At 36.1% G+C, this 72,089-nt stretch overlaps 2 protein-coding genes and 1 long non-coding RNA gene across 3 annotated transcripts; 1 reads left to right on the top strand and 2 right to left on the bottom strand.

Moving 5' to 3' along the window:
• Positions 1 to 47,566: 47,566 nt before the first annotated feature.
• LOC108252678 (nucleolin-like) lies at positions 47,567 to 50,937 on the bottom strand. The gene is made up of 6 exons (XM_026825317.1): positions 50,923 to 50,937; positions 50,747 to 50,870; positions 50,069 to 50,247; positions 49,337 to 49,363; positions 48,910 to 49,056; positions 47,567 to 48,135 (listed from the first exon to the last, which is right to left on the bottom strand). Exons 1-6 carry the CDS (start codon positions 50,935 to 50,937, stop codon positions 47,989 to 47,991), a joined length of 639 nt encoding a protein of 212 aa, XP_026681118.1. The 3' UTR covers positions 47,567 to 47,988.
• A 150-nt stretch (positions 50,938 to 51,087) lies between these two features.
• LOC103511591 lies at positions 51,088 to 52,703 on the bottom strand. The gene is made up of 2 exons (XR_541479.2): positions 52,611 to 52,703; positions 51,088 to 51,226 (listed from the first exon to the last, which is right to left on the bottom strand). It is a non-coding gene; the product is annotated as an uncharacterized LOC103511591 (long non-coding RNA).
• A 677-nt stretch (positions 52,704 to 53,380) lies between these two features.
• On the top strand, positions 53,381 to 64,980 carry LOC113468423 (p21-activated protein kinase-interacting protein 1-like). Its single transcript, XM_026825315.1, has 6 exons — positions 53,381 to 53,446; positions 53,611 to 53,771; positions 54,128 to 54,290; positions 54,664 to 54,798; positions 55,272 to 55,392; positions 64,779 to 64,980. The coding sequence occupies exons 2-6, from the start codon at positions 53,679 to 53,681 to the stop codon at positions 64,978 to 64,980; spliced, it is 714 nt and encodes a 237-aa protein (XP_026681116.1). The 5' UTR covers positions 53,381 to 53,446; positions 53,611 to 53,678.
• The last annotated feature ends 7,109 nt before the right edge of the window (positions 64,981 to 72,089 follow it).

The raw sequence follows: 72,089 nt of genomic DNA, 5'->3' as shown, positions 1-72,089 counted from the left end.
CAGAGATGTACACAGTCAGATTGATATAGGAAGATACCTCTATCAAAATCTATCTCATTTTGTCATACACAAATCTATTTTGCACCATTCAGTAGACTAGCAAATTGAAAAGCTAACGTAATGTATCCTACATATTGATATCCCCCTCCTCAGCATTCTCGTTTATATCGCTGAAAAGAAAAACCGCATTGAGAAATCTTTTTAATTTTCCCAAAATCATTCCCCATCGCGATGTGGGAGAGATGATCGGGCTGATGGGATTGAGAAAAATAGATTCCCAAAATGTCCATTAGAGAAAATTGTTTTAGAAATGACTGCACTGGTCCACGGTATAATGATGCACCATGCAGCATGGACTTTCGAGTTGAGGTTAACTACGTGTGGATGGGCCGCTGATGGGTAGAAAGTTTTTAGATGAGTTTTTAGAAATTCGCCAGTTTCTATTCAATAATATTTTGAATGTATTAATGAACCCTCTGATAACATTCGGGGGCGGCTGTAGAACTTGATGTACGCGTGTTTTCCTTTTGGCGGTGATTGGGATTGTTTGAGTTTACCATTTTTTGCTGAATATTTTTTTTGTGACCCAGCGTTACCTGACGGTTTTTAGCCCGTCCTTCCTTTATTATTACAATAGTAATAAAAAGGTATAAGGGACGGGCTATTGTATTCGCTTCGGTGTCATCTGTCTGTCTGTCACTCTGTCTGTCCCCATAGGACTTATCCAAACCTGGTCGACCTATATATCAAATTAAAGGTCTTTTTACCAGGAACACGAAAATGGTGGTGTATTTTGAAAACACTCAATCTGGTTCAAAATTCGACATACTGTCTCTAGAACTTCCTGGACTATAGCACGAATTTCTCGTTGAAAAAGCACCAGTCAACTCATCCAGAATCCTTGTCTTATAAAAAAAAATTTCATAAAAAAAAAGGTCGCACCAGCTAAGATCGGTTGTGGAGGGAGGAAAATCAAAATGGGTGCGAAACTTCCTCTGAGCATTAATCAAAAATTCACTACTTTTAAGAAATGCCACAACAGTAAGTTCATTTCAACAAGCTACGATAAGTTATAACGAAGTTATGGGCAAATCAAAATCGTCCCTTTCCCAGGTTTTACGGGGCCGGCGTTTTTAGTCAGCTTTTTGCAGTCATACCTAATTTGGTAATCTGAATTGTTCAAGAATATTCTTTCAAACAATAAACAATTTGGTATCTAACTTTACAAGAAGGAATGATTTCAGTTGCAACCGTAAAAGAGGTCAAATTTTTGAGACAATACCCATGTCACCTAAAAGCTGAGGTTTAGTTTTAGACTAAAGAATGAATTTTCATTTGATGTTTGACTGGTATACCCTGTATAATTTGAAACAATTACTCCTCATTTAAATATTCACGTACCTACCTATATTTCTTAACCCCTTCTTTATTTTTATTCTCTTTTGTTTTAATTAGACACCTTTAATGCAGATCTTGTTTTCCCATTTGATAACTCATTTTGGAAACACTGTCCCAAGTAGGCTTATCTTTCATAAGACATAGGTACCTACCTACATCTAGGTGTGTAAGATTACTTTTCCGAGGTCAAATAGAGCCTCTTAGAATGTATATTTCGCGGTGCCTTTGCTTGACATTGGTAATTTAGGTGAGTCAGGTAGGTACTTAGCCATTTTTGAGGCAGAATATTAATTTTGGTATGATGGAGTGAGCACAGTGCTTCAGATCTTGAGAACAGATGTTCTGGACCTTTGATTTTGAAAAACAAAACATTTCAACCATTGTCCCTCTGATTTTCAAATTTTAAACAAGTTTTTGTTTTAAATGCCATGAAAATCATACTGGCTATTCTTTCCGGAATTCTTTTGTCCAGAATTTTACCCATGTCCCTCGTTATCTGAATCTAGCGGTCCAGGAAATCTCAGTTCTTTATACACCGTGTTTTAAATCACTCCACTCCTCACCAGAAGTGTCTTGTCTGTTTGTTTTATAAATTAGTAATCATTTTTTGAAACAATTCGTGCAATTTTCACTGGTCATTCAAGGACCAATTCGCCAATCTCTTACAGGTATTTGCTAAATTTCCTCGTAAAAGAAGTGTCTTGTCTGTTTGTTTTATAAATTAGTAATCATTTTTTGAAACAATTCGTGCAATTTTCACTGGTCATTCAAGGACCAATTGGCCAATCTCTTACAGGTATTTGCAAAATTTCCTCGTAAGCTCTTGCTCTAATCTACAACGCTAATCAAGCAGATTACGTAGGTCTTTATAGTTTTAGTGCCAAAAAATAATGTTTGAACCAAGCAAAGGATCTGACCAGTTTAACCAAATCAGTAACCCCTCGATTAGTCGCGTTCAACGAAAAAAATGGCCTTTTTAATAATGGGCGGAGAATACCTAACGAAAAAAATGGGTTATTTATTTTTTGTCCAGGAAGAGGAAAAAATCTACCTATATTTGCTTTTTGGTACCCACCAGGTATTACGTTAGGTTCCTCTTCATACCCAAATCAGTTCTCTTGCCTTATTTATTCTGAAAACTGTCTGCATTTCCTTATGCACATTGGTCAAATATCCTGGTCAAAGCTCTGATCATCTCAAAGAAAATAACTATAATTGCCTTTAAAGCCATCTCTTTCCCCCCAATAGATGACTTTTATCTCAAAATAAGTTTGTCCAGTGCAGAAGATTTTAGCTTTGCCTCTCGACGACGCTCTAGCGGCCTCTCGACGACGCTCTTGTTTTGTCAACCAATTTTCATTACCAACTAAGTAACAGAGGTTTATAGGCAATCCTTACATAGCATGTGGTCAATATTAAAATATGTCCTGTATGAAATATTCTAGGACCAAGGGATTGATCGGAATATTCAATTTCTAAAACTGTTATGACAATAGGGTTTTTTCTATAAATCTCGCTTTTTTCCATACGGCCAGCGGAACACATGAGCTCAACTTTTTTATTATTATTATTTTTTTAAAGCGCTTTTTTTCGCCGTAATTGTTTTTCCCCAATATTATTTTCCGTGAAATTTATAGCTTTCAATTTTTTTGCAGAAAAAGTTGGTGATAAATTAACTTTTTTTAGTGAACATTTCGGATATTAAAAGCTCCGTGCAGACAACTTTTGGAGGTATGTTCGGAACAGTGATAAGTGTCCTATTTTTTGTGCTCCAAATTCAAACCACACATCTAAATAAATACATTACTTTCACAAAAAATGTCAAAGAGATTATTTGAACAAGTAGAAGAGACAAGAAAAATGAACGTAACTAAAGGCGAATAAATAATTAGGCCAAATAATGAGCGAAATGAGAGATGATGGGGTTAAAATTTAAAAACTAAATTATTCTAAACTTCATTACATTTTTTTCGTGCTATCAATAAGAAGAAATTCTTGAGGGAAAAAAAGAGGAGAAAAAACTTAATTGAATCAATTAAAAAATATAATAAAAAATAAATAAATATTATGCTTTTTTTTTAAAAAAATATAATAATAAAGAAAAGAAATATTGGCATCAGGAAATATCGTAATGGGTAAACAAAGAGCGGAGGGAGGCATTCTCAATAATATGCGGCTGGTGTTATTGGCGTACATAATTTACATTTTCAATCACGACTTAAGAAGAAAGTTATAGATAGAAGATAACTCTGAAAGTTCTTGTGCCCATGAAAGTCCAGATATTCTAAGTGCAGGTACACATATAATTTGATTCCAGTCAACTTCGGATCGATTTCGTCTCTTAGTCTGAGATTGTGTCCTTCATATTGAGATCAACTTATGTAAATATGACAGGTTTCCAGACTATGATGGTAAAGTCCAGAAGATTTAATTTCTAGATGGCAAACTGTAACAAATAAATCAGCTGATATTAATTAGTATCCATCAGTTAATTAACCATGGGGGAAAAAAGGGGTAAAATGGCATCATAAGAAACTGCACTTCTCTGATAAAAAAGAAGATTAAAAGAAGTAAAACCTGCGCCGCATTTCAGAAATAAACCAATTTATACCAATGCACTTTTTCTGTCTTTTTTTCTGGGGTAAAAAAAAAATGGAAAATGAAAAAAAAGAGGAAATTGGTGTGGGAAATACAGGGAGAGAAGGAGGAGGAGGGAGGTAAGGAAATTAGATATCAAGAAGGAAAAAAAGGGAACAAAAAAATTCTGGAAACCAGTTCAGTCCTCGTGAAACATTTTTTTTTCTTTCCAGTTTGGTTAACTTTATTATAATATTTCCTTGAGAGAGATAGGAGAGTAATATTTTTAGTGGATGTGCTCGCCTCCACCTCCACTTTCGCCTCCACCCTCACTTTTGCCTCCACCTCCATTTTCGCCCCCCCCTGTCCATTTTCACCTCAACCTCCACTTTCATGTCCACCTCCACTTTTGCCTCCTCCTACTTTTTCACCTCCACCTCCACTTTCATCTCCACTTTCACCTCCACCTCCATTTTCTTCTCTACTTTCACTTCCACCTCCACTTTCGCCTCCACCTCCATTTTCATTCCGATTGTTAAATTACACCGAAAACCGCCAAAAAGCGGTAAAATGCCGCCAAGCGTTGCATCGGTCTTAACCAAAAGTTTCGTGTCGCATTCTCACATTTGAAAGATACATACCAAATTTCAAGTCTCTAGCTCTTCGTTCTCGAGATATTTTGTTTAGAGACAGACAGACACACACACGGACCAATGGCTGAAACTTTGGATTTAGGCTCTAGGAACCTCAAAACGTGTTTTAGCATTAAAAACTGACCATCGAAATTTTGACCCGATTACATCACTTTCTTTCCTATAGGATTTCAAGGAAAACCCTACGCCCTACTAATTCCTTCTGCCATATTTGATTTGGTTAAATCGACAACATTGGCTGTAACCATTGTGGAATCGATGATCGAGAGCATCACTTATTTTGTAAGGCAAACAGATGGTGGACCTTGGGCCTACCTCTACTGCTTTTCTTCTACATAAATAATGAAGACTGATAACGCTTTATCTCTCATCAGTAAAGCTTTTAATTTTAAAAGAATGAAAGAAAATCCAACATTTCCATTAGAATAATAATAATAATGACGGAAAAAATGTATTTTTTGTATATAAAAAAACAACACTTAATAGCACTTAAAATATACTTTAAAAGTTCTTAAGTTTCATAGGAGAGAAAAAAGTGGAAAAAGGCATTATTTTTAAATAAATTTGACCCCTTTTTATTTTAAAAAAAAAAACTGAGGGAAAAAACTGCTGAACCTTCAGACATTTTTGCCATTATTTATTTTTTTAAGGAGATAAGACTTGAGATTATTTTGACAATGATGATTTTTTTTTTCTTTCTTGAAACTGAAAGTTTCCTTACATTCTTCTGGAAAAATATAGAGCTAATAAAAAGTTTGAACTGAAATAGGTATGTAAGTGTAATACCTTGGTACCAGAATATTTACCATTGTACCTTACTTGCCTACCTTTATACCAAATCCAAGAAATAATTAGACTTCTATCCATAAAATCCAGAGATTTGGGCGGGCACAGTAATATTTGACAGTACCACGTAGGCACGTATGTAGTTATGATTAAATTACACATTTCTTTACACGCAAATAATGTATGTTGCGAAACTTGGTAATTATATTGCACTAGGTATCTTACACTTTCACAAATAAATGGGCAAAAGGAATAATGACATAATTTTGCAGAAGAGTTAACTTGATTATTTGGTAGGCACTCGGGAATTCAGCAATCAACGACCAACACTGTTTTTGCTGTTTATCAACTGATTATCTTAGAAACGAATTCAAAAATAATCCAGATTTATTTCGTGTTTTTATTTTATTTTAAGGTTTAGTGAACATGGAATTGGAAACTACACTTGAACTGTAAAACAGAAACTCAGGATAGATTCATTGAAATCCTTCCTTCATTTCGAAATCAGGAAAACTGACACTCCTCCACAGTTTCTACTCTTTGGTTCTGAATGTTTTTTTTTTTTTTCACATTTTCTCACACAAAATAATGAGCTCTGATCTTGAAATTTGTCGCGACGACCTATGAACTCAAAGCGAGAAAGTTTTAGATAACACTTCAGTCGTTAATTTAAGACCGGTTTTAGCGTCATCTATGTTAAGCTACGCCGAGCAAGGCCAATAAATGGATGGGTGACTTAAAGTTAATTGAGTAATTGTGGGATTTTTTTTTCACATTTTCTCACACAATTGAGCTCTGATCTTGAAATTTGTCGCGACGACCTATGAACTCAAAGCGAGAAAGTTTTAGATAACACTTCAGTCGATCATTTAAGATCGGTTTTAGCGTCATCTATGTTAAGCAAGGGCAATAAATGGATGGGTGACTTGAACATTATATGGGGAATAAAGGGAGAACGGGCTCTAGTCTTGATTTTAAATTATTACATAAAAGTAAAATCAAATCAAGAATAATAATAAACTGAATATTAAATAAAATAGGTAGGTACATAAATATTGATTTTCCTTAACCATGATCGAAAAATTCCCGGAGGGACGGGCCCCGCTTGTTTATCTCCCCAATACGACCTTCCTAACCTCTGACCCTGATACAAATCAGTTCAGATCTCAGTAAAAAAGCAAATATTGTTACAATATTATGTAAAGAAGATTAACTAGGTACATATAGTATACATAGCTAGTTACTTCCGGGTTGTTCACAACCAGATTTTGAGCACGTTGGATCATTTTGAAAAATGTCGGTGAGAAATGTTCCCCCTAGTCCATGTAGATTTTCCGCTTTAGGTTTTGATGCACTCTCAATTAAGTGGTTAAATATCTACGGTATTTATTCCATGAACCGTTCATTAGTGTGGCTGGGGGACTTTAAACAGGGAGGATACCAGTCTGAAATTGCTAAAGAAATTGCAAAGATTGAGATCGAAGGGCATCCACTCGCAAAATTTTTGCTTCAAAGTTCAAAGGCCTCTCGACTTCTAGTCTCCTACAGTCCTACTCAGCTCAAGGCTGTTCTTATCTTTGGATCATTTTGAAAAATGTCGGTGAGAAATGTTCCCCCTAGTCCATGTAGATTTTCCGCTTTAGGTTTTGATGCACTCTCAATTAAGTAGTTAAATATCTACGGTGTTTATTCCATGAACCATTCATTAGTGTGGCTGGGGGACTTTAAACAGGGAGGATACCAGTCTGAAATTGCTAAAGAAATAGCAAAGATTGAGATCGAAGAGCATCCACTCGCAAAATTTTTGCTTCAAAGTACAAGGGCTCTCGACTTCTAGTCTCCTACAGTCCTTCTCAGCTCAAGGCTGTTCTTACTAAGCAAACTTGAGACAGGCTTTTCCTCCTCTCTTCTGAAAAAAGAAACGCCCTCAGCCTTTGTAAGGACTCTTTGGGGCTTTGGTTACCTTATAGGTTGAAAAAAAAAAGTGATAATGAAAACCTTTTCCTCTCTTCCCCCCGTGGTTCTCTTGGATTTTTTTCTTCATATTTCATTATCTTTTTCTTCGCCACTTTAAAAGTCAGCCATAATAAGTTGAAAAGAAAACGGAGAAAGCTTGCACCTTGTTCTAAATGGGAAATAGAACAACTTTAATAATAATAATAATATGTTATTTACTTTGAAAAGAAAGAAAAAATTGTGCAGCACATGTGACGGTCTGGTCAAACCGTCTAGACTCTAGAGTACCTTTATAGGTCATTCATAATCTGAACTCTTTTCTCTTTATTTACTTCCTTCTTCCTCGCAAGGCTGTTGTTGTTGTTGTTGTAGCGGCTATCGCCATTCGGCGAAACAATAAAGAAAAGATGTCTTTTTGTAGGTATCTGCTATACACCGGGGTGATGGTCTCTAGCTCTAGCCATGTTAAATTGGCTGGCTCGTCCTGAACCGCAGTCTACCATCGTGAGGACTTGTATTACAAGTCAGCCATAATAAGTTGAAAAGAAAACGGAGAAAGCTTGCACCTTGTTCTAAATGGGAAATAGAACAACTTTAATAATAATTATTATTTACTTTGAAAAGAAAGAAAAAATTGTGCAGCACATGTGACGGTCTGGTCAAACCGTCTAGACTAGTCTAGAGTACCTTTATAGGTCATTCATAATCTGAACTCTTTTCTCTTTATTTACTTCCTTCTTCCTCGCAAGGCTGGTCATGCTAAGAAGGCAGCGAACGCGGGTTTGATTTCCGCCCAGGGCGTATTTTATCTTCAACAGATAAGGCTCGTTTTCGAGACTCATCCTTTCTTCTCCCTTCGCTTTCGGCTTATTTTACAGTTCCCTCTATCAAAGTTCTTTAAAAAGTGTCATATTCGTGTTCAAGATGATTCAATTCACTTTTTACCGTCTATACAGTCTGCCTGGTTAGGGTTAGCTGTTCTCCTCCCTGTTTATAGTCCCAGAGCCAGACGCTAGTCTTCTCTCTGTTTAACGTCCCCTAGCCAGACAGGCTGGTCATGCTAAATTACATATTATTAAAGGTAGCAAAGGTAATAGGTAGCGAGCGCGGGTTTGATTTCCTCCCAGGGCGGATTTTATGTTCAACAGATAAGGCTCGTTTTCGAGCCTCATCCTTTCTTCTCCCTTCGCTTTCGGCTTATTTTACAGTTCCCTCTATCAAAGTTCTTTAAAAAGTGTCATATTCGTGTTCAAGATGTTTCAATTCACTTTTTACCGTCTATACAGTCTGTGGTATCACTTTTTTTCTACAGAGGAAAACTCACAACACAGAACTGATATAATAAATTGCGAAGTTTTTTTTTACAATATAATTTATTATAATGAACTTTTTACTTTCTATTTTTATATTGCTTTTTTTTATTTTTTTAGTTCCCCTTATTTCTATTCGTTTTATGCTAGCTTTTTTCCTTACGAGTTTTTGTCGTATTAAAAAGGTACCAAATGAATGCTAAGTTTGATGTAAATGTAATTTTTATGGTGTCCACAAGGTGATTTCCTTCAACAAAAGTTTGTTTCAAAATGTACCATTTTGATATCATGATGACCCTACCAACCCAATGAAGAGTATAAGTTATTTCTTTTACATCTATTGTACCATTTTGAACCTATTATTCTGTTCGACAGCAAAAATCATTATTACTGTTTAACTGCCAGAAAGACTTGGTAGTCCTCTTACTCTCACAGGCTTTGTTTTTCATCCATGTTTCCAAAAACATGCCTACATTGACCATCTGTAGAAGGCACTTTGTAAAACATATCGTGGAAAAGTTCTTATTTCTGTTGTGTGTTGTGCTGTCCCTATGCCGTGCATGTTTATCCACAATTTTTTCTCGTTTTCATATTTTTTATGGTAGAGAGGAAAAAAAGCTACAAAGTTTATTTTATTGTATTACATTTTATTATACTTGGTTATTTTTTGTAGACCTTTCACTTGTTTTACGGCAATAAATTTCCCAAAAAAGAAGAGAGGAAAAAAAAAAGCAAAAACAAACCACAAAGTGAAAAAAAAAAAAAAAAATCTGAACTTTTGTGCTTTTTATACCGTTTTCAAGAATCCTCACTTCTTTGGACATTTTTTTTTTCTTATTAAATTAAATACTACCTAACAACCTAGTGGTGTGGGTAAAAACTACTTTTATTTACAATCTTCTGGGTAAAGTGGGCTACCTCTACTTTGGTATTTCTTATGACATATCTACATAATGCATTCAACGTATAGGTAGGTCGGTAAATAAGGTGTACATTTTATTATACTTGGTTATTTTTTGTAGACCTTTCACTTGTTTTACGGCAATAAATTTCCCAAAAAAGAAGAGAGGAAAAAAAAGCAAAAACAAACCACAAAGTGAAAAAAGAAATCTGAACTTTTGTGCTTTTTATACCGTTTTCAAGAATCCTCACTTCTTTAGACAATTTTTTTTCTTATTAAATTAAATACTACCTAACAACCTAGTGGTGTGGGTAAAAACTACTTAACAATCTTCTGGGTAAAGTGGGCTACCTCTACTTTGGTATTTCTTATGACATATCTACATAATGCATTCATAGGTAGGTCGGTAAATAAGGTAGTTTTTATACTACTTATTGTCCTCATTAATATTTTCACTAAAACCCAAAACACAATACAAAGGCAAACAAAACACCTAGCGCGTGTTACATGGGCGCCCCAAGATTTACATACTTACTTGGGTAAAAAAAGACATTCATGCTTTTCAAAGTGAGCGAATTAAAAAGACATGGGTGCTCAAAAAAGGTAAAAAAGAAGGGGGTTGCTTTTTTATTTGAAATTAATTTTGAATATTTTCACTAAAACCCAAAACACAATACAAAGGCAAACAAAACACCTAGCGCGTGTTACATGGGCGCCCCAAGATTTACATACTTGGGTAAAAAAAGACATTCATGCTTTTCAAAGTGAGCGAATTAAAAAGACATGGGTGCTCAAAAAAGGTAAAAAAGAAAGGGGTTGCTTTTTTTTATTTGAAATTAATTTTATTTATAAAAATTTTTTTTTTTTTTTTTTTTTTTTTTTTTTTTAATACAGTGACTTCTTGCTGACTATACATCTTTTACATCTAGTTTGTAGACATATTTCAGCTAATCGGTGAATTTTGTCTGATCAAAACTCTCATATTTGGACAAATATCAGAACTCGTCTTCTGCCTACGACTCGATGAGACATTTGACCCAAACCATTTTGTCATCAACAATACCCACTTAATTTTCAGTGAACACTCAATTGACATTTTTAATGCCAGATTGGAATTAAGTGTGACAATATCACTGCAGAACTGTCACACAAAGGAGAAAAGGTAAGCCTACCCCAGAAAGGGTTTTACTTCCTTTATCCCACCACATTTCCTTTACCCACTTGGGAAGCTCAAATTGGCCCATTCAGACTTTTCACTTCATTCATACCTCACTTTCTATTTTTAATTACAAAACAAACAGCACCATTTTCCAGCGAAGGGAAAAAATCCTCCATTTTCGAAATGGCCACAAAAGATAAAGGAAATAAAAAACGAGATATCAAATCCATCTGTCGGGGGTGATGGGCTATCGGCTGCCATGGGAGAGGGGAGGAAAAAATAATTAAATTCGTTAAGGAAAGCTATTTTTTCCTCAGGAGGCGTCTTCAGTCCTCTCAAAAATGTACGAAATATTGTGTCCTTTTTATCGAGACGAAACGAGGAGAAAAGTTCATTTGTCTCGAGAAGTTATGAATATACGATAACACAGGATATGTGTAAACGGCCAACAACACAACTTGCCCCCTCCCTCTTCTTCTTGTGTTGTACACGATACTTGAAAGCTATACCTTTTTCACATCCACTAACCATAATAATTCCCTACTCCTCCCCTCCCCTCTCCCTCTTTTCCTAGTCTTGTAGATACTAGAAAGTGTGTACTTTTAGCACATCCACTAAAAATATTACTCTCCTATCTCTCTCAAGGAAATATTATAATAAAGTTAACCAAACTGGAAAGAAAAAAAAATGTTTCACGAGGACTGAACTGGTTTCCAGAATTTTTTTGTTCCCTTTTTTTCCTTCTTGATATCTAATTTCCTTACCTCCCTCCTCCTCCTTCTCTCCCTGTATTTCCCACACCAATTTCCTCTTTTTTTTCATTTTCCATTTTTTTTTTACCCCAGAAAAAAAGACAGAAAAAGTGCATTGGTATAAATTGGTTTATTTCTGAAATGCGGCGCAGGTTTTACTTCTTTTAATCTTCTTTTTTATCAGAGAAGTGCAGTTTCTTATGATGCCATTTTACCCCTTTTTTCCCCCATGGTTAATTTTGGGCGGGCACAGTAATATTTGACAGTACCACGTAGGCACGTATGTAGTTATGATTAAATTACACATTTCTTTACACGCAAATAATGTATGTTGCGAAACTTGGTAATTATATTGCACTAGGTATCTTACACTTTCACAAATAAATGGGCAAAAGGAATAATGACATAATTTTGCAGAAGAGTTAACTTGATTATTTGGTAGGCACTCGGGAATTCAGCAATCAACGACCAACACTGTTTTTGCTGTTTATCAACTGATTATCTTAGAAACGAATTCAAAAATAATCCAGATTTATTTCGTGTTTTTATTTTATTTTAAGGTTTAGTGAACATGGAATTGGAAACTACACTTGAACTGTAAAACAGAAACTCAGGATAGATTCATTGAAATCAACGACCAACACTGTTTTTGCTGTTTATCAACTGATTATCTTAGAAACGAATTCAAAAATAATCCAGATTTATTTCGTGTTTTTTATTTTATTTTAAGGTTTAATGAACATGGAATTGGAAACTACACTTGAACTGTAAAACAGAAACTCAGGATAGATTCATTGGAATCCTTCCTTCATTTCGAAATCAGGAAAACTGACACTCCTCCACAGTTTCTACTCTTTGGTTCTGAATGGGTGAGCACCGGTGTTCAATTTACTTGAAAATTGGAACCAATCAGAAAAGGTCTGGTGATTTTTTCCGTGCTGAACTTACCAGTGGCATCACGGGTAATTGTATGTTAACTGTGATGTGGAGCAATTATCTGTAGCAGGTCGAACAATAGTACATGCTAGAATCTAGAATACAGACAGGCTCATGTTTAGAAAAAATCCAGGTCGAGTTTTTTCCAGTTATTCGAGAGCTTTCCAAGAAAACACGTTGGGACGTTTTGTTTGATCCTACGGCCTACTAAGATGAAATGGTAAAAAGATGCCAAACTCCGAATTGCTTATCCCTAAAGGGAATAACAAAGTCCGGACTATAGAAACCATTGCCTATAGAACAGGAACATTGTGTGATGTGGAGCAATTATCTGTAGCAGGTCGAACAATAGTACATGCTAGAATCTAGAATACAGACAGGCTCATGTTTAGAAAAAATCTAGGTCGAGTTTTTTCCAGTTATTCGATAGCTTTCCAAGAAAACACGTTGGGACGTTTTGTTTGATCCTACGGCCTACTGAGATAAAATGGTAAAAAGATGCCAAACACCGAATTGCTTATCCCTAAAGGGAATAACAAAGTCCGGACTATAGAAACCATTACCTGTAGAACAGGAACATTGCTACCGAAAGTGTAATAATGTAATGTGTATTGCTTATCGAAGTAGATACCTATTAGATAACTTCTACCATTTCACGTGGAATATAATACCATGATTTCGTTAGCCATGCAAAATCATATAAGACATCAAAAGTAATGAGGAAATTCGAGGAGTATTTAATACGATGAAAGTATAGAAGACGCGTCATTTAGGTAAATACCTGGTGTAGTTAATGATGATAAATAAAGCACTCAAAGAGTCATGCAGCCATGATTTAGCCGCAATTTTATGACCCTAATATTGCTTTAATTAAAATAAAGAATCTTGTAATTCTTGCCTGACCTTGTGACCCTTCCCCTCTTGTCAGAATGATGACCTTGTTCCGATATTATGGATGCAACATGTAACTGAACATGAACATGCTTGCGGTACTGCATCTTTCTTTTTGATTGCCAAATTATGTGTTTTAGACACTTCTTCAGTATTCAAATGGGTTTCTTCTACATTGTAGTTATTTCTTCAACATCTTTTTGTTGATAATGATGACGACCTGTGATGAATTGTGGGAGATCTGAACTTGCGAAACGTGGGCAATCCTATGAAATCCTCGAATGGTGCATTCTGGAAACATAGTAAGATTACATATTAACTTCTACATTGTAGTTATTTCTTCAACATCTTTTTGTTGATAATGATGACGACCTGTGATGAATTGTGGGAGATCTGAACTTGCGAAAAGTGGGCAATCCTATGAAATCCTCGAATGGTGCATTCTGGAAACATAGTAAGATTACATATTATATTCCATTCCAATGTCACTTTTATTGGTGACAAACTCCATGTGCTTTGGTAAATGCAACTCTTGAAAAACCATTCTGCTCCGGACTGCAGAATACCAATTTATCACCAAAATACTGGCCTTTGAACAATCAAGAACCATGTGTGTCCAAAATGACGCAATCTTCCTGAGACGTTAGGGAAGCATATTTAAGGAAATTTCCTTACCATGAACGCAAACACGGAAGAGGTGGATAATATTTGACAGTAGTACGAGATGTATTTGTTTTGTTTCGACTCCCACGATCTTCCACTCCTCTGAAAGACGTCTTCTTTCTTTTCAACTTTGAGACCCTGACTTTAAAATGTGTGTTTTCTGATATCAAAAAATGTGAAATGTGCATCATATTATTAAAATCTTGGTGGGCACTCCACATGAAGGTATACACATACATATACTTAGCAACTCCGAGTTTTTAGTGGTGAAACACTCGTGACACAATGTCTAAATATTTATTATTAAGAATACCTTCAAATACATTTTAATGCTCTACGAATCCCAAGCCTGACGACTACTAACCTGACTTATCAAGAAGGCTAACCGTCTTGGGGCTTAGCCCTCACCATATTTGGCTTGAACCAAGAGTCATCGCTTTTGGACCAAGATGCCTCAGAGAGGGAGCCAAAGATCCTCCTCTTATTTCAACTCTGTACATTCACTACTAACCTGACTTATCAAGAAGGCTAACCGTCTTGGGGCTTAGCCCTCACCATATTTGGCTTGAACCAAGAGTCATCGCTTTTGGGCCAAGATGCCTCAGAGAGGGAGCCAAAGATTCTCCTCTTATTTCAACTCTGTACATTTCATCTGATTAGTCCCTGAACTGGACCCTAGAGTGCGATTTGGTGACGCGTGTAAGCGTGTTTACAAGGACCGTTATCCTCTTGACAGCAGGAAGTTGAATTCAGATAGGGAGGGGCCTCCTAATTGTTTGAGATTCACGACACCTAGGTACCTACCTACAATCCCAGGAACTTTCATGTTACCAAATAGACAGGCACGAAACCAACGAGGTGATATTTCACGTCAGGATCTATTTTGTGAGTAGCAATGTTCCTGTTCTATAGGCAATGGTTTCTATAGTCCGGACTTTGTTATTCCCTTTAGGGATAAGCAATTCGGAGTTTGGCATCTTTTTACCATTTCATCTTAGTAGGCCGTAGGATCAAACAAAACGTCCCAACGTGTTTTCTTGGAAAGCTCTCGAATAACTGGAAAAAACTCGACCTGGATTTTTTCTAAACATGAGCCTGTCTGTATTCTAGATTCTAGCATGTACTATTGTTCGACCTGCTACAGATAATTGCTCCACATCACAGTTAACATACAATTACCCGTGATGCCACTGGTAAGTTCAGCACGGAAAAAATCACCAGACCTTTTCTGATTGGTTCCAATTTTCAAGTAAATTGAACACCGGTGCTCACCCATTCAGAACCAAAGAGTAGAAACTGTGGAGGAGTGTCAGTTTTCCTGATTTCGAAATGAAGGAAGGATTTCAATGAATCTATCCTGAGTTTCTGTTTTACAGTTCAAGTGTAGTTTCCAATTCCATGTTCACTAAACCTTAAAATAAAATAAAAACACGAAATAAATCTGGATTATTTTTGAATTCGTTTCTAAGATAATCAGTTGATAAACAGCAAAAACAGTGTTGGTCGTTGATTGCTGAATTCCCGAGTGCCTACCAAATAATCAAGTTAACTCTTCTGCAAAATTATGTCATTATTCCTTTTGCCCATTTATTTGTGAAAGTGTAAGATACCTAGTGCAATATAATTACCAAGTTTCGCAACATACATTATTTGCGTGTAAAGAAATGTGTAATTTAATCATAACTACATACGTGCCTACGTGGTACTGTCAAATATTACTGTGCCCGCCCAAATCTCTGGATTTTATGGATAGAAGTCTAATTATTTCTTGGATTTGGTATAAAGGTAGGCAAGTAAGGTACAATGGTAAATATTCTGGTACCAAGGTATTACACTTACATACCTATTTCAGTTCAAACTTTTTATTAACTCTATATTTTTTCCAGAAGAATGTAAGGAAACTTTCAGTTTCAAGAAAGAAAAAAAAATCATCATTGTCAAAATAATCTCAAGTCTTATCTCCTTAAAAAAATAAATAATGGCAAAAATGTCTGAAGGTTCAGCAGTTTTTTCCCTCAGTTTTTTTTTTTAAAATAAAAAGGGGTCAAATTTATTTAAAAATAATGCCTTTTTCCACTTTTTTCTCTCCTATGAAACTTAAGAACTTTCAAAGTATATTTTAAGTGCTATTAAGTGTTGTTTTTTTATATACAAAAAATACATTTTTTCCGTCATTATTATTATTATTCTAATGGAAATGTTGGATTTTCTTTCATTCTTTTAAAATTAAAAGCTTTACTGATGAGAGATAAAGCGTTATCAGTCTTCGTTATTTATGTAGAAGAAAAGCAGTAGGTAGGCCCAAGGTTGTGTCCACCATCTGTTTGCCTTACAAAATAAGTGATGCTCTCGATCATCAGAAAACAAATTCGGCCGTCATTTGACTGTCAGTAGTATCTGACACACCATCTTTTTTAGGCCGGCACACTAGCTTCTCATTACAACTTAGAACTTTAAGGACGTCTTGATTCGTCCTCAAAGACTACTCATGAAAGGGATCACAGTCTGAGTTCAAATTTCTTTTGGGTGACAAATTTCAAACCCAAAATTTCACACCTTAATACCAATGACTTCGGATAAAAAACGGGGAAGAGAACAGGGAAGAAAATAAATCGGAGAAGACATTGACAATGAGGAGGTGGGACAGAGAGGTGGATGGAAAGAAAGGTATCAGAACAACAAGGGAAAACGCAGTCAGGGGAGAAAAATCATAATTACTCTCCTTAAAAACGAAAAGACAGTTGAAAAAAAAAACCTTTTGGTATCAATTAAAAAATTGAGAAAAAAGAGTTGAGGGAGGGAGGGAAGAGGGTTCAGTCCCCCCTTTCCATTCACAAGTGTATTTTTTTCTCCTCTATCAATTTATTGAGAGCAAATAGCTGGGGGCTAAAAAAAAAAAAAAAAAAAAAAGGAAAAAGTTTTTTAAATGGGGGGGGGGAGGGGGGGGGAGGGGGGGGGGGGGGGGGGAGAGAGAGAGAGAAAGAGAAAGGAGTTGTAAAAAAACTTACCTTCTAAGCTTTCTTACTCTAGGATTTCCAGCCGCCTTTCTTTTAGGTCGCTCTTGCCTCGTATGTTGAATGGAATTTTTCGACCCCGTGAACCCTTGAATAGAAAACCTCAGACTGGACATGTGTCACCGGTAAAAATCTGAAAAAGAAACACGACCTTGAGCAGTTTCAATTTGATGCAAATAAAGGACACAAAGACTTTCTAGTATCTACAAGACTAGGAAAAGAGGGAGAGGGGAGGGGAGGAGTAGGGAATTATTATGGTTAGTGGATGTGAAAAAGGTATCGATCATCGATTCCACAATGGTTACAGCCAATGTTGTCGATTTAACCAAATCAAATATGGCAGAAGGAATTAGTAGGGCGTAGGGTTTTCCTTGAAAGAATCTCCAAAGAATAAAATCTTTTATCGAGAGGGAGAAAATTTGAACAAAAAACAAATTCCTGGGGGAATGGTTTGCTGGCAGGGGGAAACATTTAGAAAATTAGGTGTTAAGAAAAAAACAGGGAGGATAATAATAATGGATTTGATAGGATCAAATGGACTACTTGAGTTCTGAAGAATCCGCAGATCTTTTAAGGATGAGATGTATTCAAGATAAGGGGGTTATTTTCAAGATAAGATACATTAGGTGTTCTTTCGGCTTGGTAGACCAAAGTACTCGAATGGTAAGAACTGAGATCTTCGTTAGGATTTCTCTAAAAAGAGTATGATTTTTGGTGTGTAGATGTTTCAGTCAGTCAGTATGTTACAACAGCAGTTCATTACAAGTTGATCTTCACAAAATCAGAGGTTAAGGATGAGATGTATTCAAGATAAGGGGGTTATTTTCAAGATAAGATACATTAGGTGTTCTTTCGGCTTGGTAGACCAAAGTACTCAAATGGTAAGAACTGAGATCTTCGTTAGGATTTCTCTAAAAAGAGTATGATTTTTGGTGTGTAGATGTTTCAGTCAATCAGTATGTCACAACAGCAATTCATTACAAGTTGCTGATCTTCACAAAATCAGAGTATGATTTTCAAATCCCCATTTATCTAACTCACTGCGGTTAGCTGTCTGATCCCCTCCTTGCATAATTTACCCCAGTTCTATTATTGCTGAATCAGAACTTGAAATTCTCCCACTGAGGTTAAAAGTCGCCTCACCTTCCGTCTTGTAAAGGCGAGAAGCATACTTACGAGTAGCTGAGAAAAATCTTCAATTATTATATTTTGAATAGCCCCCCTCTCGTTAGCTAGTGTCGTTGTTACCCTTTCTGAACATTTTGCACACAAATCTTCAATTATTATATTTTGAATAGCCCCCCTCTCGTTAGCTAGTGTCGTTGTTACCCTTTCTGAACATTTTGCACACTTTTTTTTACAATTCTTTTCTTTGTACCTCTGTATGTGTGTGTTTCTATGTACTAGGGGGAACATTTCTCACCGACATTTTTCAAAATGATCCAACGTGCTCAAAATCTGGTTGTGAACAACCCGGAAGTAACTAGCTATATGTACCTAGTTAATCTTCTTTACATAATATTGTAACAATATTTGCTTTTTTTACTGAGATCTGAACTGATTTGTATCAGGGTCAGAGGTTAGGAAGGTCGTATTGGGGAGATAAAAAAGAAAGCCTGAACTAGACTAATGACCTTGACTCGTCTATAAGTGATGAACATTTCTCTTGATTTGCCCACTTTCAGGACGGCTCGTGTAAAGGGAGACACTTTTCGAATTGCCCAAATAGGGTAGGTTCGGGTAATTTTGAGACAATGGAATTTAGGGACACCACCTTTAATGTTGTCAAATGGCATGCTTAGTGATTACAGAGTCAGCCTTATGACAGGTCATCAAATTACCCCAACCCAATTTTCTTCGATGGGTAAGATGGGTTCAAAATTTTCTATTTCTAACCTACAAGCTTGACTTTCATTTCCCACCCAACCTAACTTAACCCAACCCAACCTAACTTAACCCAACCCAACCTAACCTAACCCAACCCAACCCAACCCAACCTAACTTAACCCAACCCAACCTAACCTAACCCAACCCAACCTAATCTAACCTAACTTAACCCAACCCAACCTAACTTAACCCAACCCAACCTAATCTAACCTAACTTAACCTTTTTTTTTTAAAAAAAAAAAAAAAAAAAAAACAAAAAAATCCAATAATTTTTCCCAGAATAACCGACTAACAAATTCACTCGTTTGTAGACTTAAATTTCATAATTACATGAGGGGAATTTATTTTAATTATTGTCCCCAAATCGTAAGATTTTTTCGCTTTTTCATTCAAGTTTACAAGAGCCGCAATGGAATTTTTTGCACAAATAGGCCTAAGAGTTTACACTTCCACTGATAACATTGATAACAATGATATACCTCCAAGTGGAGGTGGAAGTGAAAGTGGAGACGAAAATGGAGGTGGAGGTGAAAGTGGAGGTGAAAAGAGAGGTGGAGGCAAATTGGAGGTGAACGTGAAAGTAAAGGTGGAGGCGGATAACAATGATATACCTCCTAGAGATAGAGAATTGTATGCAAATTTTCTCCGCCATGCACAGCATGGAAAATATATTATTCAGTCGCTTGATTATATTCGAACTTTCATATTTTGAACTGTTCTTTTCCTTCTTCAAGGTCCATCTTTAGGAGCTCTAGGTACAATGGTACTGAAGAGGGAGAATCGAGAGGAAATTTAAAGCTGTGTTCACACATAGTCAACGCCGTCGATCGACGAGGTGAAGAACTGAATCTATGTTGTAGAGGCAGTGTACGGTTTCAGTCGACATCGATGGACGGCGTCGACTATGTTTGGACACACCTTTACGACTGCAATGGGGAGATGGTTTTGGTGATTTGCTAATCAAAAATGTTGGTACATACCTATAAGCTCCGATGGGTTGGGTCCCTTATCAGTCCAGAATTGGGAGAAGCTACAAATGGACCGTTCCGTCGCGTCGGGATGAAATCTGGCAACAGATACATAAGTACTTAACCAAAGCAGTCATCAATAATTGATTTCGGTTTGGTTTGGTTGGTTTTGTGTCTCTTGGGCGACAAACTCAAAATTTTACACCTTGATCTTGGTATTGTTTGGTTCACAAGGGTCTTCTTTAACCGAGTGAAAATCCATTTTACCAGCCAAAAGTATGATTCAATATCGAACTAAGTTTGCAAAATTTGAAATTTCAGGGCTGGACAGATAGGAGGATAGGAAGGTACAATGGTACTGAAGAGGGAGAATCGAGAGGAAATTTAAAGCTGTGTTCACACATAGTCAACGCCGTCGATCGACGAGGTGAAGAAATGAATCTATGTTGTAGAGGCAGTGTACGGTTTCAGTCGACATTGTCACATCCACGGCGTCGGACTCCACGGACGGCGTCGACTATGTTTGGACACACCTTTACGACTGCAATGGGAAGATGGTTTTGGTGATTTGCTAATCAAAAATGTTGGTACATACCTATAAGCTCCGATGGGTTGGGTCCCTTATCAGTTCAGAATTGGGAGAAGCTGCAAATGGACCGTTCCGTCGCGTCGGGATGAAATCATGGGAGATTTTGGTTTGGTTGGTTTTGTGTCTCTTGGGCGACAAACTCAAAATTTTACACCTTGATCTTGGTATTGTTTGGTTCACAAGGGTCTTCTTTAACCGAGTGAAAATCCATTTTACCAGCTAAAAGTATGATTCAATATCGAACTAAGTTTGCAAAATTTGAAATTTCAGGGCTGGACAGATAGGAGGATAGGAAGGGAAACACCTATGAACCACCCATTCCTCCCTTTTCCGCCCCTAATCAGAACCATCATCTCAGGGAAAGAGAAAATCAGGAATGCGTTTTGTTTATATTCCCCAACATACATTTTCCATTAAATATTACCATTTTATTTGCTCCTTTTCCCGGTGTAACTCTCTCTCTCTCTCTCTCTCTCTCTCTCTCTCTCTCTCTCTCTCTCTCTCTCTCTCTCTCTCTCTCTCTCTATATCTTCAGGGGCCTTTAATGTTTTAATTCAAATGAAAAAGCTGCATATCTACTGACCAAAACGAAGCCACTGCAGTTGGGGTTCTTGCTTCTAGTAGGTATCCTAAAAAAAGGTACATCAATAAAAAAAAAGTAAAAATTAGGTACTCACCTACAACATAGAAAAATTTTCCATATAAAAAATAATAATAGTAAAAAAAAAACTCTCATGTTGGAGAGAGTATACCTAATATCGTTTATTAATTTATGATCAGTATTTTCAATACATAATAATTAATATTTTACATTTTTTGCCTCCTAATTAACACCTAGGCAGAGAGGATTTCAATTACCACTCTTTTTTTCGAATTCGCAATTAACAAAATCAGTTCTATTTATTTAAAAGCATTTTTTTTTTCTGTTGATTTATTAATCACATTTTTTTAGTCTGATTGACTAACGAATACTTTATAATTGCATCCGATTCTAGGTATTGGAATTGAAAACAAATTCGGCCGTCATTTGACTGTCAGTAGTATCTGACACACCATCTTTTTTAGGCCGGCACACTAGCTTCTCATTACAACTTTAAATCTTTTAGGACGTTCGTCCTCAAAGACTACTCATCAAAGGGATCACAATCTGAGTTCAAACTTCTTTTAGGTGATAAATTTCAAACCCAAAATTTCACACCTTAATACCAATGACTTCGGATAAAAAACGGGGAAGAGAACAGGGAAGAAAATAAATCGGAGAAGACATTGACAATGAGGAGGTGGGGAAGGCAAAATTTAAGGTGGAGACGAAAGTGAAAATGGAGGTGGAGGTGAAAGTGAAAATGGAGGTGGAGGCGAAAGCTAAAGTGGAGGTGAAAGTGGAAATGAAAGTCTGACACAAAGAGAAAGATATGGGAGATTACTCTTCTGTTTCCCTCAGCCCAACTAAAACCCCTTTTCCTGCCTCCAGTTTTTTCTCCAGTGACACAAAGAGAAAGATATGGGAGATTACTCTTCTGTTTCCCTCAGCCCAACTAAAACCCCTTTTCCTGCCTCCAGTTTTTTCTCCAGATATAAGAGAGGAAAAAAATGTTGGGAAATACTTTTTTTGGCTTCATATTTTTGGACGTTCAGATAAATTCATTTTTCTTCAATTATCTCCGTCACTCCCTGTCTTTTTTTTCTCCCTCTTGGCAACGAAAATTGCCCATCTTGAACAGTCTTTGTTCAAATAAGGAGAGAGAGAGAAAAAAATGTTGGGAAATACTTTTTTTGGCTTCATATTTTTGGACGTTCAGATAAATTCATTTTTCTTCAATTATCTCCGTCACTCCCTTTCTTTTTTTTCTCCCTCTTGGCAACGAAAATTGCCCATCTTGAACAGTCTTTGTTCAAATAAGGAGAGAGAAAAAAATAGAATTATAAAGGAAAGATTATGTTTTCGCTAATTATTTCTGTCACTCACACCCTGTCTTTTTTAATGAAAACAACCTTTAAATATTTCTATCGGGTGAAAAAGGACAAAAAATCCAGCATTTTATAATGGAAATTTTCTAGGCAGGTAGATGAACAATGAAAAATATTTCTATCGGGTGAAAAAGGACAAAAAATCCAGCATTTTATAATGGAAATTTTCTAGGCAGGTAGATGAACAATGAAATTATTATTGTTTAAATATTCAATTCTGTCGAAAAAGATTGGTTTCTAAGAGTAGAGCTTTTAAACCTACTAAGTCGAGAAAAAATTATACTCACAAAACTCAACTAAGCTATGACACGTCTCCTGATGCAATGACAAAATATGATTTAAGATTTTACTATTTAAATCAATGCCCGTTATAAAAAAAGCTATTGTGAAAATTGAAACCTCTTTTCAATACATATTCATATGCGTGGGTGTAAAAAGCATTATTTCTCGTGAGAACTACCTTTGCTTTTACTTACAAAAAAAAGCTATTGTGAAAATTGAAACCTCTTTTCAATACATATTCATATGCGTGGGTGTAAAAAGCATTATTTCTCGTGAGAACAACCTTTGCTTTTACTGACAAAGGCTCTGTCCATCCCCTCTCCATTCGTTTATCTTATCTCTCAATAAGGAAACATGTTATTGAAGGGTTTAACCAGTGGGTTCAGGTTGATTGAACAAGTTGGCTCCTTCTTATACAAAGTCTTAGAGTATTCTGCCTTTACTTGACCATTTGCAGTCAGTACAATCAGCTTTCTAGTGCTATGCGATCAAGACGGTGTGAAACTTTATGATCAATTTTAACGAAAAAAGGATTAATCAAGAATAGCTAAGAATGAGCGCAGAACTGTCGAACTGTCAACCCTCTCCATTCGTTTATCTTATCTCTCAATAAGGAAACATGTTATTGAAGGGTTTAACCAGTGGGTTCAGGTTGATTGAACAAGTTGCCTCCTTTTTATACAAAGTCTTAGAGTATTCTTTGCCTTTACTTGACCATTTGCAGTCAGTACAATCAGCTTTCTAGTGCTATGCGATCAAGACGGTATGAATCTTTATGATCAATTTTAACGAAAAAAGGATTAATCAAGAATAGCTAAGAATGAGCAAAACTGTCGAACTGTCATAAGAGAATCAAGAGCTCTTCCAATCTGACGTATGAGTGAAAAGTGGGTTTGGTGAAAAGGATTGTACTTTGGACGCTTCACATCCTAAAAACAAGATTGAAAATAATTTCTATAACTCCAATCCACATCGTTATTATTATTAATTATACAATAGTCACTAAAGATATGGATGGATTCTTCTTCTAGTTTACCACAAAGACTTTTTATAAGTGCATTAAAATAATAATGGTAAGTTTAAATAAATATTAAACATTTCTTCACGCCTTTTTGAAATTAATTGATTTATTACACATTTAATGTCAAAAGTAATAACGGTACAAATTCAATAACAAACAAACTAGATGCCCTCTTCAGAATTATAATTTTCCTTTCGGAAATGAATATTAAATTTGAATGTTTACTCAATAAAAAAAGTCCTTTATGAAGTCCAACCTATAATATTTGGTTGAAACGCTTCAACGAATAATATGTGTACATCATTATAAAAATCATCAAAGAATTCAGTCTGACCACTAATAACACGAATGCATCATCACAAAGATGTTGCATCATATTATTACCTACATCTACATATGTAAATTCTAAGAAAAAGTTCAAATGCTACATTCCCTGACAACGGAAACTTGAGTGTACAGCGCCTGGACTTCAGGTGAGAAACATTTCGTCGTCACGTCGCGTCGTCTCTTTCTTCAACATTCAGCATGTCACTTTTGGGAATGGGACCATTTTGAGACCAACACCTTCCATGGCTGCACTAACTGGACCACCTAGCGCTCCGGCAAATAAAAACTGGGAGACTTGCAGATTTCGTTCTCAATGCTACTTCTGGCCCAAGAACTTCGTCACCCCACAATTCTCATCAAATGTCGAACTTCACATTTTCGTCGGAGCACAAGTGTTGTGATGATGCCGATAATGTTGATGATTATTCGTTAAAAATATTTGCCGTGTGCACGATGTGCATACTCATGGAAAATCATCCGCATAAAACAAGAGACAGATTAATTAATATTGGGGATGATCGAGGGCATGTCCACACTTTGGCGAGAAACGTTGTCCAAGGGTTGAGTCAGAACTCTGTCTGGAATTTGACTGGGGGCCTATACGATGCTGACGTCCAAGGGCAGCCACTCACCATCAGGTAGATCTGACAGGTACACCTGATCAGGTCCGGCTGTCAGGTCTACCTGATACCTGATAGTGAGTGGCTGGCCCAAGTCATAATTTTTCCGGAGATAATCACTTCAGATTTTGTATTTATGACAAAACAAATCAACCCCAAGCAAGCTTTAGAATGGAACTCTCAAAGAAAGGGGAAAAGAGGCCGCCCAAGAATAATCTGGAGAAAAACATTGATAAAGTGCGTCTTTCACGTTGCCTGCTGTTTCCATTCAAGTAGCCTGCTCTGTTCGTTTCAAGTTTAAACTTGGGCAACGTCTTTAACACGTTGAATGCGTCTTAGCACCTCGATACACTGCCGGTACATGTCACCGGAGAGCGTTGATGTATACGCATGTAATTATTTGTAATAATAATAATAAAATAAATAAATTAAAAAATGGCCAAAATTGGTTGCTTTGATGATTGTTGTCGAGGAAAAATTATGTGTGAAATTTTGTGTTGTGACTATGGGGTGGACTCTAAAGCCTAAAGGGTAATAAAAAACGAAAAATAGCTGAGAATGTACCATTTTTAATTGTCTTAGATATTTTTTCTATCACCTTTTACTAAATGGGTAGCACACAGTATATTTTTTTCCCTCCTGAACGTGCAATATTTTTTTTCCTCTTCCATAGCAAGTGCTCCCCATCTCCCCACTCCTAACTTTTTTCGATAGGTAGTTAAACTTGGGCAACGTCTTTAACACGTTGAATGCGTCTTAGCACCTCGATACACTGCCGGTACATGTCACCGGAGAGCGTTGATGTAGACGCATGTAATTATTTGTAATAATAATAATAATAATAATAATAATAATAAAATTAAAAAATGCCCAAAATTGGTTGCTTTGATGATTGTTGTCGAGGAAAAATTATGTGTGAAATTTTGTGTTGTGACTATGGGGTGGACCCTAAAGCCTAAAGGGTAATAAAAAACGAAAAATAGCTGAGAATGTACCATTTTTAATTGTCTTAAGTAGATATTTTTTCTATCACCTTTTACTAAATGGGTAGCTCACACAGTATATTTTTTTCCCTCCTGAACGTGCAATATTTTTTTCCTCTTCCATAGCAAGTGCTCCCCATCTCCCCACTCCTAACTTTTTTCGATAGGTAGGATCTTGTAGGCATTGGCTCTTGGGTAGGTCCGTCGTTTAAGAAACTCACTAACCCCATTTTACTATACCATTGGTTCCATTTGCTAGGCCCAAAATGTCTGAATTTTTAAGTTTTTCAAACCGGGTGGTTTTCCTTTCCCTTCCAGCTTTTCTAGGACAGTCACACTCCGAACTAAATATAAATAGTACGAGTAGCTATTCTTGACGTTGTTTATCCCATTCTGTTATCCGCCCTATTGGACGTGGCTTTAGTTGTGTGACCACGGACCCTATGTCCTATAGGGAATATATATTTTCGACTGGTTAGGTTGGTACATGTATGTATCCAAAGAGTATGGTGATAAAAGTTGAGACATAAATGAGCCATTAGGCCATGTCCACATCCCAGACCCAGACTTACTCGTTTTTTACATAAAACCTCGCGATCACTTAATCGTATTCCTCAACATACCTATGCATATCGAAAAAAATGGAGGGGGATTAAAAAAAATGGTCAAAAATATAATCTACCTTCCTTTTTGAAAAAAAAAAAATCGCATATTTTTTTCACAAACTCTAAAGGGTGTTCGAAAATAGATGTTCACATTTTTTACCTAACATATTCTGCATTATTTTATGATGTAAGGTTTGAAGTGACATTGCCTGAACATCTTAGTAAAGCTTTGTAACTTACAAAATTTCAATGTCGATCACTATTGACTCACTTCATAGTATCAGAACTCAGTATCATCTCCATCTAGGTACTCATCTCATATAGAATTTTCATTAAAGGTATTTGTGAACACCTCTTCAAGATTTCTCATGCAGATTAAATTTTATTAATAATGGTTTGATTATAAAAATAAAGAAAATACAACGTAACATAAAAAAGAAGTAATAAATACGTCTGGTTTATCTTTGCCACGTTATGGCAAAAATTTCTATAAAGAACATGGCCGTTATTAGGAAGGGGAAACGGGAGATTAAAGTAGGTACTCATTTTCTTTGTTTCCAATTTGAAATTTGAACATCAAGTGAGAACAAATTGGGGAATCCCTCTCCTACGAAATTTAGTTCTTTTACCATCAAGGTTAAAACGTTACTCCATTCTGAAAATTATAATCAGCTCTAATTATTATTATATTTCAGTGTGAAGTATTCATGAAATTTTAGTGCCACATTTTCTACTCTCCAGGATCATACAAGGTGTCCATGCATCTAGATCCACTCATTTTCTTTGTTTCCAATTTGAAATTTGAACATCAAGTGAGAACAAATTGGGGAATCCCTCTCCTACGAAATTTAGTTCTTTTACATCAAGGTTAAAACGTTACTCCATTAGTTCCCAGTTCCCACTTAGGATCATACGCAGCTTTGTGAACAACTATTCAACCATTCTACTCAGCAACCTACAGCAGGATTTTGAAAACTGATATTATTTTCCAATTTGTTCTATGATTTTTTCCAATTTCCAAAAACTCCAATGAATCCCCCTAAAAAGTCCCAGTCACATCCCTGGTTAGAAAAGAAGTTATTTTCAGAAATTGGCTCTTTTTTATTTTAGGTCAGTAGATCAGAGAGAATAAAAAATACACAAAAATAAATAAAGAAAAAACACATTTTTTGCAATGCACTTTTTTCTGATGCATTTATTTTTTAGCATTAAAATTATAAATGACATCTTTGTTCTACTACGTTTTTTTTTTTTTGATACACTAAGGAAGCTTTGTACATTTGCCAACAAATAAAATATTGTAAACAAAATCTAATGAATGTATGGTCAAGTCTAGACAAGTTGAAAGAAATAAGAAAATAAATATGGTTTGTTGTGAACAACTCCGGAGAAATCTCCAGGTAAAGCTTTTGACAGCGACCTTTAAAATCCATACTTCTCCACCCCTAAATTTGTTCAATTGTCAGTCATGTTTCCAAAAGATTTCCACAATCAATTTGATTCTCAATCAGAGTATGTTTACATTTTTTGCAATGCACTTTTTTCTGATGCATTTATTTTTTAGCATTAAAATTATAAATGACATCTTTGTTCTACTACGTATAATATTTATAAGTTTTTCCCATGTATTGCAAGGTAGTTGTGATTGTGACCAATATTGAAAAGTAATATCACTCATATGTATAGAGCTACTCCGCTTATAACATTTTCGCTGGCGGCGCGGCAAAATAAGAAGCTCTCCTGCCTGCTATTCTAAGAGGCCCCGGACATGTATTGAAATACGTATGTACCTATTGAACTATTGGAAGTTACTGCTTAATGTGTTTCCATTAAAATATCTACCCAAAAGTTCCAAAGAAGTAAAAGAGTCTTTAAAAGACCTCTTTTCCTAAACAACTTTACTTTCAAATAACAGGTCCTAATTTTTTGCTCATTGGTGATCTGTTAATCTAGTAGAGAGAAGTGGCATACTTGTTCAAACTCATAGAGTCAAACCCTATTTCTATTTATTGAGTGTCCAATGTGAACATAGGTGCCTATATCTTCAGAATTGGCCTTATTCATCCATCATCTTACCTGTATCCGGAGGAAATTCTTACATTGTTTTGACAGAAGATTCCATTATTTGCCAAAACTTCCCAGTCTTTTCCTCCTAAGGACGTCCATAGTAAGAAAGGGAGAAGTTTTCTTAAAGGTCAGCAAATGAAGAAAAGGTAGAGTACGTATATTATTCTTACTCTTCCAGTAGTGTTTGTTTTCTTCTGTCTGACAACGTTATAATGCATTATGACTTATTGTTTGTTTTCTTGATAGGAGTATTAAGCACCATGTATCTATCTGTAAGTATATCGAACCCCTCAGTTGAACAAAGTTATAAAGTCAATTAACCAATTGTCATCTCTGAGAAATACTCTGTTAAGGAAATACTCTTCGGATTTCAACGAAACTTGCCCCTTAGTTCTTCTGCTTTTCCTTCGGGGATATCTGAACTAAACAGACAAACCCTTTCAAATGAAGGACAGGTCGCGTTTTCATGTCTTTTGCTCAAAGAAAACAGTGATTCTCCCCTCAGTTGAACAAAGTTATAAAGTCAATTAACCAATTGTCATCTCTGAGAAATACTCTGTTAAGGAAATACTCTTCGGATTTCAAGAGTTTTCAATATTTCTGACCGAAACTTGCCCCTTAGTTCTTCTGCTTTTCCTTCGGGGATATCTGAACTAAACGAAACTAAATAGACAAACCCTTTCAAATGAAGGACAGGTCGCGTTTTCATGTCTTTTGCTCAAAGAAAACAGTGATTCGTTTAGTTGAAGAATTACTTTGTGTACACTTGTACAGTACTAACCATTTGGACAATATTTATCAACTGTAATTCAGGGTGACCCAGCGTTACCTGACGATTTTGATTTGCCCATAACTTTGTTATAACTTGTCGTAGCTTGTTAAATGAACATCACTGAGTTCAGAACAAAATAAGCTTTTGTTACAATGTAGTCGTGGACCCCGCAACATCGGGCTTTCGCTGTTGTGGCATTTCTTAAAAGTAGTGAATTTTTGATTAATGCTCAGAGGAAGTTTTGCACCCATTTTGATTTTCCTCCCTCCACAACCGATCTTAGATGGTGCAACCTTTTTTTTTATGAAAATACGTTAAAAACAAGGTCTATACTTATAAGACAAGGATTCTGGATGAGTTGACTGGCGCTTTTTCATCGAGAAATTCGTGCTATGGTCCAGGAAGTGCTAGAGACAGTATGTCGAATTTTGAACCAAATTGAGTGTTTTCAAAATGCACCACCATTTTATAACGAAATAATGGTATTATATTCCACGTGAAATGGTAGAAGTTATCTAATAGGTATCTACTTCGATAAGCAATACACATTACATTATTACACTTTCGTTTCCTTGAAGCCTTTTTCTAAATGCTCAAGATGTCCTTGAAACTCGCTGCCCATTTCTTTTTCGAGTGATGTTCCTACTCCTACTTCCTACAATAAATTTACGGCGCAACGCGACGCAGCGATTTAATTCGAGATGAGTACTTGAACTGTCTCGATTGTCCCGAAACAATGAAATGCACTTCATATGGATCCCTTAATTGTAATGAAATAGGGCTGATGATTTGACCCGGGTTATACCCGAATATTATCCGGGCACTTAGGACTGATCACACTGAACCCAAAATAAACTGAAATGGTCCGAACTAACGGTCCAAAGTGCCAGTGTCATACAAGTCCGTATATTCCTGTTATGTAGGTACTCACTAAGAGAACTCATCTATTTGGTTATGGCATTCTTACGATGATTTCCATTTTTATTGTTTTTATCAGTATTAAATGCTCGGGCACAGTACCTATAGCTTTTAGATCAGTGGTGTATTCGAAATGAAGTACCTACATTCTTTGCTTTTCTTTTCCTAAATTCTTTCGGTACTTGTATAAAGCTGTGTCCACACATAGTCGACGCCGTCGCGTCGATCGACTTCGACTGAAACCGTACACTATCTCGATAACATAGATTTATCTATTTACCTCGTCGATCGACGGCGTCGACTGTGCGTGGACACTGGGCACAGTTTACGAACAATCTTATTATTGCTCAATATTCAAGTCTCCCTAAAATCCTTACACCATCCTCCACTAGTGTTATAAAAAACAAATCTCATAATACCAACAATACCTGCATCCTAGAACACTGCGCAGGCAAATACCCACATATCATGCATCTTGTCAGCGGTAAATCACTGTAGCTATAAATTTAAAATTCAATACCGAAACATAAAACAGTCAAATATGAACTTTTATATGAGAACTTTTCAATGGAAGATCTCGAAGTTGTACCAAATCGGAATCGTGAGTTTTTGAAAGTATCTAGTACGTTCTGGTGTGATGCTCAATTGCTCACCTAGTTGTACGATATCGTGTGTACTTGTTCAACAACCTGTTATGTAGGAGTGTAAAAGGATCTGTTTTCAGCAATCAGCGTTTTCTGGCTCTTCTTCATTTGCTCGACATTTTCAGATCGATTTCATTCAGCATTTGTAGATCAGAAAACCCGATTCAAGTCGGTTAGCAATTCGAATTCTCCCACCTTGGTCGAGTGGAGACATGGCTTTCTTCATTCAGCCTGGAAGCATTTACTTTTCCCTTTCTTCTTTCTTCCCAGTAATTGTTTCCTCTGTGCTCCTACGTTTTCATGGAAAAACACGAGAAATCGCTAGTTTTCTCGTGATTCTAGCTTACTCAGCATCTAGAAATGTTGCTCATTAGAAGTATCTAAAAAGTGAGCCTAATAAATTATGTGTAGCGAGGGAGTAGAAGTGTGCAAATGATATCAATGAATACATTAACACTGCCATTAACAACAATATCATATTAAGTAAATTCCATATCATAAAACGTAATAAGAAAAATGTATTTCCACCTCTTCTCTGTTACTTATTTTTTCGCATAAATAGTACATGCGTAACTTACATACAATACATTGAATAATATTAAATAATGCACTACTATCTATACCGAGCGTTCCTAGTTCCTACTTAGAATACATTTTTATTGCATAATAGATAGGTAGGTACTTGTATAAAAAAAAAATTCAATTTATTGTAAAAACAGGAAGATTGCCAAATTTTTATCTTGTTCCGTTCGGTACCTGTGATTTTGTGTTGGCCTCGCAATTGGACCTACTATCAGTCTTTTCTTTAAATTCCTTATTATTTATCAATAGCTATTTGGTCACCTTTGAATGATCCTATGACATAACCCAATATTTCAGCAAAATCTTGGTAAGCATATTGGTGTTGATTGTAATAATTGTTTGGCGGTTGAATCTGTTAAGAAATACTACACAGAAATACCGGAAATCGGAATAGATGAACACTTGTTGGTTAAATTTGGAGCTTCCAGCACATGAGCTGAGAAACGTTGGGAACTTTGTTGCTATGGTTTCTTTGGAGATTTCCGTGAACCAATGACAAATAAAATTATTAATCCTGAACCAACTCAATACTCAAAACCAATTATTTGATTGATTTTTATTATCTACATCACGTGTTTAGTTCCCATGATTGGACGCATTTGTCAAAATAATGGTTCATTAATACCTATTGACTGATAAAGCGAACAAGCGATTATGTAAGAATTTAATTTGATTATTTGATTTTAAAATCACTTTTTCCAAGATTCCCACGATAACACATTTGAAATACAAAATGCACTCGGTTGCTCAGTATATCTACAGAAGTAGAATCTTACTATTATCCAATCGGAATAGTCAGACTAACCTACAAGGAGATTAGTCTTTAATGAAAGTAAAACAATTCACCAAATACCGGAAATTAAACATTCAAATAATTAAAACAATGTAAAAATAAAACGCGAATCGGATAGAAATATATAAAAAAAAAATCGCGCATCGCGTATTCCCAATGCAATCTACTCGCGGGGTGCATGACTTAATAGATGCAACTAAACTGCATTTGGTCATATTATTTTTTTAATGCAACGAATGGTTTAAGTCTAAAGTAGAAGAAATGTGCATAAGTAATAATAATGTAATTTTTGCAAGGTGGGGACTGGTGCGGTGTGTGTATATACCTACATAGGATATTTCATACTAAGTAATAGTATTGTTTGAAAGAATATTCTTGAACAATTCAGATTACCAAATTAGGTATGACTGCAAAAAGCTGACTAAAAACGCCGGCCCCGTAAAATCTGGGAAAGGTGAAGAAGAAAATTCTTGGCCCATTCAGTCCTTTCCACAAGAAGAAAGGGAGAATCACATCCTGATGTGTGAATTCTTGTAGGTACACCCTGTAAGTTCCCTTCTGCAATGAAGTTTAAGAAATTTTCCAATTGTAATGACCATTTTAGTGTTCCTGGTAAAAAGACCTTTAATTTGATATATAGGTCGACCAGGTTTTGATAAGTCCTTCTATGGGGACAGACAGAGTGACAGACGACACCGAAGCGAATAAAATAGCCCGTCCCTTATACCTTTTTATTACTATCGTAATAATAAAGGAAGGACGGGCTAAAAACCGTCAGGTAACGCTGGGTCACCTTGTATATTCAGCAAAAAATGGTAAACTCAACCAATCCCAATCTCCGCCAAAAGGAAAACACGCGTACATCAAGTTCTACAGCCGCCCCCGAATGTTATCAGAGGGTTCATTAATACATTCAAAATATTATTGAATAGAAACTGGCGAATTTCTAAAAACTCATCTAAAAACTTTCTACCCATCAGCGGCCCATCCACACGTAGTTAACCTCAACTCGAAAGTCCATGCTGCATGGTGCATCATTATACCGTGGACCAGTGCAGTCATTTCTAAAACAATTTTCTCTAATGGACATTTTGGGAATCTATTTTTCTCAATCCCATCAGCCCGATCATCTCTCCCACATCGCGATGGGGAATGATTTTGGGAAAATTAAAAAGATTTCTCAATGCGGTTTTTCTTTTCAGCGATATAAACGAGAATGCTGAGGAGGGGGATATCAATATGTAGGATACATTACGTTAGCTTTTCAATTTGCTAGTCTACTGAATGGTGCAAAATAGATTTGTGTATGACAAAATGAGATAGATTTTGATAGAGGTATCTTCCTATATCAATCTGACTGTGTACATCTCTGAATGCATGTGTGCCTATGCCTATATTAGATATCCGTGTTCTGTTTATCAGTAAAGGCAAAATATACAATTATGTACATGTTAACACGTTCAAATATGTAGGTACTTCTAAAGAGGAGTATGAGGTTCCAACAACAAGGAAAAATCATGGATTTTCACCCAATCTTTTGGAAACCCTGTAACTAATAGGTACATGCCTATGGATGAGTAATTTGAGTATGAATATGAAAGCCCTACTACACTCCTGTAAGAGCACCGGCCATACCTATGGATAGAACAATGAAATATGTACTCACAGACTTACAGTGAAATAAATGAAAATTGAAAGTGTCTAGGAAAACTTACCATCTAGACAGCGATTCCAACAATAAAGACATCCAGATTCCTTTATCATTTTAGTCCAAAGTCATTATTAGTCCCCACATCACAGATGATATTGAACGTCCTCTTTTCATTCGAGTTATGCAAGAACTCCTCTGGTTTTAACATAATATTACAAAAAAAAAAAAAATCATCCAGTTTTTATAATTTATTCATTAGAATCATTAGTGATATGATACCTTGTGCTTTGTTTCAGGGAGAAGTGGATATCTCAAGTCAATAAAAAGGTCATTTAAAAATAGCTGATAAAATTGATGGCTGATTAGAAAGAAAACTGATGTAAACAAAGTAAATGGTACTCAGACCACAACTTGGGTTGCTGATTATTTATCAATAGCTATTTGGTCACCTTTGAATGATCCTATGACATAACCCAATATTTCAGCAAAATCTTGGTAAGCATATTGGTGATATATTTTGATTGTAATAATTGTTTGGCGGTTGAATCTGTCAAGAAATACTACACATTGAAATACCGGAATAGATGAACACTTGTTGGTTAAATTTGGAGCTTCCACATATCATAAAACGTAATAAGAAAAATGTATTTCCACCTCTTCTCTGTTACTTATTTTTTCGCATAAATAGTACATGCGTAACTTACATACAGTACATTGAATAATATTAAATAACAATGCACTACTATCTATACCGAGCGTTCCTAGTTCCTACTTAGAATACATTTTTAATGCATAATAGATAGGTAGGTACTTGTATAAAAAAATTCAATTTATTGTAAAAACAGGAAGATTGCCAAATTTTTATCTTGTTCCGTTCAGTACCTGTGCTTTTGTGTTGGCCTCGCAATTGGACCTACTATCAGTCTTTTCTTTAAATTCCTTAAAAAATCTACTTATATTTTGAAGAGACATCCCTAAATTTGAAAGTTGAAAGATTCCAAAATTAAATTACAAATCATAACAATAATATTGAAAAAATAAAGTGAGCAAAAAGTTGTGGGTGCATAGTATGATGATAATTTAATTGGGCTCAAGGTACAGAAAGGCACATTGCAATTTTTATTTTAGAAAAAAATTGCACAAATGCAAATTTTAAATACATTATATACTTAGTGGATATTATAACACTTTGAATTTTTTCTTAATAAGATATAGAGGACGATTTTTCATTTTCTTTCTTCTATAATGCAGATTTATTTATTATTTTATTTTCGTATTTTTTCTGCACTTCCGGGTCGCCCTATCTGTATTTTTTAGCTTTAATTTAATGACGTATTTGAATGAGAAAAACAAAATAAATTATTTTTCTAAACAAAATTGGCCTCTCCCACTCACCTAGTGGCACACATTTTTCTCTGATTGTGACGTAAAGTGTCCCTAATGGAGCAGATAGAAATTTGACCAAATGGAACAATAATACTAGGTGGATGCATAAGGAGTAAGAATAACTAAAAATTTCACGATTCTAAGCAATGTACAGACAAATCTACAATTTTATTTATATAGATATTTTAGAAAACCATTAGAAAAACCGTCCCGTCCTAAGAAATACAGGAACTGAGTAATATACATACCATAAGAAGGGCCAAACTTTCATGAATGTCAAAGGCATATAACTACCAACAACTCCAACCAGGAGCAGTAGTTTTCTAAACAAAATTGGCCTCTCCCACTCACCTAGTGGCACACATTTTTCTCTGATTGTGACGTAAAGTGTCCCTAATGGAGCAGATGGAAATTTGACCAAATGGAACAATAATACTAGGTATCAATATTTTAGAAACCCATTAGAAAAATTGTCCCGTCCTAAGAAAAACAGGAACTGAGTAATATACATACCATAAGAAGGGCCAAACTTTCATGAATGTCAAAGGCATATAATTATGTATGTATATAACTACCAACAACTCCAATTAGGAGCAGTATCTGCATTCTGCAGTGATGACAGAGATCATAACAGGTGGCTGTCGTAACATAATTCTTGTGGATCAACAGAACTCAAAATTTGCTAAATTCTTAGTTATTGATTCTCGTCACTATATCACGGTCTGTCTCCATCCCTCTCTTTCTCTCCTTCCGCTTCCCCTCTCCCCCTCGCCCTATCCCTATATGATGCAGTGATGACAGAGATCATAACAGGTGGCTGTCGTAACATAATTCTTGTGGATCAACAGAACTCAAAATTTGCTAAATTCTTAGTTTTTGATTCTCGTCACTATATCACGGTCTGTCTCCATCCCTCTCTTTCTCTCCCTCCGCTTCCCCTCTCCCCCTCGCCCTATCCCTATATGGACGCCAGACGCCACGGGAAAACTACATATGTAGCATATTGCCGTATAATATTTCCTATTGTCTCAGAACACGAGACTCCAACTTGAGTCGTATAATCTCTTTGAGATCAAACTCGGAGTCAAACCTTCGAGATCCGGTTTGTTTCCTGGTTGTGTCTCAAAATTTCAGCGAAGTTTTTCAGTTTAATAAAAATCTGATGTAGCCAAGTATATGAAGCTTTGATAGCTTGATATGTGTGAGGTGTTAGGTAGGAACTATATAATATTTATAAGTTTTTCCCATGTATTGCAAGGTAGTTGTGATTGTGACCAATATTGAAAAGTAATATCACTCATATGTATAGAGGTACTCCGCCCATAACATTTTCGCTGGCGGCGCGGCAAAATAAGAAGCTCTCCTGCCTGCTATTCTAAAAGGCCCCGGACATGTATTGAAATACGTATGTACCTATTGAACTATTAGAAGTTACTGCTTAATGAGTTTCCATTAAAATATCTACCCAAAAGTTCCAAAGAAGTAAAAGAGTCTTTAAAAGACCTCTTTTCCTAAACAACTTTACTTTCAAATAACAAGTCCTTATTTTTTGCTCATTGGTGATCTGTTAATCTACATAGTAGAGAGAAGTGGCATACTTGTTCAAACTCATAGAGTCAAACCCTATTTCTGTTTATTGAGTGTCCAATGTGAACATAGGTGCCTATATCTTCAGAATTGGCCTTATTCATCCATCAAAGTAATAGTCCAAGAGTCCACAGTCTCGTATTCAGTTTTGCTTTTCAGATCCAAGCTTATTTTCGAGTTGATTCGGGCTCTCGCTGGGAGTTTCAACATTGTTTTATCGTTGAAATGGAGAATGGAGGGAAAAACCAGTGTCCGGGGAGTCTATGGTTTTCATGTCAAATACTCTTGGTTGACAATGCCAGAATTTTCAACCCAGGGTGTGTGCGGATCTGGCGCCGAATGAGTCGAAACACGGCTTTAAAGTAATAGTCCAAGAGTCCACAGTCTCGTATTCAGTTTTGCTTTTCAGATCCAAGCTTATTTTCGAGTTGATTCGGGCTCTCGCTGGAAGTTTCAACATTGTTTTATCGTTGAAATGGAGAATGGAGGAAAAAACCAGTGTCCGGGGAGTCTATGGTTTTCATGTCAAATACTCTTGGTTGACAATGCCAGAATTTTCAACCCAGGGTGTATGCGGATCTGGCGCCGAATGAGTCGAAACACGGCTTTGCCAAATCAAGTCAGTTTGAATCAAAGGAAATAACGACCGGCAAGGCGGTACCAAATTATAGTGAAAACGTGCTGACTGCAAATAATCCACATGCCTAGTGGAAATACTACAAGTCAATCGGCATCAACTGAATTACTATAAACATCTAAATTTCTGCCTGGAACTGTAAAAGCATGTGAGCTCCCGGACTATTCTCGTGCATAATGGGCGGTACCAAATTATAGTGAAAACGTGCTGACTGCAAATAATCCACATGCCTAGTGGAAATACTACAAGTCAATCGGCATCAACTGAGTTAGTAGAAACATCTAAATTTCTGCCTGGAACTGTAAAAGCATGTGAGCTCCCGGACTATTCTCGTGCATAATAAAGTGATGTTCTCTGCAACTACTTCAGCGCCACAGACCTATTGTCTCAGAACACGAGACTCCAACTTGAGTCGTATAATCTCTTTGAGATCAAACTCGGAGTCAAACCTTCGAGATCCGGTTTGAACCCTGGTTGTGTCTCAAAATTTCAGCGAAGTTTTTCAATTTAATAAAAATCTGATGTAGCCAAGTATATGAAGCTTTGATAGCTTGATATGTGTGAGGTGTTAGGTAGGAACTGTCTGTTCCACAGGTATAGGATTGTGTGATTGGTAGAACTTCAGGTTCTGGTTATGTACCGGGTTGGGGAAGGCAAGGTTGGTAAACTTGCCTTGTTTTTCAGTTACCACTCCCATTCCAAACTGTAGAAACAATGTCCTGTCTCACCTAGTCCGAGCTCATCTCAAACCGGTACATAACCACAACCTCAGATGTGCTTTTTAGGCCGGCTACTCACGCGACAGTGTTCGATCTAGGTCTGTCAGACCATCGGAACGTGCGTGGCCGAAAAAGTTTACGACTCAGACGGTCTGAAGACTGAAGTCGGAAGCCGAGACGTTTTTCCACCACACACTTTCTGGTGGTCGGAGAGACCTAGTTCTATCCGACAAGCGGAGCGTGAGTGGCCGGCCTTAAATACCTTAACTTAAAGAGGCCAAAACTTTAGATCCTTAAAAGACGTAGGTGAGTGCCTACTTATAAAGTTAACCAGGCAAAGTGGTTTTGTTATTAGGTGGTCCAGCAGTCAGTTTGTATACCTGTGAAGACAAAAGGCTTTCTTTTGTTCATTTCTGATTCAGCACTGAAGAGTGAGGTTTCAACTTACTCGAGCTTCATCTTAGGTATGCAATTAACAGGGGCATTTTACGTTGAATCTATAATTTCTTCAGCATAATATATTGGTAGATCACTTAGGTACTAATGCTTACGTTGTTACTTTTGGTGCGCCTTTTTCACGTGAACTAGGATGGGTAAGTTGGATAGAAGGACCACCACGTAGCTCGTACATCAGAGTTTACGTCCCACGTAAATCCCATTATACATTATCACACTGTGAAGTGCTAACTTAATTATCTATTCTGTTCCACAGGTATAGGATTGTGTGATTGGTAGAACTTCAGGTTCTGGTTATGTACCGGGTTGGGGAAGGCAAGGTTGGTAAACTTGCCTTGTTTTTCAGTTACCACTCCCATTCCAAACTGTAGAAACAATGTCCTGTCTCACCTAGTCCGAGCTCATCTCAAACCGGTACATAACCACAACCTCAGATGTGCTTTTTAGGCCGGCTACTCACGCGACAGTGTTCGATCTAGGTCTGTCAGACCATCGGAACGTGCGTGGCCGAAAAAGTTTACGACTCAGACGGTCTGAAGACTGAAGTCGGAAGCCGAGACGTTTTTCCACCACACACTTTCTGGTGGTCGGAGAGACCTAGTTCTATCCGACAAGCGGAGCGTGAGTGGCCGGCCTTAAATACCTTAACTTAAAGAGGCCAAAACTTTAGATCCTTAAAAGACGTAGGTGAGTGCCTACTTATAAAGTTAACCAGGCAAAGTGGTTTTGTTATTAGGTGGTCCAGCAGTCAGTTTGTATACCTGTGAAGACAAAAGGCTTTCTTTTGTTCATTTCTGATTCAGCACTGAAGAGTGAGGTTTCAACTTACTCGAGCTTCATCTTAGGTATGCAATTAACAGGGGTATTTTACGTTGAATCTATAATTTCTTCAGCATAATACTTTGGTAGATCACTTACTAATGCTTACGTTGTTACTTTTGGTGAGCCTTTTTCACGTGACCTAGGATGGGTAAGTTGGATAGAAGGACTTTCTTATCCATCCCTTGTCATACCCCTTCCTCTACCTATGTTTGACATTGTTGGTAATTATGAGTATATCTACATACCTATACGTACGAGTCTTTTTGGTTGTCATTTTAATAAAATATCAAATTGTATTAATTTGTGTCAAAGTCGTATTAATTATTTATTATTGTTTTAACAATAGGTAGCTGCTTATGTTTATGTATAGGTGTGCGCTAGTCATAATACATTTTAATATTGTTTTTTATTATCATTAATTATACAAGATGTCGTCACAGAATTGAAGTATTATACCGAACCTAATTTCAAAATAATGTCAAGTGGAAATCTTTTTCGTCAACAATCGACACTATTATAGTGTTCTATGGTTTCCTGCTTCGCTCGACCTCGAATATCAGTGTGTGGTATATTGTCTTCGTGCCTTCTATGCCTGTTTGGACACATTTTCTTCGACATCCTGTATTTATATTTAAGTATTATGTAAGAATAGAAAGAAATGTTTATGTACATTGTACCTGCATACTTTGCACGTCGCCATCTCCTCTTTTTGACATTGATAAAATTGAACAATTTTTTAAACCGTGAAAATTGACTGGTAAAACACTTGAGCATTTTCCTTGAAGATTTAGATTAAGTGAAGCAACAAAGCTTGTGAGCAGAAAAATGCTCCAAATAATATGCACTCATATGGAAACGGAAGCTTTAAAAACAATTTTTCTTGAACATTTAAAAGAAAAGGCGCCGGGAAAGGGCTGAGTCGTAAAAAGTGAACTACAGGTCTTTTGGGGAAACACTAATATCATTAGAGCAAAATAAAAAGATTTGACTGCATCGAGCATCCTGGCCCTAAGTTCAACCTTCATTAGGACAGAGCCAAGCAGAAAATGGATGGTTCTTTTATGCTTAATGTCGCCCATTAGGTCACACATTTCGCCCTGACATAGGCTGAAGGGTACCAAGACAGTTAACCTCGGGCTTGAGTCCCAACACTATTTGGGACGTACATATGTTTCCCTTGTTGCAAATAAAAAATTCTTTGCACTTCTGGTGGATCAGGACTAACTTCTTCGTGAGTAATCAATGCTATCTTGTTTTTCTTTAGGCACCGTCTCAAGAGTAGGAGGACAAGGAAGAGGAAGACCATGGATGGCCTATATCAATCATATCATGGATTTCGCTGGCTGCAATAATTATCACGAAATGAAAGCATGGGCACACGACAGAGACTAATGGAGAGAGATTGCCAACCAATCCCCGGATTGAAGGAATAGATAGATAGGTAGACCGTCTCAATCTCAAAGCTTGGCTGTCATCACGCATATTGATTCGCTGATTTCGAAAACTTCGACTGCAACAAAATCAGATGCTGAGATATTGAAGTCATTGAACCCCTCTTCAGGTAAGCAACTAAGATTCAAATTCCGTTATGATTATATTGGAATTTACTTTTTTACCCAATTTGACGGGAGAGCTTAAACGTTTCATTCCTCTTCGGTGCCACAAATCGTTTTGGGTAGGTAGTTATCTATATAGTAGGTACATATATAGGTACCAATATTCTTAATATTGGATGTTAGGAACTCTTCAATCAGGTATTCTTTAATCAATGTGAATGGTATTCTTTAATCAATGAAAATAAAATCTCATTTGATTATACTTAATTATTACACCGTGGAACTAAAATGATCCATTGGTCTTCTCTTTTGATTTCAGCTTGTATAATATGTTGCTTGACTTGACGTGATATGTGCTGGGAAAGTCTTTTATGTTCATTTGATCTCACTGCAAATGGATACTTCAGGAATCCATCAGACCAATGGTCAAAGATCCCGACATTTACAGCATACACTTGTTATACAAAACTATGAATGGCACTACTTCTTCTAGATCTAAAGCCCTTACAGATAATTTTTGTGCTTCTCTTTGTCACGCGGTTTCGAAGAGCTTTCACAGGTGAAGGATTAATTGATCTACGTATCTATCTGAAATAAAATTATAATAAATTTCATATTTTGAAAACAAATTTGTCAGCGATTATACGCAATGTGAGAATGAGAAGATACAGGCACCAAAAACATATTATGTAGATACAATTGCACATATTATGTGATCTACATTGAGACCATTTGGTGAACAGTAGTCGGAAAGAGTTCTCGTTCTTCAGGACTTTACTTTTTCGCCTCAGGTCGTTCAAACTTTGCAGAGAGGATGTAGAATTGTAGAAAAGTGTTCATTGTCCAAGGTTCGAAGAATGTACGGTTCGCTCGGTATAATATTGCTGAAGGATCTGCAATTCTATACAGTAACAACACACCGTGTATCATGGAAGTTTTGTGCAAAATGCTCTTTGAAATTACAGTATTAGGGCCAACCTGTCTAAAATTGGTACAAATCTGTCTAAAATATTTAGGTTACCTACGTATCTACTTACTTCTCAGAAGAGCTCAGTAGAAGGATTATTATGTAGACCATAAAAATGGAGAAAAAAAGGACTCTCCATTTCCCCATAACAAAGCACAAACCACAGCTAAGAGGAGTTTTTTCCACAAATATTATTATTCTAAACGCATAAAAAAAATCTCCATCACCACCTAAATCTCTCAACTACCTATGGACTGTGTAGAAAAGAAGGAGAAAATAACATAAAAGGCCGGACTTCGAGAAAAAAAATCCAGCTTATTGTATTAAAAAAACGCTTGTCCCAGGCTATTGTTTTTAAAACGGGACGATAGGTCAATTTTTAAAACGAAAAAAAAAGAAGAAAAATTTCAAAAGCAAGTTAAAAGGAGGGGGGTCATTTTTTCTCCTTTTTTTCAACAACATATTTTTTATGTGTATAAAAAACAAGGGGTAAAAAAATGTAAGATTCAGGTTGGTGAGAGGGTGAGGGTTGGTAAGAGGGTAACGGATACCCAATGGAGGGGCGCATTCCCTGTATCGATCTTCTAAGACCCACCTTTTTTTCTTCATTTTTATGTATTATATTTTTTTCTCTACAAAAAAAAAAGTTTTTCTTACTTTCTTTTCCTTCTGTGCTTTTTTTTTACATTACCCTTACTCTCCTTTAGTACTTTCTCCAACTTCCCCTATTCCTGCTTTCTCTACTCTCTCCAACTTTTATATTTTCCATCTTCTATCGTTTTACTAATGGTATGGGTACTATCTACTATCCCTACACTAATGTTATGGTGCTTTTTACTGTACGGGTAAGCTGCAGGCCCTTGAAAACTGTAGTTTTCCTTTTTTTTTTATTTTTCTCATGTCCAGTTACATTTCCATTTCCCAGGCACTTCTACTTACCTAGTTTCAGTATTGTTATGTCAGATACGCTTCTTTTCGGACTAGCGACTAGGGTAATTCATGTAGGACTGTTTTTGTGTCCATCAAGCTAACAGAGGTTGGACTTTTTACTGTGGATTTTTGGATTTGATAGAAATTCGGTGGCCATTTTCCAGTTCTGTAGTAGGGTCACTTTTACAGCCTGCAAATATTTTTTATTGAAATGATATAAAAAAAATAAGGACCAAAAGGGTAATGAATACCTAGTTTCTATGCTCATATCGCGCCTCATAACAAGTGTATAGGCAATGCGCACAACACGGTGCATATATTTTGTATGTTACAATCAAAGGTCGACAATAATAGAATCGGAGTGGACAAAGGGGTTCATGAATGTGAAAACACACACCTCGCTTTCATACCTGTTAAAGATAGATTTTATACCACGAAAATCGCCATGTTTGGTAAATGTTGCTACAGAGATGATTAAATTTAGTTCCAAAGAAAATCCGATGAAAAAATCCTTCAAATTTCTACAAAATGGAGAATTATTTCCTATTTTATTTATTGTTTTGTAAATTATAAATTTTCAAGAATAATCTTGTAGAATGGGGTGGAAAAGAAAACGGAGAAGGACTATGGGAGGGAGAAGAAGAAATAAATTAAAAAACGAAGAAAGAGCGAAAAAAGGAACATGATGTATAATTTATTCTGTTGTAAAATTTATTATTGTAAAAATATAAGAGCTTTCTAAATAAGTATTTGGATACGTACATCGTCTGAGGAAATTCAGCAAATAAGAGCGTAGAGCTAGTACTGTTTAGATCAGGGGTTCTTAACCTTTTAGAATTGGCGGACCACTATTGATAAACCAAAAATCTCGCGGACCACTTGAGATTATGTATGTATATGCAATCAATTGTACATTGTACACGCTATGTGACAATGGGTATGTATTAGAGGACCTATATCTACCTGTAGGAAAAGAGATAGAAAATGAGAAAAATTAACATTCTTATTTATTTAGACCATAGTGTAGACGAACCTTGACCCACATTATGGGTTCTAGTCGATGTGGATCGACATCGGTCGACTGTAGTGTAGACGCGACCCTAGATACCTATATCCTTACTCACCTCTCGCGGACCACCTGAAACCTTCTCGCGGACCACTAGTGGTCCACGGACCATAGGTTAAGAATGGCTGCTGTAGGCCCTTTCAGACAGAGCGCAGGCAAACACCGTGATTTGTAGGTATTCCACAAGATCACATAATATGTAGAAGGCAATATTCTACAGGAAAATACACTTTGCACGATATTTTGGAGAAGAAAAAAAAAAACGTTGGTTTAAAGGTCAATGAAATGGAAGTTTAAATTAATTGAAACCATTACATTCCTTGATATGCAGCATGCGAGATGCAGGATACAGGTCATGCTAAAATTGAAAACGTATTAAGCCATCTGTTGCTTATAGCAACAATGCAAAACGTAGGTACATTATCTTAAGAAAGTAAGTAACTACACACTTACCATTAACACGTGGGTCAAAGTCTTGAACTACACTTGTGTCAAAGTCGTTAAGTTCATAATAAACACTCACTAGTGACTCGTTTACTGGTTTACTTATTGCTTTGTAGCAATTATTTATGAAAATAAAAGAAAATCAACTCGAAAATCAGCGGAAGAGGAAACTTTTTCGCAAAAATCAAAACCGTTAACCGTTGGACGGTTGGACTTCAAATTCAAAATTTCAAAAGAAATCCCGCGATTCCCGCCATTCTGTGCAGTGTTGTCATTTGACGAATGGCAAAACCTCCTAGGCCCAGTTCACACGATGCTCGCTTGGAATGCTTGGATTGCGGCCCGGCCACATACCGAGTCTTCAAGCCTCCGACAGAAAGTTCAACAATGAAGTACATGATACATGAACCTATAAATCCTCAGCACAAAAACGAAATTTTCAGCCAACTATAGGTACCCCACCCCATCTGAGTATCTGACAAACCTAGAAATTAGAAAATAAATGTAAAAAATGCCGGACATAAAAGTGCAAGTCCCGTTGCACACACACCGGTTTTGGACGACCGATTTTTTTACCGGTCGTCTAACATGTAATCTCTCTGCTTTATAATATTGTTTTTACATTTGATTATATTTTATTTTGTAAATTTTAGTTTTGATTTTTTAAAAAAAGATGAAAATAATGACAAAAGAAATAAAAAAAAGCATTAAAAATAATATCTTTTAAACAGAGTTAAGGCCATCATAAATGTTGTTTTTACTTTTCTTACCTGTAGGCCCTTTCAGACAGAGCGCAGGCAAACACCGTGATTTGTAGGTATTCCACAAGATCACATAAAATGTAGAAGGCAATATTCTACAGGAAAATTCCACTTTGCACAATATTTTGGAGAAGAAAAAAAAAAAACCTTGGTTTAAAGGTCAATGAAATGGAAGTTTAAATTAATTGAAACCGTGATTACATTCCTTGATATGCAGCATGCGAGATGCAGGTCATGCTAAAATTGAAAACGTATTAAGCCATCTGTTCTGTTGCTTATAGCAAAAATGCAAAACGTAGGCACTTACTATCTTAAGAAAGTAACTAACTACACACTTAACATTAACACGTGGGTCAAAGTCTTGAACTACACTTGTGTCAAAGTCGTTAAGTTCATAATAAACACTCACTAGTGACTCGTTTACTGGTTTACTTATTGCTTTGTAGCACTTTATCAAAATAAAAGAAAATCAACTCGAAAATCAGCGGAAGCGGAAACTTTTTCGCAAAAATCAAAACCGTTGGACGGTTGGACTTCAAATTCAAAATCAAAAGAAATCCCGCCATTCTGTGCAGTGTTGTCATTTGACGAATGGCAAAACCTCCTAGGTCCAGTTCACACGATGCTCGCTTGGATTGCGACCCGGCTACATACCGAGTCCTCAAGCCTCCGACAGAAAGTTCAACATGAAGTACATGAACCTATAAATCCTCAGCACAAAAACGAAATTTTCAGCCAACTATAGGTACCCCACCCCATCTGAGTATCTGACAAACCTAGAAATTAGAAATGTAAGAAATGCAGGACATATGAAGCGTAAGGCCCGTTGCACACACACACACCGGTTTTGGACGACCGATTTTTTTACCGCTCGTCCAAATTCCAATAGTGACCGGCACCGATCACCGGTCGGCGTGTGTGCAAGGCCCATTCCGACGTGTGCTTCACTAGTGGAATTTGGACGACCGGTAAAAAATCGGTCGTCCAAAACCGGTGTGTGTGCAACGGGCCTAAAGAGTAATCGCGCGATGCCGGTCTGAAAATCCAAAGCTATGAAAATTATATGTAGATATTTTTCAATGCCATAATTGAAGGTATCTACTTCCCATTGGGTGAAAAATAGAACTACAGCTTTCAGAGAATGAGACAATGAAAATGAGAAATTGAAAGTTTATTTTAAATTCAATATAGATTACTTTTTAAACATAAAAAAAACACCTTTTTACTTTCTATTTTTCATTGGATTAAAAATCGTTTTCCCCCTACTAGAGTAAAAAATTCCAGAGAGTTCTTCAGACTTGGAATGTGTTTTTATATACTCTCTGGAAATAATTTGGGATTGAGAAAAAGAGTCAACAAATCGAAAATGCCTCTTCTCTAGCCCAAAATGGTTGGTCACAGCAATTGAAAACCGTATTACAAGTGTATTCCATTGTACAAATCAGTCAATCAAATTAACCAAAAAAGATAGCAGAATACACCCATGATACACCCATCAGTCTCGACTTAAATCTCCAGTCATCAAAAAGTAAGGAGGCTAAATAGAACAGTCTCCATATTAATTTTTCCTATCCTTTTTATAGAATAAACCATTTTTTTTAATGTTCCTGATCAGTTAGAATTGGCTATACTTAAAAAATATACAGAAGAAAAAAAATCCTAGAGACATTCAAAGGTTTTAAACAAAAAAGATAGAGCAGATGACTTTGTAAAAGAATTTTTTAAAATTTTGCTAGTTTTGTGATTCCCCATTGGTTGAATGTCAGAAAATAATATTTTTAAATTGGGTGCACAACAGAAAATGATTCCCAGATCACAGAAAAAAAAGTAAACATTGCATGTGCACCACCACAAAAGGGATGAAATGAGATTTCTGGCACCTATTTATAAATATTTGACTGACTAACCCATCTGGAAAATCACCCATTTACATTTGTATACATAAAAAATACATGTGAAATGTCAGAGAAACACCAAGAAAACACATTGGGGAAATTCCAATTAGTCTTAACACATAAACATGCAGGGAGTAGAACATAAAAACACTAAATGACCCATGGTTTGGCACTGCCATAGACATAGTTGCACCTTTACCTTGTCAAATATTTGGTACATAAAAATTAGAGCACTGACATCTGATAATGATGGGCATGACCACAAAACCAACGTTTGAAAACCTCTTTTTCAATTCATTTAAACATAGAGAAAATACATGCATTTTCTACATTTTTTTATGGGAGAGAAAAATAATCACAAACTTTCTTTAGTTTTGATCACAACGCCGACATAACTTCGAACTTGCCTTCCGAGTAGCAGAGTAAGTATAGAAAACTACAATAGAATGGAAAATAGGTAGGTGCCTAGAACTTGGAAAAAAGAGGTTTCGTAGAGGGAACTGTAATATCAGCGAAAAAAAAAAAGCACCACAAAAGGGATGAAATGAGATTTCTGGCACCTATTTATAAACATTTGACTGACTGACCCATCTGGAAAATCACCCATTTACATTGTATACATAAAAAATACATGTGAAATGTCAGAGAAACACCAAGAAAATACATTGGGGAAATTCCAATTAGTCTTAACACATAAACATGCAGGGAGTAGAACATAAAAACACTAAATGACCCATGGTTTGGCACAGCCATAGGCATAGTTGCACCTTTGCCTCGTCAAATATTTGGTACAAATAAAAATTAGAGCTCTGACATCTGAAAAAATGATGGGCATGACCACAAAACCAACGTTTGGAAACCTCTTTTTCAATTCATTTAAACATAGAGAAAATACATGCATTTCCTACATTTTTATGGGAGAGAAAAATAATCACAAACTTTCTTTAGTTTTGATCGTACAAATTACATTTTTTTATCAAGTACAACCTGTGACCACTGTGCAGTGTACACATAGATCACAAGATGGTACCTTATTGAAAATAATACAAAGGAATTCAAACCCAGGGAAAGTCAGGTGTGACCCGATGTTTAATCTTCACCGGCAGCTTCAAGGCCGTCTTCTTTCTTGATATCATTCTTGAGGAACTCAACTATGTGTTCTTTACGTGTCTGCTGTTTGAAAATAACGGGGGCAGCGTAGTACTGGTCCTTGTTGTTGATTGACCAGCCAGAGTACTGTTAACAAAAAAATTAAGAGAAATTTCAAATTAGAATCAAGTGTTTCACTGGGTAAGACAAGTTGTGATATTTGTCTTACTCAAAATAATACATATCATTAATATTTCTGTGGGTGGTCTGTGCAGCCTAAATAAAAAGAAAGGCTAAGCTAATAACTTACAATGTATTAATTGAATTTTGTTGACACATTACGTGTCTGCTGTTTGAAAATAACGGGGGCAGCGTAGTACTGGTCCTTGTTGTTGATTGACCAGCCAGAGTACTGTTAACAAAAAATTAAGAGAAATTTCAAATTAGAATCAAGTGTTTTACTGGGTAAGACAAGTTGTAATATTTGTCTTACTCAAAATAATACATATCATTAATATTTCTGTGGGTGGTCTGTGCAGCCTATATAAAAAGAAATGCTAAGCCAATAAAAACTTACAATGTATTGATTACAAGGCCGTCTTCTTTCTTGATATCATTCTTGAGGAACTCAACTATGTGTTCTTTACGTGTCTGCTGTTTGAAAATAACGGGGGCAGCATAGTACTGGTCCTTGTTGTTGATTGACCAGCCAGAGTACTGTTAACAAAAAATGAAGAGAAATTTCAAATTAGAATCAAGTGTTTCACTAAGTAAGACAAGTTGTGATATTTATCTTACTCAAAATTATACATATCAATAAATTTCTGTGGGTGGTCTGTGCAGCCTAAATAAAAAGAAATGCTAAGCTAATAAAAACTTCCAATGTATTAATTGAATTTTGTTGACAAGATTACTACTTACCACAGATGTATTTTTGTAGAGCGTTTTCTGTGCTTCTTCATCTTTGAATGGAACATATTTCTGCAACAAAGCCTTGCCGTCAATCTTCCAAATGATGGGCTCTCCTTCGTGTTCAAAGTCTGTCTTTAGTACTACAAATGCTCCATTCTGTAAAACATAAGATGAGATTAAATGAATACATTTCTAATAACTTTACAGAAAGTGTTTTGATTTTATTTCTGATTATACTTTCAATTCAATACTTCCCTAAAGTCTCTTGGTCTACATAAACAGAAGGAAATTTACAAAAAACAAAACTCACCGTAAATTCAACTTTACAGAAAGTGTTTTGATTTTATTTCTGATTATACTTTCAATTCAATACTTCCCTAAAGTCTCTTGGTCTACATAAACAGAAGAAGGAAATTTACAAAAAAACAAGACTCACCGTAAATTCTTTAGGGGGAGTGGATCCAGGATAAAATTCCATGCCTCGGCTGGGATCGAACCCACGCCCTCCTGTTTACCAGGCGAGCGTCTTGACCACTACGCTACCGAGGCAATAATTCCCAAGCAAAGAAAGGAAAAAACTAGAAGTAGAGAAGACAAAATGTTTTACTCAGTCAAGAACTCTAGAACTGGTTTAGGTGAGTGCTCAAAACTAGACCCTTGTCATAAAGTCATTCTTGAATAAAACACTAAGTACAATCCACCAGCATTTTCCTTAATCAGCCCAATTTGCTTGGAGGATCAGTACAATACTGTGCAATAGTCTTAAAGAAAAATGTACGTGGCACACAAGTGATCAAGAAGAGACCACCTTAACATAATAATAATAATAATAGCTTGGAGGGTAGTGATTCTGCTTTGTATGTGCTAGGTCGCGGGTTCGTTTCTCCTCTGGGGAGATTTTATCATCAGTTCCTTGAAAAAAATTGGTGCCTTTATTTAGTTTCTACATTACCCTTACCAATATTTGTATTATTATTATTTTTTTTTTTTTTCAGCTATGGTGTAGGATTTGAGAACCTAGACTCCGTAGTGTGGTCCCCGGAAGGGCTTCTGTATGCTATCCCTATTCAGAACAAGGCAGTTGTGTTTTCCGTTGAGAAAGCAGGTGTTCTGCAAACCCTAAAGTCTGAAAGCAAAGTTCACTCGGTGTGCTTCCTAAAGTGGATCCGGGGGCTCCTGCATTCTCATCTTCCTCCTCCTCTTCTTCTTCCTCTACGTTCTCTTCATCATCCAAATCTTCATCATCTTCATCCTCCTCATCTTCATCATCTTCTGGCTCCTCAACAACCTTCTTCTTGCCTCGTCCTTTAGGTGAAGCTTTGGCAGGTGATTTCTTTGCAGCTTTCCCTGGGGAGAAAAAAAATGTTAAAATTACAAATTATATTTATTGAAATTTTGCAAAGAGGATCAATGGAATGCTCAATCAATGATCAATGGAATCAATGCTCAATCTTGTATAGGACATTTCAATACTAATCTTTCTTTGCTTATGACATCCCTTTTAAACTGGTTTGAGAATGAGAGTTGGTTATAGATCTCTCATAAAAAATATTACCTACTTACATAATCCTCTGTTTTGATGTTACTTCAACAAAACCAATAAATGGTCTATCATAATCATCTATGACCTTTGTAGTTTTTGTCAGTCAATGAACTCTAACAATACACCTACATACCTTTAGTGGGTGTCTTCTTCTTTTTCTTGCCAGTTTCTTCCTCATCGTCGTCTTCATCATCGTCGTCTTCTACTTTGGGTTTCTTGAAAACCAATAAATGGTCTATCATAATCATCTATGACCTTTGTAGTTTTTGTCAGTCAATGAACTCTAACAATACACCTACATACCTTTGGTGGGTGTCTTCTTCTTTTTCTTGCCAGTTTCTTCCTCATCGTCGTCTTCGTCATCATCGTCTTCTACTTTGGGTTTCTTGGTTGCCTTTCTGGGTGCTCGGCCACGTCCACCGACAAACTCTAACAATACACCTACATACCTTTAGTGGGTGTCTTCTTCTTTTTCTTGCCAGTTTCTTCCTCATCGTCGTCTTCATCATCATCGTCTTCTACTTTGGGTTTCTTTCTTTAGTTTCTCTTCCTTAATTAAAAGAGAAAAGTACTTCCCAATACATTAAAATTTAAAAGTTTCAATGTCTGAGGAAACACATTTAAAAAAAAGAAAAGCGATTTCCTCTTCCCCGTTTCCTCTGGTTCATAGTCATCGTCTGACTGTTGCTCCTCAGCTTCCTCACCGTCAAATTCGTTATCAGACACGTCATTTTCTTGTTTCTTCATTTTCATTATTTGGATGTAAAAAGGTTGTCAGTGAATCTGAAAATAAAAAACATATATAGATTTGTAAGTCATACTCACAACAGGTATCAACAACAAGAAAGTACAAAGAAAATAAAGGAATGATAAGGATGTTTAAAAGGTGAAGGTCAGCTCCAAATTTACTGAGTCCAATCCCTCAAATGCCTTACAATGTCTCTTGCTTTTCTATAAAAATGAGAGCAAATTTCAAGATCTCAATATTAATTCTTAGTGAAACAAAGCAAGCCCTAATTACTATGCAATATTGCTTTACTGGTAGGAAATTGATCAGGATTTCATTTACCACCAAGTAAAGCATCTTCAGAAATATCAGGATGATCTCAATCTTATTCCTGACTCACATGTTTTCTTTGTTCATAAGAGTTCTTGACCTGTTATTTTCGATGTATTATTTTTATTTATTGTCGTGAACTATGTTTTAATTTATATTTTTTAGACGAGCAATACCGACCTTTTTTATCGGTTAGCAGTTCTTTTAATTTGACAATATGATTAGATTACCTAAGTACTCAGATCTGATTCCCGTACTTAGATAGAAAAGTTTAAAGAGCACCAAATTTTAGATTTTCTGCTTTATTTGCTTCCTCAAAAATATAGGTTTCAACATCGTTTAATGATAAATTATTTTAGGCTTTAGGGCTATATCTGAAGTAAGTGAAGTACCCTTGACCTAAGACAAGACTTCCTAGTAACAGATTCTAAAGCACAATCATTCCCGAAAAGTACTAGAAGCTGAAGTTATCAACTTTTCACTAGCATTCACATTGAATCTATTCGTTTTCATTCTAAGAAGATAAACTAAGACATGATCTGCTCTTACTCTACCTGTCAGTAATAAATTTGTGAACAAGAGGTACAGTTAAGGTGTAGAGTACAGCTATACCTAGTGGTAAACAGTGAAATAGAGAAAACCGTTTTCAAGCTAAGAAAGAAAGTACGTAAGACATGATCTGCTCTTACTCTACCTGTCAGTAATAAATTTATGAACAAGAGGTACAGTTAAGGTGTAGAGTACAGCTATACCTAGGGATAAACAATGAAATAGAGAAAACCGTTTTCAAGCTAAGAAAGAAAGTACGCAAATAATTACCAAATAACTTCTCGGAAGCAGATTAATAGGCTGTTCAGAAGAGGAAAAACTCGAGAAACGCCTGGAATTTGCACGGAAAATCTATAAAATTGCAATATTTTCTTCAAATTCAGTGATCGAGCGGAAGCGAGATCAAAATGGCGTCCCACGGAAAAGTAGGAAGAGGCCTTGATTTCTTTGAAAATTAAAGGAATCAAACATTGGGTAACCCGGACGGTGGGTTGAAAACGGTGAAAAACTTACCGGCAAATATGAAAAGCTACGAAAAAGGCGATAAATTAAAGTACTTACTTGCTGATTGAATTAAATGACGAAAAGCTAGGACGCCGCTCTTTTCACTTCTCTAATTCTCTTCACTGCGTTTATTATTTTTTTTATTTTTCGAAGCGAGATCAAAATGGCGTCCCACGGAAAAGTAGGAAGAGGCCTTGATTTCTTTGAAAATTCAAGGAATCAAACGTTGGGAAACCCGGACGGTGGATTGAAAACGGTGAAAAACTTACCGGCAAATATGAAAAGCTACGAAAAAGGCGATAAATTTAAGTACTTACTTGCTGATTGAATTAAATGACGAAAAGCTAGGACGCCGCTCTTTTCACTTCTCTTCACTGCGTTTATTTTTTTTATTTTTCGTTTTTCGTCTTTTGACTTGACTCAAAAATGCGGGGAAATGCGATGTTGCCGCTGCGCGCGCCGGTGCACTTTTCAGGCTAGCGGTCCTCAACATACTGATTTTGGGAACCCAAATTTTACACATCTAATGATCCAATCCTTTTACTTCTAATGATCCAATCATTTTTTTTATTTACATTTTAAAAGAAACATCGAACTCTTTATTTTGAATTTTCACACAAACCGAAAATCAATAGATCAAGCACACAATTTGGTCCTGCATTTTTTTGCTCCCCCTTTGTGGCGAAAAAATGGCATCGTATGAAACGCACTTGAAGTTTCGTTATCTGGCAACACTGCCAATGGAATGCCGGAAACGAAACGATTTGTAAACAAAAACCTCCCCGGGAAAATTAAAATTTTTTGAATTTTTTCGAGCATGGGCAAAAATGAGCAAACTGCTGTCCAGTTATGCAGTTATGATTTTTTCAGTAAAATTAAAATAGAAAGTAAAAATTGAATTTTTGTCTTGAAAATTAGAAACGAAACGATTTGTAAACAAAAACCTCCCCGGGAAAATTTAAATATTTTCTGAAATTTTTCGAGCATGGGCAAAAATGAGCAAACAGCAAACTGTAAAACGTAAAACTGTATTTTTTCAGTAAAATAGAGAGTAAAAATTGAATTTTTGTCTTGAAAATTACTTGAAAAGCTCTTGTAGTAACTGTTCCTTGGCTGTGATTCAAAATGACGTCTGAAAATAGTTTCGAAATATTGATAGGAACATACGAAGAGTTTGTTCTTGGTTACCAACTTATCAAATCAGAGGATGAAGAAAATGTAAGTTTCTATTGGTAACTTGGAATCAGAGTTTTGTAGGTGAACAACTTTCACTATCACTATAGGCTTGTCAAATGTCCTGGTCAAGTGAGACAGGAGACAGGCCCAGTTTTCAGGCTACTGTCCCAACCGATTTGACATTTTGTTTGCTTTGATTTAAGTATTGCTTAGAATAATTAAAAACCCCTTGTTCTTGTGACAAGGGAGTTCATACAGGGAGGAACATACCTAGGCATGAGTTAGATAAATTTTGCCAAATGGTCAATGTAATATGTACTGTAATTGGGCTCAGTGAATAGTGGGAAACAAAAGTTGAATTTCTTTATTGTACATTCCTATTTGTTTAATGTTTTCAGAAATACACTCTCACTCAAACATTTGTCACACACTCTCACACAGCTAGTGTCAGAAGTGTGGCAGCAACAAGTAAACTTGCAGCATCAAGTGGGGCAGATGAAACAGTTGTGTTGTATGATATGGTGAAACGGAAACAATCGGGAGCTCTTATGCAACATGAAGGTATGTTTCACCACAAATTGATAAACTAAGATCCACAATCATACAATCATGTGCTTAGGTAGGTAAGTAGGTATATCAACTTTTAAAAGTACACTAGTAGGTAAAAAAAAGAAAACTTTTTAAACCCAAGTATTACTTACCCCTAAGATCCACAATCATACAATCATGTGCTTAGGTAAGTAAGTATATCAATTTTTAAGAGAAGTACACCAGTAGACAAAAAAAAAAAACTTTTTAAACCCAAGTATTACTTACTTACCCACATAATTGGTGGGAGAGCCTGTATTTCCTTGAGAAAGATATGCCTTCTTTTCCCTCACCCAAACTTTTATTTTAGAAAACCAATATTCAGATCATCTGTTTTATCTTTCAGGAACCATCACATGTCTGAAATTTACTCCTGAGGGTTCTCATTTGATAAGCTGCAGTGATGACGGGTCCATTGCAATATTCAGAGTGGGAAGCTGGCAACTGGAGAAACTTTTCAAGAAAGCTCACAAAGGCACAGGTTTGTAAATTAGTCAGTTAGGTACCTCTGTCTCTTGTTTTATTTATGTGTCACACACATTACTATGTTTGTGACACTCAGGCACACTTATTTGCAATATTCAGAGTGGGAAGCTGGCAACTGGAGAAACTTTTCAAGAAAGCTCACAAAGGCACAGGTTTGTAGATTAGTCAGTTAGGTATGTCTGTCTCTTGTTTTATTTATGTGTCACACACATTACTATGTTTGTGACACTCAGACACATTTAAGTTGCTGGAGTGACATGAAGTGACCATAACATGTGTGGCATCCCTAGATGTGTATAAGCTTAACTCAACTTTTGGGGCTGTTTGTCCCTACACTTATAAACCTCAGAGTGGGTTATTAGTGAATGGTAGCAGGCTTAAACAAGATAATTATGAAAGAAAGGAAAAAAAAAGTGAACAGTTAGTTAGAAGGGAAAGAAACTAATGTCAAATTGTTCCTGTGTTCAGCTGTGAATCATATATCCATTCATCCAAGTGGAAAGCTTGCATTGTCTGTCGGGAAAGATAAAACACTGAGGACATGGAATCTGGTCAAAGGTCGTTCTGCTTACATCACCAATCTCTCCAGGTAAGAAAAGGGTACTTGTTCACAAGTTACATCAATTGAAATTGCTACAAAAAATAGATCTTAGACATCTTTGATAGGAGAAAGCCAGCCGTTCCGAGAACGAACATTATCCCACCAGGATAAAATCCGCCCCGGGCGGGAATCGAACCCGCGGCCTAGCGATTACAAGGCAGACGCACTACCAAGTAAGCTAACTAGGCTGGTTTATCATTATTAGGTAGCCGAAAAACGATGAAATTCTGTTTCGTGTTAATATAGGCCGGGCGGTGCTTCGAACTCTTGACGTTCGCGCGCCTCCTGGCACGCTTTTTTCGGTTTAATAGAGGGAACTGTAAAGGCAAAATTACACTGAGGCACAAAAAAAACATTGTGCTTCGTGTTGCCTCACTGTAAAAGCGCCTTAACAAGGTCTTATCGTCCCAAAATCGAAGTAGAACGACAAGGTAGGAGAGAATCAGTCGTTGGGATAAGGTTCGCCCGAGCGGGAGTCGAACACGCGGCCTAGCACTTGTCAGGCAAACGCGGCACCTTCCAAGTTAGCGCGGCTACTACAGGTCATTCAATTCAATTCAATTTTTATTGTATTGTTAATACACATTATATACAATTTACAATAAACGATTACTATGTAAGTTGTTCTCTACAGAAACGGTTTTTCTCGAAGTTTCTTGTGGGTTCGGATTGTGCTCACCAGTTTGCAGCACTGTACAGATGCACTCTACTGAAAGTTTTGCACTTTCTCTTTTTTCTGTGGTTGATGTAAAAATATCCACAAAGGGTTTTAATTATCTTATCAAAATTTTCTTCTTGGTAGATACCTTGATACCTTTTAGAAAGGAATTTGTTTGTGTTTTATCCTGTAAATGCTTGGTAGCTGGAAATTTACATCTGGCTGCTGGGATTCAAACGGTAGTCTCCTGGTTACAAATCCAATGCTTAAGCCATTTCTACACACTAAGTCAGACACAATGAAACTGTAAGCTATCTGAAAACTAAAAAGACGAGGTGTTGAAAGTTTCCCTTTTAAAGAAAATCAAATCAACATTTTTATGATCTCCAATTGGAATTGATATGATAACCAATGGTTTAATTACATAGATACGAATCTCGCATCAATTCCATTTTTAATTCAACAAATTGTTCTCTACAGAAACGGTTTTTCTCGAAGTTTCTTGTGGGTTCGGATTGTGCTCACCAGTTTGCAGCACTGTACAGATGCACTTTCCTACTGAAAGTTTTACACTTTCTCTTTTTTCTGTGGTTGGTGTAAAAATATCCACAAAAGGTTTTAATTATCTTATCAAAATTTTCTTCTTGGTAGATACCTTGATACCTTTTAGAAAGGAATTTGTTTGTGTTTCATCCTGTGAATCCTTGGTAGTTGGAAATTTGCATCTGGCTGCTGGGATTCAAACGGTAGTCTCCTGGTTATAAATCCAATGCTTAAGCCATTTCTACACACTAAGGCAGAAACAATGAAACTGTAAGGTATCTGAAAACTAAAAAGACGAAATGTTGAAAGTTGCCCTGTTAAAATCAAATCAATATTTATGATCTCCAATTGGAATTGATATGATGACCAATGGTTTAATTACATAGATACGGATCTCGTATCAATTCCATTCTTAATTCAATAAAAAACCATAAATCCTCACTGGAAATATAAAGCAAATCGATCTCTTTGCAATTCGTTATTGATTCTGACATATCTGTTGATTGTACTCCCACCTTGGCAATTTTCTGAGAACTCAATGAAAACGATAGTACACGCCTAGACTTCAGCCTGTCCTCTGACATCTACTTGAGTTATTGGGTGTTTATGTGTTGATTTGAACTTTTCTATCTTTTCTTTAATGGTTTCTGATACAGCAATGGCGATCAAAGAGTGTTCACCAGAAAACACTTCTGTCCCACTGCGGTCAATAATGTCTAATGGAGAAAAAGCTATCAACACCGAAGTAAAATTAACCCCTTAAAATGATAATAATATCTGGTCAAACACCTTTTATTTGATAAATAATATTCCAGTATTAAATCTCTGAAAAAGTAGAGTGCCTACGTCACTGACATTAAAATAAAATAAATAAGTAAAAATGCTGACTGACTATCTAAAAAGTACTAGCTCTACGTTCTTATTTGCTGAATTTCCTCAGACGATGTACGTATCCAAATATTTAGAAAGCTCTTACTTATATTTTTACAATAATAAATTTTACAACAGAATAAATTATACATCATGTTCCTTTTTTCGCTCTTTCTTCGTTTTTTAATTTATTATTTCTTCTTCTCCGTTTTCTTTTTCACCCCATTCTACAAGATTATTCTTGAAAATTTATAATTTCCAAAACAATAAATAAAATAAGAAATAATTCTCCATTTTGTAGAAATTTTAAGGATTTTTTCATCGGATTTTCTTTGGAACTAAATTTAACCATCTCTGTAGCAACATTTACCATACATGGCGATTTTCGTGCTATAAAATCTATCTTTTATAGGTATGAAAGTGAGGTGTGCGTTTTCACATTCATGAACCCCTTTGTCCACTCCGATTCTATTATTGTCGACCTTTGATTGTAACATAGAAAATATATGCACCGTGTTGTGCGCATTGCCTATACACTTGTTATGAGGCGCGATATGAGCATAGAAACTAGGTATTCATTACCCTTTTGGTCCTTAGTATTTTTTATATTATTTCAATAAAAAATATGGGCAGGCTGTAAAAGTGACCCTACTACAGAACTGGAAAATGGCCACCGAATTTCTACCAAGTCCAAAAATCCACAGTAAAAAGTCCAACCTCTGTTAGCTTGATGGACACAAAAACAGTCCTACATGAATCACCCTAGTCGCTAATCCGAAAAGAAGCGTGTCTGACATAACAATACTGAAACTAGGTAAGTAGAAGTGCCTGGGAAATGGAAATGTAACTGGACATGAGAAAAATAAAAAAAAGGAAAACTACAGTTTTCAAGGGCCTGCAGCTTACCCGTAGATCAAAGAGTGTTCACCAGAAAACACTTCTGTCCTACTGCGGTCAATAATGTCTAATGGAGAAAAAGCTATCAACACCGAAGTAGAATTAACCCCTTTGAAATGATAATAATATCTGGTCAAACACCTTTAATTTGATAAATAATATTAATTTTCTTCTTGATTTCTGATTAGATGCCCAACATCACAGGATATTGTTCCACAAAACTTTCATAATCTCTTCTTGTGAAGTTCTGCGCTCTACAAGAGTTTACATTGAACCAGTATAACAGCGTATGAAGAATTGACTTGAGTTGAAATTTATTCGCTTTTTTCATGTCGATTAAGTAAATAAGAACTTCTTGCCTCATAAATCAAAGCGGTACATAACCACGTAGCTCGTACATCAGAGTTTACGTCCCACGTAAATCCCATTATACATTATCACACTGTGAAGTGCTAACTTAATTATCTATTCTGTTCCACAGGTATAGGATTGTGTGATTGGTAGAACTTCAGGTTCTGGTTATGTACCGGGTTGGGGAAGGCAAGGTTGGTAAACTTGCCTTGTTTTTCAGTTACCACTCCCATTCCAAACTGTAGAAACAATGTCCTGTCTCACCTAGTCCGAGCTCATCTCAAACCGGTACATAACCACAACCTCAGATGTGCTTTTTAGGCCGGCTACTCACGCGACAGTGTTCGATCTAGGTCTGTCAGACCATCGGAACGTGCGTGGCCGAAAAAGTTTACGACTCAGACGGTCTGAAGACTGAAGTCGGAAGCCGAGACGTTTTTCCACCACACACTTTCTGGTGGTCGGAGAGACCTAGTTCTATCCGACAAGCGGAGCGTGAGTGGCCGGCCTTAAATACCTTAACTTAAAGAGGCCAAAACTTTAGATCCTTAAAAGACGTAGGTGAGTGCCTACTTATAAAGTTAACCAGGCAAAGTGGTTTTGTTATTAGGTGGTCCAGCAGTCAGTTTGTATACCTGTGAAGACAAAAGGCTTTCTTTTGTTCATTTCTGATTCAGCACTGAAGAGTGAGGTTTCAACTTACTCGAGCTTCATCTTAGGTATGCAATTAACAGGGGTATTTTACGTTGAATCTATAATTTCTTCAGCATAATACTTTGGTAGATCACTTACTAATGCTTACGTTGTTACTTTTGGTGAGCCTTTTTCACGTGACCTAGGATGGGTAAGTTGGATAGAAGGACTTTCTTATCCATCCCTTGTCATACCCCTTCCTCTACCTATGTTTGACATTGTTGGTAATTATGAGTATATCTACATACCTATACGTACGAGTCTTTTTGGTTGTCATTTTATTAAAATATCAAATTGTATTAATTTGTGTCAAAGTCGTATTAATTATTTATTATTGTTTTTACAATAAATAGGTAGCTACTTATGTTTATGTATAGGTGTGCGCTAGTCATAATACATTTTAATATTGTTTTTTATTATCATTAATCATAAAAAATATTGTTATCAAATGTGCATGATTATGATTATATTGGAATTTACTTTTTTACCCAATTTGACGGGAGAGCTTAAACGTTTCATTCCTCTTCGGTGCCACAAATCGTTTTGGCACCAATATTGTTAATATTGAATGTTAGGAACTCTTCAATCAGGTATTCTTTAATCAATGAAAATAAAATCTCATTTGATTATACCAAATTATTACACCGTGGAACTAAAATGACCCATTGGTCTACTCTTTTGATTTCAGCTTGTATAATATGTTGCTTGACTTGACGTGATATGTGCTGGGAAACTCTTGTGTCTCACTGCAAATGGATACTTCAGGAATCCATCAGACCAATGGTCAAAGATCCCGACATTTACAGCATACACTTGTTATACAAAACTATGAATGGCCCTACTTCTTCTAGATCTAAAGCCCTTACAGATAATTTTTGTGCTTCTCTTTGTCACGCGGTTTCGAAGAGCTTTTACAGGTGAAGTGTTTTTTTTTTTTTTTTTTTTTTTTTTTTCATTTGTCGTGTGAAACCGTATCCAGTAAGTCAGTATGGACGTAGGTTTAAGTAGGTATGTATTTATAAAATTGCACATTAAATACCTCGTTTTCTTGCAATATTTAATTGGTTGAAAGTTTTCCCTAGTTCCCCGTTATTCTCTTCATTCACGCCACTGATATTTCTGATAACAATACACTACATTACTCAGCTGGTATTAGGTATCTGAGTAGATTGATTGTTAGCCATTTTCCTTAAGGATTAATTGATCTACGTATCTATCTGAAATAAAATTATAATAAATTTCATATTTTGAAAACAAATTTGTCAGCGATTATACGCAATATGAGAAGGTACAGGCACCAAAAACATATTATGTAGATACAATGGCACATATTATGTGGTCTACATTGAGACCATTTGCTAAACAGTAATCGGAAATTATCCTAGTAAAACAAAGTAAAAACTCGAAAGGAGTTCTCGTTTTTCAGGACTTTACTTTTTCGCCTCAGGTCGTTCAAACTTTGCAGAGAGGATGTAGAATTGTAGAAAAGTGTTCATTGTCCAAGGTTCGAAGAATGTACGGTTCGCTCGGTATAATATTGCTGAAGGATCTGCAATTCTATACAGTAACAACACACCGTGTATCATGGAAGTTTTGTGCAAAATGCTCTTTGAAATTACAGTATTAGGGCCAACCTGTCTAAAATTGTAGAATTGTAGAAAAGTGTTCATTGTCCAAGGTTCGAAGAATGTACGGTTCGCTCGGTATAATATTGCTGAAGGATCTGCAATTCTATGCAGTAACAACACACCGTGTATCATGGAAGTTTTGTGCAAAATGCTCTTTGAAATTACAGTATTAGGACCAACCTGTCTAAAATTTGTACAAATCTGTCTAAAATATTTAGGTTACCTACGTATCTACTTACTAGCTGAGAAACGTTGGGAACTTTGTTGCTATGGTTTCTTTGGAGATTTCCGTGAACCAATGACAAATAAAATTATTAATCCTGAACCAACTCAATACTCAAAACCAATTATTTGATTGATTTTTATTATCTACATCACGTGTTTAGTTCCCATGATTGGACGCATTTGTCAAAATAATGGTTCATTAATACCTATTGACTGATAAAGCGAACAAGCGATTATGTAAGAATTTAATTTGATTATTTGATTTTAAAATCACTTTTTCCAAGATTCCCACGATAACACATTTGAAATACAAAATGCACTCGGTTGCTCAGTATATCTACAGAAGTAGAATCTTACTATTATCCAATCGGAATAGTCAGACTAACCGACAAGGAGATAAGTCTTTAATGAAAGTAAAACAATTCACCAAATACCGGAAATTAAACATTCAAATAATTAAAACAATGTAAAAATAAAACGCGAATCGGATAGAAATATATAAAAAAAAAATCGCGCATCGCGTATTCCCAATGCAATCTACTCGCGGGGTGCATGACTTAATAGATGCAACTAAACTGCATTTGGTCATATTATTTTTTTAATGCAACGAATGGTTTAAGTCTAAAGTAGAAGAAATGTGCATAAGTAATAATAATGTAATTTTTGCAAGGTGGGGACTGGTGCGGTGTGTGTATATACCTACATAGGATATTTCATACTAAGTAATAGTCCAAGAGTCCACAGTCTCGTATTCAGTTTTGCTTTTCAGATCCAAGCTTATTTTCGAGTTGATTCGGGCTCTCGCTGGAAGTTTCAACATTGTTTTATCGTTGAAATGGAGAATGGAGGGAAAAACCAGTGTCCGGGGAGTCTATGGTTTTCATGTCAAATACTCTTGGTTGACAATGCCAGAATTTTCAACCCAGGGTGTGTGCGGATCTGGCGCCGAATGAGTCGAAACACGGCTTTACCAAATCAAGTCAGTTTGAATCAAAGGAAATAACGACCGGCAAGGCGGTACCAAATTATAGTGAAAACGTGCTGACTGCAAATAATCCACATGCCTAGTGGAAATACTACAAGTCAATCGGCATCAACTGAGTTAGTAGAAACATCTAAATTTCTGCCTGGAACTGTAAAAGCATGTGAGCTCCCGGACTATTCTCGTGCATAATGAAGTGATGTTCTCTGCAACTACTTCAGCGCCACAGACCTATTGTCTCAGAACACGAGACTCCAACTTGAGTCGTATAATCTCTTTGAGATCAAACTCGGAGTCAAACCTTCGAGATCCGGTTTGAACCCTGGTTGTGTCTCAAAATTTCAGCGAAGTTTTTCAATTTAATAAAAATCTGATGTAGCCAAGTATATGAAGCTTTGATAGCTTGATATGTGTGAGGTGTTAGGTAGGAACTGGGAACGGACTTGGTTTACTGGATAAATATTAGGATGCCCTGCAAGGATTACCAAAATAACTTATCTAACTCTAAACTAAAGGATTGTGAACGAGTTCCCTTAATCGGCGTGAGTTGTCTACAAAAACGTTCTTCTAATACCAGATTTTCTATGGAATGGTGAGTCTGGAGTCTCGGGACATAGAAGATGTCGAATAATGGGTTGAACGCAAGTCAACGATATGACAAAGTTCAGTTACTTGTACCAAATTTCGCCCAAATTACAAATTTGAATCTACAGTAGACGCCAATGCATTTTTTGGGAAATGCAGATGGTATTCAAGAAGAGGGACAACACTCAGCACAGAGTATAGGAAATATGAAAGTTCAGTTACTTGTACCAAATTTCGCCCAAATTACAAATTTGAATCTACAGTAGACGCCAATGCATTTTTTGGGAAATGCAGATGATATTCAAGAAGAGGGACAACACTCAGCACAGAGTATAGGAAGATAGGAAATATATAGAAGGGTTAACCGGCTATTTCAAAAACAACATGCAACCCTTTATTTTCAAACATTTTTCTTCTTCTACTTCTTGTTTTTTATAAAAAGTAGGGGAAGTTAAAGTTGTTCTCCTTACTCACCTCTCGCGGACCACCTGAAACCTTCTCGCGGACCACTAGTGGTCCACGGACCATAGGTTAAGAATGGCTGGTTTAGATAGTCAGTCAGCATTTTTACTTATTTATTTTATTTTAATGTCAGTGACGTAGGCACTCTACTTTTTCAGAGATGTAATACTGAAAATGTCGAGAATTTTTGAACATATACCGACAAACGAGTCTAATAGAGAACTATAACCTGGAGCACGGTTAGTTCAGCGGTAACGTGCTTTCTGGCAATGCAGAAGGTCCTGGATTGGATGGCAACTTTAGATAGTCAGTCAGCATTTTTACTTATTTATTTTATTTTAATGTCAGTGACGTAGGCACTCTACTTTTTCAGAGATTTAATACTGAAAATGTCGAAAATTTTTGAACATATACCGACAAACGAGTCTAATAGAGAACTATAACCTGGAGGACGGTTAGTTCAGCGGTAACGTGCTCTCTGGCAATGCAGAAGGTCCTGGATTCGATGGCAACCATCGACGAAAGATTTGTTTTAGAGGAATACCTTTGTAATACACTCTTGAATGTAACACAACCAGTAGACAAAATTAACACCGGAGATGTTCTCTACCACCTAACCTGTAGGTAACTCGATAACATTGGACAAGTGTTAAGAATTAGCTAGATTTTCTTGAAGTAAAAGCAGAAGCCAGAAGCTTTTCAGAAAGTGTATGGAATGCTTTACTTAGGTATAGGATTGTGTGATTGGTAGAACTTCAGGTTCTGGTTATGTACCGGGTTGGGGAAGGCAAGGTTGGTAAACTTGCCTTGTTTTTAAGTTATCACTCCCATTCCAAACTGTAGAAACAATGTTCTGTCTCACCTAGTCCGAGCTCATCACAAACCGGTACATAACCACAACCTCAGATGTGCCTTTTAGGCCGGCTACTCACGCGACAGTGTTCGATCTTAGGTCTGTCAGACCATCGGAACGTGCGTGGCCGAAAAAGTTTACGACTCTGACGGTCTGAAGACTGAAGTTGGAAGCCGAGACGTTTTTCCACCACACACTTTCTGGTGGTCGGACTAACACCGGAGATGTTCTCTACCACCTAACCTGTAGGTAACTCGATAACATTGGACAAGTGTTAAGAATTAGCTAGATTTTCTTGAAGCAAAAGCAGAAGCCAGAAACTTTTCAGAAAGTGTATGGAATGCTTTACTTATGTACATACCTCCACTATTCTCCCCATAGTTGACCGCCTTGTCTTATAAATGTTTTATAATGCCTAGAACTTTAGATTTCCCATTTGGATGATCCAAATCTGTTAGACTGATTCCAATATCCAATCTTCTCTTCAGTATTTGAAGCTCCCGTAAAATCCCTATTGTTTATTTCGTTCTATTATTTTCGATTTTTGATTGGCACTATCAGTTCTATAAAACAGGTTTACATTGTTTACATTCACTATAACTATATTCGATTGATATTGGTTACTAGGTATAATATGGATACTGATGGCAATCTCGACTCTACTACAGTATCCATGGGCAAAACCAGGCATATTCATCTAGGAACCAATGTGTTTACCATCTGGTTTGTACTTATCAAGATCTGTACCGAAATTAAAACGGTACATGTTGTAAGCAAACAGGTCATTGATAGGTGTGTAAAGATTTTACCAAAATACAGTGAAAATTGACTGGTAAAACACTTGAGCATTTTCCTTGAAGATTTAGATTAAGTGAAGCAACAAAGCTTGTGAGCAGAAAAATGCTCAAAATAATATGCACTCATATGGAAACGGAAGCTTTAAAAACAATTTTTCTTAAACATTTAAAAGAAAAGGCGCCGGGAAAGGGCTGAGTCGTAAAAAGTGAACTACAGGTCTTTTGGGGAAACACTAATAGGTATCATTAGAGCAAAATAAAAAGATTTGACTGCATCAAGCATCCTGGCCCTAAGTTCAACCTTCATTAGGACAGAATCAAGCAGAAAATGGATGGTTCTTTTATGCTTAATGTCGCCCATTAAGTCACACATTTCGCCCTGACATAGGCTGAAGGGTACCAAGACAGTTAACCTCGGACTTGAGTCCCAACACTATTTGGACCTACATATTATGTTTCCCTTGTTGCAAATAAAAAATTCTTTGCACTCCTGGTGGATCAGGACTAACTTCTTCGTGAGTAATCAATGCTATCTTGTTTTTCTTTAGGTACCGTCTCCAGAGTAGGAGCACAAGGAAGAGGAAGACCATGGATGGCCTATATCAATCATATCATGGATTTCGCTGGCTGCAATAATTATCACTAAATGAAAGCATGGGCACACGACAGAGACTAATGGAGAGAGATTGCCAACCAATCCCCGGATTGTCAGATGCTGAGATATTGAACCCCTCTTCAGGTAAGCACCTAAGATTCAAATTCCGCAATTCCGGGTATTGTGCGTATCTTCTTTTTTCTTTCCTTTTTCACAACTGATGTTCGTCTCAAGGAAAGAATTTTTCTCTAACATAAGCAATAAATATTAAACACATGCTGGCTCTGGGACTCTTGTACAGGGAACTGGGAGCAATAATTCTTTTTACTCTGAAATACGAGATATGTACGTACAGAAGACTTTCTGCTGACAATGATATGCCATCAGATACCTACCTACATAAATAGTGATTCTTTAAAACACTCGAAAAAGACTAAAGATTTTCTTTTACACCACTGTAGCTATGAGTTACGAGTATTTGGCACTTACTACTATTTCGCTCAAAGTCCCAAGTAAGGCTTCATAAATATTAAACACATGCTGGCTCTGGGACTCTTGTACAGGGAACTGGGAGCAATAATTCTTTTTACTCTGAAATACGAGATATGTACTTACGGAAGACTTTCTGCTGACAATGATATGCCATCGGATACCTACCTACATAAAATAATAGTGATTCTTTACAACACTTGAAAAAGACTAAAGATTTTCTATAGCTACGAGTATTGGGTACTAGGCATTCAAATTTCATTTATCAAACTCTATTATTACCTTCGTCTGGCAGTATGTAGTTTTAAGTATTTTTTTAAATAGCACATTATTTTTATCTATACCTCATTTTCCTGTAATATTAAATTTGTTGCAAATTTCCCCTAGTTCCCCGTTATTCTCTTCCTTCACACCACTGATTCTAATAACAATACACTACATTACTCAGCTGGTATTAGGTATCTGAGTAGATTGATTGTTAGCCATTTTCCTTTCTTACCCACGTGTGTTTTACAGTATTACGGGTAATGCATATTGTTTTTCTTCCTACGTCTTAGAAAAAGGATTTTAGACGCGTTAATGAAAAATGTATTTGAAAAATAAATGTAAATTAATAACACAGGCATACAGTGTGGCTCAGAACGTGGAGGACATTTGAAAAGGCTGATGCTTGGCACAAGATGTCGTCACAGAATTGAAGTATTATACCGAACCTAATTTCAAAATAATGTCAAGTGGAAATCTTTTTCGTCAACAATCGACATTATTATAGTGTTCTATGGTTTCCTGCTTCGTTCGACCTCGAATATTAGTGTGTGGTATATTGTCTTCGTGCCTTCTATCCCTGTTTGGACACATTTTCTTCGACGTCCTGTATTTATATTTAAGTATTATGTAAGAAATGGTCGTTATTGATTCTGACATATCTGTTGATTGTACTCCCACCTTGGCAATTTTCTGAGAACTCAATGAAAACGATAGTACACGCCTAGAATTAAGCCTGTCCTCTAATATCTACTTGAGTTATTGGGTGTTTATGTGTTGATTTGAACTTTTCCATCTTTTCTTTAATGGTTTCTGATACAGCAATGGCGATCAAAGAGTGTTCACCAGAAAACACTTCTGTCCTACTGCGGTCAATAATGTCTAATGGAGAAAAAGCTATCAACACCGAAGTAGAATTAACCCCTTTGAAATGATAATAATATCTGGTCAAACACCTTTAATTTGATAAATAATATTAATTTTCTTCTTGATTTCTGATTAGATGCCCAACATCACAGGATATTGTTCCACAAAACTTTCATAATCTCTTCTTGTGAAGTTCTGCGCTCTACAAGAGTTTACATTGAACCATAAAACATTACCTAATGGTTGTGGTTTTTTTAAAGTTTCCTTACAAAAAAATAAAAAAAAAAAAAAAAAAAAATCCTCCTGTTTCTTTCAAAAGAAAAATCGAGCAATATTGGGAAGTACGTTGTTTATAGTATAGATTTTGCTGGGTGTTATTTTCTACACTTATTACCTCCACTATTCTCCCCATAGTTGACCGCCTTGTCTTATAAATGTTTTATAATGCCTAGAACTTTAGATTTCCCATTTGGATGATCCAAATCTGTTAGACTGATTCCAATATCCAATCTTCTCTTCAGTATTTGAAGCTCCCGTAAAATCCCTATTGTTTATTTCGTTCTATTATTTTCGATTTTTGATTGGCACTATCAGTTCTATAAAACAGGTTTACATTGTTTACATTCACTATAACTATATTCGATTGATATTGGTTACTAGGTATAATATGGATACTGATGGCAATCTCGACTCTACTACAGTATCCATGGGCAAAACCAGGCATATTCATCTAGGAACCAATGTGTTTACCATCTGGTTTGTACTTATCAAGATCTGTACCGAAATTAAAACGGTACATGTTGTAAGCAAACAGGTCATTGATAGGTGTGTAAAGATTTTACCAAAATACAAGTTCATTGGATCTGAGATTTAAAATTCATTGTGAAATTCCTTGGAGAACTTGGTAAACAAGGTGAACTTGGGGAATTTTGAGTTCACATGATCATTGTCATTGACTGTATTGTTATGGTATGGTACTTTACTTTTCAAAATGTTCTGTCGTAAAAATTTGCTGTTAAATACTTGGTCTACTGGACATTTTTCCAACCTTTTTCTAGTGTTGATTCGGCGAAGAAAATGTAGGTAATGTAATGTCTTATTAACAACAATGCTCTTGATACAAAATGCTGATATATCGCAAGAATTCTTCAAGACATAATATTATGTACTTATGTACTTACAAAATAAGAGACCCCTATCCTTTGTTCATCCTTTGAATAATTTTCCTGCTGTCCTAGTTTTTTGTTGGTCACCCTAATGTTAGTGTCCGGCGTTCAAAAGCATAGGGCTTTGATCGGAAGTCTATTGTTATTCAGATTAAACAATTTTGCTGAACAGGTAAAGAGGTCCGATGATGGCTAAACACATCTGTAGAAATACCGACCTTACGTTATTTTGAAAGATCTTTCAATATAGTTTTCATCTTCCTAGTCTTTCGGCTCAATTTTTAGTGTGGGATTAAGGTTGAAAACATTATTCCACCAGAAAGGTGGACTGGTGGATTACCTATAAAAGTGGCTTCAACAAAACATTATTTATCCGGTGGCTATAATCTGTAGAAATACCGACCTTACGTTATTTTGAAAGATCTTTCAATATAGTTTTCATCTTCCTAGTCTTTCGGCTCAATTTTTAGTGTGAGATTAAGGTTGAAAACATTATTCCGCCAGAAAGGTGGACTGGTGGATTACCTATAAAAGTGGCTTTTGGCCAGTGTTTACTGCTAACAAAACATTATCCGGTGGCTATATAAAGAAATGTATAAAAAGTGTATAGCTATAGAATGTGTACTATGGATATGGATGTAGATAGACGGATGATGGGTGAAATGAGGATGGATGGATAAATGTACATAAAAGCGATCTGACAGTGAAATATGAGCAAATTTTCTTTCCTTTCTTCTCCCTTTCTTTTTGCGTTTCTTCTTTTTTAGCCCGTCCTTCCTTTATTATTACGATGGTAACAACAAAAGGTATAAGGGACGGGCTATTGTATTCGCTTCGGTGTCGTCTGTCTGTCTGACCCCATAGAAGGACTTATCCAAACCTGGTCGACCTATATATCAAATTAAAGGTCTTTTTACCAGGAACACGAAAGTGGTGGTGCAAATTTCGTCCAAAAAACCAAAAAAACTGTTTTTGGGGGATTTTTTTTCACATTTTCTCACATAAATGAGCTCTGATCTTGAAATTTATCGCGACAACCTATGAACTCAAAGCGAGAAAGTTTTAGATAACACTTCAGTTGATAATTTAAGACCGGTTTTAGCGTCACCTATGTTAAGTTACGCCGAGCAAGGCCAATAAATGGATGGGTGACTTAAAGGAATAAAGGGAGAACGGGCTCTAGTCTTAGGATTAATTGATCTACGTATCTATCTGAAATAAAATTATAATAAATTTCATATTTTGAAAACAAATTTGTCAGCGATTATACGCAATGTGAGAATGAGAAGATACAGGCACCAAAAACATATTATGTAGATACAATTGCACATATTATGTGATCTACATTGAGACCATTTGGTGAACAGTAGTCGGAAAGAGTTCTCGTTCACGGGCTGAAAAATTCCCGGAGGGACGGGCCCAGCTTGTTTTTGTATAAATTTTCACAAGACTAACGTTAATGTTTTTCATTTACACAGCAAGCTTCACAGGGACGAAAAGTTGTACAGTAGAAATGTCTGTCTTATCCCTCTTGGAGCTTTATTTCGTGTAATATTTTGATCCATGAAGGTTCTTCTGGGAAATTTCATAAAGGCTGTCTTCTGAGAAGTTATAGTCGTACACAGCAAGCTTCACAGGGACGAAAAGTTGTACAGTAGAAATGTCTGTCTTATCCCTCTTGGAGCTTTATTTCGTGTAATATTTTGAACCATGAAGGTTCTTCTGGGAAATTTCATAAAGGCTGTCTTCTGAGAAGTTATAGTCGGTAATTTAATTTTCCTTCTGTATTTAGTACTAGTTGTCATATTTCTCTTTCATTTTTTGCAATGTAGAGGTAAATAAACATCGTTGGATTTATTGGATCATCGATGATTTTGCTATTTGGAGAAAGCATTGCACAAGATCTCATCAATGTTTCTATTTTTCATATTCAAATTACATTTATTTTTTTTAGAAGGAAACTTTCTCCTTGGAAAAAATGATTTAAAATTCAAATTATTTTCTTTTTGCTTTTCGTTCTTTTTTTAAATTACAAAAATTTCTTCGTCTTCTCTTTGCTCTCCTTTTTCTCTCTCCTCTTTTTTCTCCATGATACACGAAATTAAATTTGCTATCGATTTCTCAAGTTATTTTCTCTCATTTTTTCTTTCTCGAAGTGGATTTTCTTGACGTCCATGTCATGTCTTCTCTTTGCTCTCCTTTTTCTCTCTCCTCTTTTTTCTCCATGATACACGAAATTAAATTTGCTATCGATTTCTCAAGTTATTTTCTTTCATTTTTTCTTTCTCGAAGTGGATTTTCTTGACGTCCATGTCATGTTCTTTCTGCTTCTTGCTTCATGATTGGTATTTTAAAGAAACTTTCTTCATTCGAAGTAGAACGTCCTTTTAGTTGCTTTTGCCTGTTCGTTGCAATCGAATAATTTATTAAAACTAGTACCTGATTGACTCTAAAATCCCTTACCTACCGCGCTAGTTTTCCATCTTCAATCATCACATTTTGTCCATTTATGTAGTAGGTATGTATGTACCTACGTTGACAATCAAAAGTACTAAAAGAAAAGCAATTCTAATCCCTCATCATTATCCACACGCATGCATTAGGAGTAAATCAATTTCTAGCACCCAAAGAAAGTCGTTATTAAAATAAATAATAGAGAGTAAAATCATGATTGGTTCCTCACATCCTCAAGTAGCACGTACGCTGCTATGGTCAGTTTAATAACCAGCATGCCAGCTGAAATAGGTTTATTAATGACCCGACCGTGTAAAAAAATATATTCAATCAAAACATCTGCCTCGTCCATCTAAACAAATTGGAGATTCTCTTCCCAACGAAGAAAATCGATTTGAAATTTAAATAATAAAGGGAAAAGTGTACCTAAAAAATCAATGAAAGAAAAAAATAAAACGTACTTTTTTTCCCGAACACCTTTCATACCTGTGTAATAGATTAAATAATCTGGATGTCGTGAAAGAAAAAAATAAAACGTACTTTTTTTCCCGAACACCTTTCATACCTGTGTAATAGATTAAATAATCTGGATGTCGAAAAAAAAAACTGATATATAAAAAACTAGTTTTTGGAAAAGAAAATAACTAATATCCAAAGGTCAGGTAGTAGGGGCATTTTGTTGTATGAAAAAAGAAAAACCTGTCTTACCACTTGAAAATCTATTAGGCGGCTTTTGGTAGGTAAAGCTTTTCATCGCTGCCCTCTTATTTGTCACGTACCACGTTGAATATTATTTTTCATTATTTTTTGGACGTATATACCTGTCTTACCACTTGAAAATCTATTAGGCGGCTTTTGGTAGGTAAAGCTTTTCATCGCTGCCCTCTTATTTGTCACGTACCACGTTTAATATTATTTTTCATTATTTTTTGGACGTATAGATCAGCGAAGTTGAGCAACGTCGAGAGTGGATAGTTCTAGCTTTAATGATTGTCTGCCAAAGAAGGATGTACTTATTTGAATTGATTAAGTTCTGGAAAAAAAAAGGTACAAATTCGCTGACGAAATTTACATCATTCAAGAGTTTTTGACCACTGAGCCATTTTTTGATGAGATTCACCGAAAGAATTTTCACTTGGATATCTACACTATTCTACTAGATTACTAGACCTTTAAAATGAGCTTTCTTAGTTTTCTACCTACGTGTCTTCAATCCTTTTCAAACTCAATAAGCCGCCCCAATTTTATTATTCAATTAATATGAAAATTTGAACGGCAAATGGATAAAAGACATTGAACGGGTTCT

Source organism: Diaphorina citri, unplaced genomic scaffold (genome assembly GCF_000475195.1).
Source record: "Diaphorina citri unplaced genomic scaffold, Diaci psyllid genome assembly version 1.1 scaffold729, whole genome shotgun sequence".
In the NCBI taxonomy this organism is placed as follows: Eukaryota; Metazoa; Arthropoda; class Insecta; order Hemiptera; family Psyllidae; genus Diaphorina; species Diaphorina citri.
The sequence above is the reverse complement of the archived record's forward strand: the minus strand, read 5'-3'. Positions and strand labels throughout refer to the sequence as shown.

Bases quoted from the DNA above. Each gene is read 5' to 3' on its own strand.
- LOC108252678 (XM_026825317.1), bottom strand. The intron at 50,248-50,746 runs GTATGTAGGTGT...TTTTCTCCCCAG, and splicing joins GAAGAAGACACCCACCAAAG to GGAAAGCTGCAAAGAAATCA. The intron at 49,057-49,336 runs GTGAGTCTTGTT...TATGTTTTACAG, and splicing joins CTCCCCCTAAAGAATTTACG to AATGGAGCATTTGTAGTACT.
- LOC113468423 (XM_026825315.1), top strand. From the start codon at position 53,679: ATGACGTCTGAAAATAGTTTCGAAATATTGATAGGAACATACGAAGAG. The intron at 54,291-54,663 runs GTATGTTTCACC...TTTATCTTTCAG, and splicing joins AGCTCTTATGCAACATGAAG to GAACCATCACATGTCTGAAA. The intron at 54,799-55,271 runs GTTTGTAAATTA...TCCTGTGTTCAG, and splicing joins GAAAGCTCACAAAGGCACAG to CTGTGAATCATATATCCATT.